The sequence below is a fragment of the Pleuronectes platessa genome, chromosome 16, assembly GCF_947347685.1.
Source record: "Pleuronectes platessa chromosome 16, fPlePla1.1, whole genome shotgun sequence".
Classification (NCBI taxonomy): domain Eukaryota; kingdom Metazoa; phylum Chordata; class Actinopteri; order Pleuronectiformes; family Pleuronectidae; genus Pleuronectes; species Pleuronectes platessa.
In genome coordinates this window covers 6,031,943-6,104,031 of record NC_070641.1, presented here as the reverse complement: position 1 = coordinate 6,104,031, position 72,089 = coordinate 6,031,943, and the positions used below count along the sequence as shown (strand labels likewise).

The 72,089-nt window shown below is 40.7% G+C and overlaps 1 protein-coding gene across 1 annotated transcript; it reads left to right on the top strand.

The window, feature by feature from the left end:
- Window positions 1-13,926: 13,926 nt before the first annotated feature.
- grin2ca (glutamate receptor, ionotropic, N-methyl D-aspartate 2Ca) lies at window positions 13,927-60,399 on the top strand. The gene is made up of 12 exons (XM_053443613.1): window positions 13,927-14,355; window positions 25,056-25,657; window positions 30,021-30,135; window positions 36,784-36,995; window positions 47,912-48,080; window positions 50,438-50,591; window positions 50,889-51,014; window positions 52,957-53,186; window positions 55,791-55,951; window positions 56,080-56,267; window positions 57,542-57,774; window positions 58,777-60,399. Exons 1-12 carry the CDS (start codon window positions 13,927-13,929, stop codon window positions 60,397-60,399), a joined length of 4,242 nt encoding a protein of 1,413 aa, XP_053299588.1.
- The last annotated feature ends 11,690 nt before the right edge of the window (window positions 60,400-72,089 follow it).

Here is a 72,089-nt window from a genome sequence, read left to right as displayed (position 1 = left end):
GTCTGCAGTGTCCTAGCGTGTGTGTGTGTGTGTGTATGCATGTGCGTTTGCAGCCTGCAGGCAAACTGAAACGACCTCTGGGTTTGTATCCCAGGGTTAGCGGCTGCTTTGTCAGCCGCTCAGCTCTTCCGCGAACACTTAGCGCCGATCTGCTTAATCAAATGTTAAAGATGTCAGACCTCACGCCATCTTCACCGTCTCTCGGAGGATGAGGCATGACAGGACGCAGGACACACAGATGGATGGAGATGGAGGGAAACAAGAAATGGGAGAACTGACCAAAACAATTAAAAGAATACAGGGCAATGCATGCATTATAGACAACAATTTCAAATGTATTGTGTGTTGACTGACAACCAGTCACAGGCATCCGAGGCAGTTAAACATTTACTGCAGAGGAGGGACGGAGGCTTCAGGATATTGGAGCAATCTATCCAAGGTCATGAGAGAGGAGGAGTAATAAATTCCAATCTGAATCAGGCAATGCTGCATCTCCACATGATCCCTTTCCCGCCAAATTTATAGAGACCTGTCAGACCACTTTTAAAGGGTCAAGCACGGATGTATCCCATGTTGGGATACAGCAGGAGCAGAGGTCCCTGAGGGGTGCTCTCGTACTACGCAGGCTAACTGATGAGATCCTAAAGTCGGGGCAGAGGAAGTGTGGCGGCTGCGCTGCCTCTCTCTCCCGGAGTTTATGGCTGGGCTCACGGGCACAGCAGAGACTCCAGGGCCATTTATATTCATGGCGCAGCGCCGCTTGCGCCTCATCTAACGTCCTGTCCCTGTTGAGAGGGAAAACAGACACACCGTAGGCTGGGGGGGGGGCAGGCATCTTCTCTCATTCCTTGTCATTCTTCTGCCTCTTGTGGATACAGATACCAACCTGATTGCTTGTGCATGTGTGGCGCCGGTGGGTTGCATATGCAATTCGTAATACAGGAAATTGATTAGTCTAATTGGGTTCTATTCACAGCCACACGTGTGACGCTTAATTTCTCACAATTAGCCCTGAGCGGTGACACAGCGGGGAGAGTCTCCATGAAGGATGATGACAATGATAACCTTAGAGCCGGGGCCTGCAACGTGGGAGGGGCGCCGAGATTCCTGTCAGCATCCTAACAGAAGGAGCAGTTCGACTTTGCGAGATACATTTTAAGGAATCAGGCCGGATACTGTGCACTACAGTCTAACAGAAAGTGACACGCGGCGTCACGGTGGCTCAGGTGGCAGAGTGAGCCTGTGATCGTGACGTGGTTTTCTTCTGGTTCCGTCTCCTTGCTCCCTTATCCGTTGCTCTTGTTGCTCTGTTGTCACCAAACAAACAAAGCAAACCGCTCAACAGATCGGGTTCTTACAACTTGAATAAACATACTTCTCAGAGGATGAAGAATCGTTTTCATTTTGCTGGAGACAATTATTTATTACAGAGAAAAAAAATCAATCTGTCATCTGCAGAGCAAACTATAAAAGCCAGTTGTTTATTCATGCTCTGATTGCTTTCTATTGAGCAGTTCTACATGTTGTAGCTGCCATTAGACGAACTGGGCTGGCAAACCATGAGCCTTTGTCGGTCAACCAGCCAATCAAATCGGTTTTGTGTTTTACAAAACAAACCTCTCCTTCTCTTTTTTTGTGTCTTCTTTTTATAAATGACCCTCATCCAGATATGTGTTCCTGCTCCAAGCTGAATCAATCAATACTCCTCAAGCAAAGCATCAAATTAAATGACCCTGGGATGTGAAATGGGTCACTCACACAGAATTATTACCATAGCGGCTCCGCAGAGGATTTTGGCTGCAGCTCCCTTTATGTAGCAGAGAGCGGCCGACAGTTAGACACTGGCTGGTGAACGTAGCAGAGCATTTAGCAGCTAAAGAGCCTGATATTTCACTCATGAGCTCTCAGCCGGTGGACACGAATGAAACTCGAATTGGTTGATAATGTTGCTGAATGGGAAAGTCGGCAGCTGCCATAATAACCTTACACATTAGCGAGAAGTCAAAGTCATTTTATGTTTTTTTCTGCCCCCTTGTGGTCAGAAAATAGTGGCTATCGCTTATGGTGCGGATATTACTGAAAAGTTGTTGCCGTCATAAACATAACAGCACACATTGTGGGATAGTAACCCTTTTTTTTCTGGGTTTGTTTATTTGTTTGTTTGTAAACAGGATAACCTTGAAATTTAGATTTTTGGTGCGGTTCCAGGATTATTTTTCTTTATTTGAAATTGAAAGACAGGGCGTGTTACACATTTTTTGTTGATTCCTCAAATTCATATAGGTGACTGAAAACATGCATAAATTCAATTTGGTGAACATCTTAATACAAACAGACACAGTGAATGTATATGTGGTTTCATAAGGAGAGTGTTGGGCCTTGGCACAGCTATGTGTTAGCAGGATTTTGCAAAAACTAAATTTCCACCAAAGATGGGGGAGGGACGGGGCCTGGAAAGAAACCAGTTTTAGTGCGAACGCGTATTAATGGAACGATCCAGGATATTTTTTTTACGATTTCAGCATTTTCATAAATTTTTCAGGGAATAAAGCATTGAGCATTATTTTATATTTTTAAATAAAACAAATCTGAATCTCACAGATCTTTTCAGCCAGTCTACAGTAAAAATATATCTAGAAAGCTACTAATGTGATGAATTTGCCGAGATAATGTGAATTTAGGATGGTAAAAACCGCTTAGATGTATTTTAAAAGTGCAAACAAACAAATATGACACATTTGTGGGCAACAACACAAACTGTTGACGGGTTCTTTGGATTATCTTGATCTACAAGAAAGACACTGTTCCTGCCCCATTATGTTTTCTAATGGAATCTGTTTCAAATGTTTTCTGGTATTTGAAAACGTCAGCACATATCTGCATCATGCCGACGCCACTGAGAACAGGAGAGAAAATGAGCTTTTATTGTGTACATGATTTGGGAGAACTGTTCCTTTAAACTTATTTTAGTTTCGTTTATTTTACACATCCCAGAGCGGAAATATCCTCAGTGCAGTTAAGAGCCACAAGACAGCACAGATACGCACATAGATTAAAACCAAAGTGGTATACTCATATGTGGATTAGAGCATGTGTACATGTGTGTGTGTATGTCAGAGGTCAGCAGTATGTGTAGGCAGCCACCGAGTCAACTGTGAGAGCAGGCTGGTGACAGCTGGACCGGTGGCAGGGGTGGAGAAAGGGTGGGTGGGGGTCTGGTTCTGCACGGGAAAGCCACGGTTTCAGCTTAACCACGGTTTTACACTGATCCCTGCTCCAAATACAGACACACATGAGGCTGAACGCAGGGGCCGCCAAAGGCTGACGAAGGGCGATCCCACCAGCCTCCGTGTAACCTGCCACACCCGATTTTACAGGTCAGGCGTCAGGGTCGAAGTAGGAATATTAATATCAATGAACCGTGTCAAGGGCCCTAAGCCCCAGGTAAACATCCATCCATGTGTTACTGCAAAATGGATTACATTCACAGCAGCATTGTAATCTGCAGCCTCCAAAAGATTATTACCCTCCAAACACTTGCACATACAATCTGTTCAATCTCGCTGCTTGGTGCGCTGACAAAGCAAACGGCGTCTGATTGAGTGTCACACTTGGAATTAATGTGATAAAGCAAAGAGGAGAGATGTATATCAAACATCTGTGCCGTGAACAGCCAGCACATGGTTCTGTGTCCTTGGAGAGAGAAGAAAATCTATTTTTTGGTATTTTGGAGTAAAGGATGATCGTGTTTGAACTGAATTGATCCATTCACTGCCTTTATCAAACTACCCACACTTCATCTCATGTTCACATGTGAAGACTCAAACTGTGAGACGTGAGCAAGGTTAGACCATATCAGCTGGGGAGGGAGCTTCAGCACTCTGTGAGAATTCAAAGACAGAACCGCAATAAAACACAACTACACAGCTTTCCATCTGCTGTGGCATTTAAAACTTGCTGATCGCGACCGATCTGATACTATAGAGTCAGAAAATCCGACTGCTATGTTCAGCTCCTCTTCCCTCCTGAATATTTAAATCCTTTAATGCACGGCGACACGAGCCAGAGCCTCAACACTCGGCGATTGATTCCTGCTTCATCTGAACATTTACAAGACATTTCAGGAGCCTCCGCTCTTAGTCACACGCCACAGTAAAGATCCTGTCAGATTTATAGGGATTTCACTTGGACATTTGTTTATCCCGTGGCATCGCTTGTCATGTCTAGTTAATATAGAAGCATACATGTCTTTAATATGTCTTGAGTGCCATTGGTAAGTGAATGCAAGGAGGCGTGTGACAGAAACTAATACCACTGAGTGAATATGTTTGACGTGCCTCTGTCTACAGGGGTCAGCAGCAGCAGATAAATCAAAGGTGTTTGAACCATGACGCCTCCGATATGGTTTCACTTTGGGCTGGAAACAGCTGCAGGACACTGACTTGGTGTTATACTTTTTCATATGACAGCATGAGAGTGCCATTTATCACAAGGACATGATGCAGAAAACGACATCATAAAGAATGGAGCAGTAAATCAGCAGACATGTTTAGAGGTGGGCAACGGGCCCACTCAGCCCAGCTGCTCACTGGTCAGTCACAGCAATGGTTACAAGTCCTGAGATGTGACCTTCAGAGAAAACAGCAATGGAAGGAAAATTACACGAATGTCTGACACACACACTTTGTTTCCAACGAAAAAAATAAAAAACACAATTATATTCTGCCATGAGATTTTGCAATAGAATTCAGCGTAAATGCGTTAATGTATTATAAATTACAGCACAATGGATTTATCAGGTGCATATTTGGATCAGCCTTTATGTTGACCAAATATGAATGGTTTTATTTTAAAGAGCAACCCATAGAGAAAATGTGTGCATTTAGGTTTATATTAATTTAAATTGTTTATATTCAATCAAATTATACCAGTGAAATATTTTGTTATTGTTGTACCACCAATGACTGTTTATAAATAAAGACGTCACATCTTCAAACCACAGGATAAAAACTAGAGTTATTTTTAGATCGTGACTGGAATTAACACAAATTGTGAGGTTGTGGGATTGTGAGCAAACACAGAGAGCATTAATGTTTGATTTGATATTTGCAAACTTAATGGCGTGACTGCGAGAGTTGTTTGTGCACTCTGCTGCTGTCCCTGCAGGGAGATTTGCTAAATTCAGCTTTGGACTCAGTGTTTAAATGTCTCAGTTGTTTAAAACAAGATGCCAACATGCAGCTGAATGTGACTGCTATTTACAGATAAAGGTTTAAGACACGTTTTACTGACGGTTACTTGTAGAGGTATTAAAATAATAAAGCCTGTAGCTGTTTAATGGACTGAGGAGCCAGATTGTGATCATACATTTAATATAGTGATGTCCCCCTGTCAGATTTTTCTCCAGTATTTCCTTAATCACAGGGTTTTGTCCTGTGGCCATTTCAGATCATCTCAGACTCAGACATTGACAGGTAGTAACTAACAGGACACTTCAGATCTGATACATAGACAATCGTCACAGAAATGTAAACTCTTTGAATTGCACTCCAAATTATCCGTTTTTATGATGTAGTTGTAAGAAATTGGTTTTTCCCAAGCTGCATCAAATTTCACCTCTCCACAAAGGGCAGCACACACAAAACATGCCCGACTTTTTTCATCTCTGCTTTAAATGTTGAGATCCTCACAATGGAAAAGAGAACGAAATCCTCCCCTCTTGATCTGCACAAAAAAAATTAATATCATTCCTCATCCTTCATGGTAAGTTTCATGGTAATCCATCCAGTAGTTTTTGTGTAATCCTGCTAAAGGTCAAACAAACAAATAACTAGAATGTCACTCGGCAGAGCATATAACTCTGCCAAAGCTCAGCAGTCCCCAGATTTTTATTTGGATCTGCACCAAATTGCGCACTCATAAATATTTTTTTTTTTTTTTTTTTTTTTTTTTTTTATCAAGTCTCAAGGCATTTCTTGAAAACTTCCTATTTACCAATGTTAGAGAAAGTGTAAAAAAAAACGATCTGCCCCCTGATCAGGATCCGCTCCAACATTTAATGAGATCTTCCTTGATTCATGCCCCGCTGTAATGACATGTAATGAAAATCTGTTTTGTGTAATCCTGTTCACTAACAAACACACGTGAAAACATAACCTCCTTGGCAGTGGGTGCCCAGTTGTACCTTGAGGTGAATGTTAATAAGCTTCACTTAGTAGTAGCATTACAAATGGACTCCTTCAATGGATCCCACAACACTCACTTTGATTTCTACCAAATCCAAGGAGATTATGTTTGTACCCATGTCAATTTGTTTGTTTCTTATATATTTTTTAATCTTTTATGTAAATACGATTGCACAAAAACAACTGAAAGGATTTCCACAAAACTTGGTAGAAAGATTAGACATGGGCCAAGAGAGAACTCATTAAAACATGGATCCTGACAAAGGGTCGGATCCAGGAATAATTGTATCACTTTCTTTAACAATGTAAGACAATGTGTTTTTTCTTCTTTTTTTTTTTTTTTTACAATACCACTGATTTCACCAAGGATATTTCATGAATCTTGATGAAACAAATCAGGTATTTTTAGGGGACTCATATCTATCAGTGTGTGCAATTAGGTGACTGGACTGGATACTTAAGGTCTTGATGGAGGTATGTGCTCTTCTGAGTTCCATTCAGGTTTTATTCTGATATCGTCAATGCTGAATTGAGAGAATTTTTTTTGAAACGATCAATTAACACTGCCAAACCTACCGCCACAAATGTCCCAAAAATGTCTTAAAACCCATAGTATTGGTTTAGATATTGATACTTGGTATTGGTACTTAAGACCAAGCCTGTTTTGGCCCTTTTTTCCTCTGGGCCTCGTCCAATAATAATACAGTCTAATGTTCATTGAACTATCGTGATTAAGAAGTCTTCTAGCCCTGTTTATTAACTCCATATCCATCACTCAGAGCCAGCCCGTATGGAGCTGTGCCAGATGCAGCGTCATGAATATAAAGTTATTTTCTTGATGTGTCTGTCACAGAGCTAACAGGAAGTTTGTTGCTTTATTCAGGCTCTGTAGTGGCCTATAAGAAATGTGATAACAGAGGTCTAGATTTGGTGTACAGTAACAGAAGATGGAGGCGTGATTTATGTATCGCAAGGAAGAGCCTGAAGAAACAGAGTTCATCTGCAAAACATGCAGCAAAACCTTTTGAGAAAAGAGAAGGGCCACAAATGAATTAGAATTTTCCCAAGGCAGAGACACTGGTGATGATGATGTTGAGCAATGGAGGACAAATTGGGACGTCTCCTGAAGGCTTCAGATTGGACAGTTGAAGGGAGATGGCCCTGTCTCCAGGGTGGAGGTCACTCGTCTTTCTTATACTAAACCAACATTGAAAACATTGACAGCTTACAGGTGATTGACTAAGACAAGTGTGATTGGATGAAAAGAAAGAATGGGTGGAGCCTAGTGATAGTTAATGCCATTCACCCGTTCACACATTCATACAGTGCAACTCTTGCCCAAGGGCACTAAGGCATGCAAATGGTGGAAGACATTTATAATCGGACAAAGTCAGGTTATTTTTTTATTTAACACAGCATCGGCAGTAGGTTTACATCACGCAGCTGCTAAAAGCTTGTGTGCGATTGTCTGATTTGAATAAACACTGTTTAGTCTAATGTCACCCACTATTTAAATGCTCCCATTTCAAACCTTTGATAAATATAAACAAGAATGGTTTGAGAGCAGGCATGCATTATGTTTCAGAATCATCATTTATTAAATATTGAGAATATTTTGTCTTGCACATAAATATTGCCCAGCTCTATGTGAACTAAAGCTCGCAGGGAAACCACAACATATTTTAAATACGACACTGAACCTATAACCACCCTGCACATGCCAACTATGTCAAGCTGTCGGTATTTGTAGACACACATATTTTAGCTTTTTTTGCTTGTCACCTCTTTTTGCTCTCACCGTACTCATGACTCTGATTAATCTACAGATTAGTTTAATGGCTGTGGATTTAAAGAGATCAGCTTGGCTGTGTTTTTTTAATCAGAGCTTAGTTAATCATATTCGTACAGGTGGAAGCACCGCTGGACGTGACAGTTGTGTTTATGTTGTGGTAAAAGAATCCTGACTCTTCTAAGGAGGTCAAAGTGCTGGTTGTGCTTCCAAAGTCTAGTTATTCAATAGATATTTCAGGATGTTGTTTGTGTTCTGTTGTGTTCATGCTGCTTTTTTGTACGAAGCCCATTTATGTTTTTGGTACCGTTAAGCACCATTATCAGAAAAGAAAAAAAAAACTGATACCGAACGATATCCTCAGTGGAGTTTTCTGTTAGTTAGGTGCTTCTCTCATTTATGTAGTTGAATATGATCTCACTTTATTGTTTTGTAATAACAGAGCATTGTGGGTGGGGAAAAGCGCTTCGGGATGAGAGGAAGTCATATCAGTAAATTCCTGCACTGTAGAGGTCAATAAAGGTCATAGATCCATAAACGGCTGATTGGGTGTTCTGAGGCTGTGACATCGGAAACTGAGATGCCGTGGAGCGTTTGATTGGTCAGAAGGTTTACTGATAATGACACAGAGGAGGATGAGTTTATCAGCATGTGAGCCACAGATGCAGCCGGCTGCAGCTCCGTGGCTGTGCGTATTGATCATTGAGCAGAGGACGGGACAGGTGCACGTTGTTAAACAGCTGCAGCAGAGGCGTCGTGTCCGGAATATAAAGGCCGTCATTAAACACAGCGCCGATGAGACCTCACTTCTCAGCCAGATGTATTTATCGCTGCGGCCTCACATTAATCAGCCAGATCAGAAATCAGTTACAGAAGCTGACACCTCGGCTGCAACTCATCCATAGATGGCTTTTTTTTGTTTTATGTGGCTTCATAACTCATACAGTCACTATCAGAAAAAGAAGAGGTGGAGACCTTGAATTTACAGGAGGCAATGAGATGAGACCTGAATATACATTGTGTTGAAAATTGGACTGTTGTAAATGCAATTATTATCAGGACACAGCAGGAGAAAGGGATCGAATTAGAAATATGGGAAAAGGTCATATAAATACAAAGAAGGTGTGAGGTTAGAATGTGTTTGGAAAGGTGCAAACATGCAAACATGCAGAATGAAACAAAAATTAATTGAAATAAAAAACAATGCATGATATTACAATGCGTATATGATCTGTGCCAAGTGTGTATTAAAATGTGTTCATATTCTCATCAGTGATTCTGCAAAGGCCATACATACTGAGCAGGAAGGGAAATTCTATTCACCTTATCGACAGTTTTCAATTTGGAGCAGGAACCATACGTACAGGCTGAACATGCAGATGTGGATATTTGCATTACTACCTGTTCAGTTTACCAAACTGTCCAGATGTCAGCGGCAGGGAGCTTCCACGGAATAAACCACCAGAAAAATAGATTATGTGATACTGTGATAATACAAAAAAAACAAAAAAAACACAGCAGTGATTTTGAATGCTGCACACTGCTTATTCTGTAAAGAAACTGCTTACACCTTGTGTCACCCACTAGAGGGGGATAATCACATCTTAAATGTTAGTCAAACAACAGTTAGTATAAAGGAATATAAACACTGTCATTGCTGCTGCTCTGGTAATGGAAGTAATACAAACTCTAATCTCTCATTTGATTAATTTCACTTTAACAGAACAATTAATAGGAAAGTGTTTGGTCTGAGGTATTTTGAAGCAATTTCTCCAATCACTTTCCTGTGTTCTCTTTTAATAACACAAATAAATATACATATGGAGATAGGACTGTTCACTATCTGTGTACTTATTATTATAACAATTGTTGAATAATCTTCTTTAACTGTTTAGCCCATAAAATGTCAAGAAGTAGTATCAAAAATACACATGACAGTCCATAGTGTTTTCCTAAAAAATCTTAGATCATAAGATTCAATTCATCATGACAGAAAACAAGTTTCTGTTTGTTTGAAAAATGACTGAAACTATTAATCGACAATTAAAGTAGATTAGCGATTCTTTTCTTGTCCATCAGCTAATCAAATAATTAACTGCTTCTGCTCTACTTCAAACAGTCACAATACAATGACTGATCTCCCACACGGTGTAGACCTTCTGCCATCTCCACACCATCTTTTAGTTGTACTTTATTTATTTAGAGCCAAACAAAATGTTGCTTCTCACGAATAAAGGTGCAATATAGCTGCAAATAACTTGCAACACACAATACTTGTGATTTACATTAGGGAACAAAAAGCTTGTTCTCACAAAAGTATAAAATGTTTTGAAGTTCTGCCAAGTTAAAAGGCCCAAAGTCAGTAGGTGCGTTTGTTTTGGACTTGGTCTGACTGCAGGTAACTGACTTGATCTGCCGACGTGATGTGTTGACAGCTGTAGGGTTGGATTGAAAAAGACACAGACGTCATAACTTCTTTTTGCTGAAATTAAAACTGTACTGTAAAGTAACCAAGTCAGAAGGTGATGGGAAATTCATCATATTGTATTTGGAGGTAAATAGTGAGGAGTTTTTTCTTTTTTATAATCACCGCATTAGCAACACAAAGGCAAACATGAAATACCATTATAGAGACAAAGAGAAACCAACACATCTACAAGGCCAGTAGTTATATATGAAGTGATTATTATATCTACACACAATCATATATGTATACATAACAATATATAGGCTAATATATAAATAGTTTTCATTCCGAGGTAACAGGTGGATATTGTTTTCTGTTTTGGACATTTTTCAGGTACAAAACAAGGCTTTGGCTTTTAACTTCTTACGTGTATGGATTCACTGAGCAAAAAACACATCTGAATTCATCTGAACTTTGAATAAAACATAAGACAGGCCATATGTGTCACTGAAGCCTTCAGCCAATCAGAGCAGAGAAATGATATCACAGAGGCGACCCCAAGGAGAAGTAGCTAAAGGAGAACAACTGCTTGGTCTTACTGCAGCCGGCTCACTCCTGCAATGTTAAAAGGTCCCTTGACCTGGTGACGTTTTGCAGCGTCGGAAAAACATTCTAACCAGCATGCATTGTGTTAAGACCATCATGCGTCACGTTAGATCAGCACTGCACAGAGCCCCATCAAGTTAAACATACCTGTAAAGGGAGCACTTAATCAGGACGTGCTGCAGATTTTTTTTTTACCAATGTTTACAAAACCAGTATATTATTGGTGTAAAAAAGGTATTTTAGACACAAGCTCCAAATTAGTAAGTTCTGTGTCAAATTCAATCTACTCCAGGTTTGTTTGTGTTGCCTTCGTGCAAAAATTCTATCAAGTGTGATTGTAAGTCCATTCAAAATTCTTCACAGTACAGTTTTGTCATTCACACGAAAATGTATACACTGCATCTTTGTGCAGGACTTTGTCTATTATACATAACTCAAAAACATAGCAAACAGTCACGGGACAAATAGAGGTTCAGTATTTCCAGCATAAGGAATATGTGGGATCAAACCTCCAATCTTCTGGTTGGTGGAGAACTCAAACTACCTACTATTTAGCAACACAACAAAATAAAGGGTTAGGGGTTAGCGCGATATAACTATATATATTATCATACCGCACTGTCCCACTTACATACAAAATGCAACGAAAAGGCAGAAGACAAAGTTCAGAGTGACTTTATGTTTGTTGCAGATAACCAAATTATTAATATTTCTAAAAAGCTCTTATCTGTAATGAAGAAATAACTGAATCAATAGTATGTACAGAATATGCAGGTTAATTAAATGTTATGACATAGAAATGGAGATTTGTAAGGAGTTCATGGTAAATGAGTTGTACCAGCAGGTTTACTGTACATATAATTTGTGAGTATTGATTCCATTCACTGGCCCTCAAGGTTTGATATGACTCATGCTGAAGCATCATGACACAAACAGCAACTTGTCTCTCAATCAGGGCTCAGCATGCTGCACATACCTGCTACAACCAGGTTCCAGAGACAAATATACTGTGTTATGATCATTCTTTACCATAGGTTCCCTTTTCTAAAATCTAAAAATGATCCCCAAAATCAAAATGACTCCACTAGCTCTTGTAGACACAGGACTGTTTTTGGAGGATGAAAAGCTTCTGTCTTTTATGAACCAGGGTAGTTTACAGAAACAGAGGTTTTTCTCTTTCCAGAATCAAAACATTATATCAAGGTTCAAACTAAAAGCTACTTTTAGCACAAGTAGGTCTCTGTTGTGTTCCTGCCTTTATTTATCAGGAGGCATGCTGACGATCCAAAGCCTTGTCACAAAGTTATTGATGACTCATTCGCTGTTTGGTTTAATTCAATATCCACCACCCTCTGATTCGTCCTCCATGTATCTTCCTCAGTGGATTCCCCGCCTTTATTTAACACATAACACAAGGTCAGAGCTTTTAAGCATTTTGACCACGTACACCACTCCCCGTCAAAGATATTAACCCTAAAGCATTCCACTGCTGTCGCAGCTGAAACATGGCTAATGTCATTGAAGAGAACGTAGCACATGCCCTCTCACGGTGGTGAGCAATCAATTTATAAAATGATTTATGAGGCAGCACCTACCTGGAGAATCACATGTAGGACATAGCGTGCACAGCTTTCCATGCATGCGTGATGTCTTTTATTTGTATTTCAGTGTGTGACATGGAAAACAATTAAATGATAAATATTCTAGGGATGTATTCTAAGTGTTTCTGCTCCTTTACAGCCTGTTGTCTCTCTGCCAGCCTGTCCTGCTTATGTTTTGTAAGAGAAGCTCCAGCTCAGTCCAACACAGTCAGTAAAATACAGAGAGTCCTGCGCCGTCACACAGTAACGACAAACCTTGTACAGGCAAATCTCTTGATAAGTTTATACACTACAATAAAGCCGTAGGCCATGACGCCATGCAGGGATTACTAAGGGATTACAATATATTCACCCCACTGGGATTCCATCACATGGTGGATCAGATCTCTGTGACAGGGGACCAGTGTGCAGCACTCCCTAAGGGGCGCAAAACACGACTGTGACAGATTTGACAAAGAGCCTAAGTCTGGCTGACAGCACAACATAAACCACTGTCTAGCTACCATGTGAATATTAAATGCTCCAGGGTTGGACATCGCAGAGCTCTGCCATGGTATTTCTCCTCCATTAACTTCAGGAATAAAGCAAAGCAATCAGATTCTTTGGAGAAATTAAAATAGTTTGAGAGTTAGCGGTTGCAATCCGAGGAAAGAGTGATGCAATGTTGCACAAAAAGCTTGGATTCGTTCAAAGGCCAACATGGAGATTTCTATTCCTTTGTAAATATAGACATGTTCTGTCAGAATAATTAAACTGTCAGTTTCCAAACAAGAATAGAACCAAAATAATCAGACAATGGATGTGAATTAATCAGCGCAGACAAAACCATGCAGGCAGATTAAGTTTGAATGGTTGCACTGCTGAAAAATTAAGCAACAGCTCCAGAAGTAATGTCACGAGAGAATAATTATTAATCCTCTTCTTCTCCATTTGTTGCATTAAACACTGGACACCATCTGTTGGATTGGACCACAGAATACCACAGCAGCAGGGTGGCAGCTGCCATCCTAAGACGCAACAGCCTGGCCATAGCCTCATGCTGCACGCTGACACACTCTAAAAATACTTCTCTGGGCCCCGTTAATGGGCTCTTACACTGTCTTAGTTATGGCAGGCATACCAGCACACTGAGATGAAGCTAAAAGGTCATTAATCAAAATAAGCCAGCTCTAAACAAAAGGCACTTGGTTGGCTGGCCAGCTGGGATTACTGAGTATTATCACAACATATCTGAAAAAGACAATGATTTGTCCTGTGTATGTAACATGTCAATCCCTTCTCCCTTCTCCCGACCCCGCCCTCCACTCTGACCCCTCTTCCAGGCAGTAGGTGACTGAGATGGGCTTTCGTCTAGGCTGTTTGAGCGACTCCCCGTGGTGGCCACCACCGCTGCTGCTGCTGCTGTTCTGCACTATCCCCTGCTGTTCAGGCCGGCCGTTTGGGATTCCAACGCCCTCCGTGAACGTGGCGGTGGTGTTCAGCGGCTCGGCCTACCAGACAGAGATTAAGGGGCGGCTAAGCCGGGAAAATTTCCTGGACCTGCCTCTGGAGGTGAACCCCATCACTGTGCTGGTCAATAACACCAACCCTCGGGCGCTGCTCACCCGCATCTGTGACACCCTCTCCACCAACCGTGTGCATGGCGTGGTGTTTGAAGACAATGTGGGCTCTGAGGCTGTGGCACAGATCTTGGACTTCATCTCCACTCAGACAGCTGTGCCTATTGTGGGCATTAGCGGAGGCTCTGCTGTCGTCCTGCCATACAAGGTCAGTGTCGGCCCGGGGTCAGTGATGGGGAGTGGGCATTAAACAGGTTAAGGCTTTAGCCCCACCCATAAATTGTGGGAGCCTCACTGTACATAGTAATTGGAAACTGACCAACCCAAGCATATGGTTTCACAGTTAAACTCCTTGCATGGAATATTCCAAGAAAGTAGATCAAACATTCAAGCATCACAGAACAATTGAAAAAAGTTGTGTTTCCGAGAAATGCACTATGGGATGTCACTTGAGCCGTTGTAACTCTCTTATTCACTGCAGCAAAACCGAAAGCTGTATAAAGTCACGGATATAAGAAATCAGAGGATGAGTTCAGATTATCAATTTCTGAGATCCAACCAACAGGCCATCGTTAGGTTCTAAATCACTTGTCAATTTATACATCAACAGGTGCAAGCCAATGGCTGTTCATCTTTTCTCACCATCATTCTGCTTTGTAACCGCTTTAAGTTTTGAGCTTTAGGGCACATGCATACATTGAGCGACAGAGGCAGGTTGTAATATCTCAAGAATTAATGGAAACCTGCGAAATACTTTAAAATATAAATAGATATAAACAGAACTAGACATAAAGATTTGGATGAACCATGCCCCACAATTTTTCTGAAGGGTCATGTATACAATATCCATTGCTACTAAATGTCAAACTAGTGTAAAGCAGTATAAAGCCCAGTGAACATGGCACCAAACCACAGAAGCACAACTGACTAAAACTACAGTGAACTTATTTCTTTCAACAAGTCATGATTGGCTCATTTTAAATTTGTATCTTCTTTTCTGTATTGCGTCATTTTGTAAAAACAAGTAGGCTTTCTGTGCGAACATACAACTAACTGCTAATGCTAACATAATGTACCGTGTATACAGGAAATCCAACCAAACGAACCCAATCCAGCTAGCTTTTGTGCTGACTAATCTGTAGAATTTTAGCAATGGTTTTTTGTTCCTCTTAGTTACTAAGCCTCTGTGTGAGATGCTTCTGTTGGCAAATGCTATGTCATGAGGTGCTGTGTAAAATATGGTTTAAACCATTGTCAAATGTATTCCACCCTGAAAGTTTATCTTATTCAGACTGTATTTAATAACATTGTGCAAAACAATTATGGTCCACCAACAGACCCCTGATGAAGGCCACAAGTAACTCTACACCACATCATATTTATAGTTACAAAATATCTCCTATTTGTAATTTAATTAAAAAGTAATTTGACTGTCTCTCCATTAGAGCCAATATAAGATAAATGAAGACATTAGATCTAGTTTAGAAACTAGGCCTCAAGCATTCAGCTATGATATCTTATCCATTATAGAACAGCCATTAGAGAATTCAAAGAGGACTATTTTTGCATACGTGGGAGACCTGCATGGTATTACTAATAAGTAAAAAGTAAGAAAATATTAACTTCATCGTGACCTGTTTTTTTAAGCTACCTCTTTAACCTCTTGTTCTCTGAGAGGTTCATGGGAACAATAAAACCTGTTTGAAATCATCTGACATTTATATAATCTTCAAGCTTTGGATATCTGATTTAGAGAATACTATTTAATTCTCACTTTGAGCTTTGATGCATTATATATTTTTTTTAGGAAATAGTGACGAATAGTACGACTCACGGAATTTCCTTAATCCGTTTGGGTTTGTAGTCAGCTCCCCTGCCAGCAGTATCAATTTCAGAAAACATGTTGGATAATCTTGCAATCAGCCTTCTCAGTGTATATAAAATAAATGTCAACCAGCACCTCCTGCTGCTCATTTACACTCAAACTATATAACTTGATGACAATAACAGCAACTCAATCATAATAAATCAAAGAATAAACACATATGATTGGAAATAAGCGCAATAACAAAGGCTGATGGCTGGTGATTTGAATGACTTTCAGCAGCAATTAGCCAGTGAAAGAAGTTGAGAGCAATAATGTAAACCCTTTAGTGAATACATTAAAAGTGACTTACAGTTCATGAATTATTCATGTGGACTGTCCCAGAGTCCAACTGTAATTATTTGTTACCCACTAGAGAGATACAACACTTTAAACATTTCATATCACGATTATACTGACCAGTGTAAAACTGTGAGATTGAGGACTTTACTGGACCCAGAATGCTGACATTAGACACGGTAGGTACTGCTGAGAGGAATATTTTATCAAATAGCTAGACTTATAGTCATTGTTTCAAAGCATGAAGAGACACCTGCCCACCATGTGAATGGAAGACAACCACTATAACTCCTCAGCCACAACTGCCCCAACATTTATATTCATATATAACAATCAGTGCATTCAAGTTATTTACCACAGGCACAGAGATGATTTTAGTCCAAGCCTCTTTGGGTCTTCTTCTTCTTCTTCTCAATAATCAACTCCCTCAATTGATTCATGGGACGCTGTCAAAGGTAGTCGACAAGGCGCTGGTGCGCATTCATTTTTCATATGTATCTCTGAAAAACGAAAGTTTGATCTTTCTGAAAGTGACAGGACAAAATTTGGTGATAAACTGCTTCTTTTCCTCAGGACATTTCTGTTTGTTGATTGACAACATTAGCACACGCGTACTATCATTCGTTCTTTCTCTATCCAAACAAGAAATAAGGGAAACAATGATAAGACATTCAGAAAAAGAAGGAAATAATGTTAAAATGAAGACTGGACATTTTTTTTTGTTCATCTCACTAAAATTGCTGCTTATTTATTCAGCCATGTCATCTTCATATCGACACTAATGCCAGCTCAGATCAATCACTTCCTGCAGGCCTGCAAGTGTGCAACCAGGGAATAGATCAATAGCAGTGATCATGGCTGTCAAAAACTGGCCAAAAAAAAGGTTTAAACCTCACATTAAAAGTTGAAATATGGCTGCATTTAGTTTCATGTTTTCTGATCTGTCACCTTCATCATCTAGGTGTAGAAATCCAATATGTCTGATTGGATTAGGTCAAGTTTTTGGGCTTGTGGTATTGCTGCCTGCAGCTTCCTAAAGAAGAATTCGGCAAGTCAGTGTTTGCCTGTTTGTTCAAAGTTTATTGATATAGAAAGTATTCTGTCACGAAACTCAATACTGCATTTCCTTGGGCTCTTAACAATACACATCCCGGGTGTGAGGCTGATAAGATATGCAAGCCGCACACATACAGACAGACAGACAGACTGGAATTATTAGATACCCTTCATGTTGCAGCTTTTGACAGTGATCGTACAGTTGGAAAAAGCTGAGATGAATCTCTGAATAAACAACACCCAGTGATGTCCTTCGAAAGTAATTACATACTCAAGGGGGTGTGTTAGTAAAATAATTCCTGGAAGATGTTGAATGAATTCTAATTTTGCTCTTGTGCATTTAGCTCAATTTCCCGATCTAAAATTCCCAGCATCCTTTGAAGCCAGTGTCGCCTGATAGATACTCCATGCCACCGTGCTGCAGGTGAATAAAAGTCAGATCCAAGCATAACCTGATTGTCTTTTCAGGAGCATGAGCCCAAGGGTTTTCTCAAAAGTAGAGCATTTCATTTTTTTCCCCCTCTGCCTGTCTCCGCCTGTCTCCGCCTCTCTTCACAATGTCCTGAACTCACTTGTCTCTGCCTCCACCGCCGGGTGCTTCTTAAAACCGCTGGCACAGGTACAATGTGACCTGTCTAGACCGAGGCAGTGAGGTCCCATGTGTGGTTTGGTTTGCACAAAAAAATGAGTTTAGGGGTTAAATTAGGAAAATATAAGTTTGATCCAATGTCAACACAGAGAACCCGACAAATCACTGCAGTCTTTTTTCTAAATTATGTCAAGAACCTGATCTTTTTCTTTATATCTAAACATAACAGTTAAAACTTTGTTGTTGATTTAGTGTGAACATGAAATGAAAAGATCTCATTTTAATTGTGCTATGTGTCATAATAATATCATATAATTTGTATATCTAAAGCTCTTTTTTTTGTCTTCCTGTAATGATAATGCTTAATGCTGATCTTGCAGAAAGAACATAGATATTGCATATTGGTTGAATCTTCTTCCTCGCCGTTTACACAGTGTCGTAGCCTGGGTTTTCTCCAGCTTAGAAAGAAATGGCAGATGACCAGGGAATTGTGTGTCTGTTCCTGGTCACCGTGCAGGATCTACGTGACGTCAGCAGGACAGGCAGGCAGTGCCGGGGCACTTCCTGCTGTGTGGCGGAGGAAGACATATGTTGCAGCAAAGAGCAGTGGCCAGGAGTCACTCTTCATGAAGAGACAGAAAAAAGGAGGGTGATGAATATAGTTCAGTCATGTGAGCAAAGGAAACATAGACCTTTTTCTGTTCCTACAATGCATTGTTTCATTGTGGCCTTCTGTTCTTTCGAGCCAGCTGACTTTAATCCCTTGTTTCCATTACATTTTCAGACAGAGTTATTTATAAAACCTTAAGCCATCAAATGACTGTTGTACAGCAAGTTAAAGGAGACATATTCTGTTCTTACCCAGGTTCATAATTATCTCTTCCAAGGACATGTTTTCAGCCCTGTCCGTTTGTTTTAAGTTTAATCTTGCAAGATTACACTTAAACAACAGAATCAATTTCAACAATTTTTTTTAAAATGTTGGTGCTCATCCGGATCAGGGGGCGCTTTCTGGTATTTTGTTTCCACCTTCTCTTACCTTGACATGAGAGGTGTTTTTCAATATTTTAACCATTTTCTAACAAAATAATTAATTGACCTGGAGGAAAAAAGATCAGGCCCATTTGAAGGAATCTAAGGGGATTGTTGGGCATTTGTATGTGCGATACTTGGTGCCATTCTAGTTTTAATTTTGGTTACGAATATAAAAGGGTTACATGCTCTAATGTTCAGAAAACGTTGTACTATGTACTTCCGTCATAGTGTCTATTGTTGCAGCTCCTCTTTTCAGCCCCTATCTGAAACACTTGGCTTCGGCTCCTGTTTCTTTAATGCCCCCTCCTGATAAAGCTGAGTCTGCTCTGATTGGCCAGCTGGCCTGAGCTGAGTGTGAAGGAAATGTCGTCCTTCCGCTCTCGCTTTACCTGGTTTTGCTGGGGGGGGCATTATATGGACATTGTCCACGGACTTTGGACCTTCTCACTTTGCAGAAGTTGTACATTTCCATAAAGTCTATGAAACGCACTAGAGGAAAAAAAACCTGAAAAAACACATTATTTTTCCTTTACGTCTCTTGCTTATCAGTCCTTAAATTCTAAACAAAAAAAAATGTTGGTTTTCAGTGACAAACACAGCTCTGATAGAAACAGCTGCGGTTTAGAGATAATCACCGCTTTACAGGCTTCTCTAACTCAAACTGAGACCAGTTTCACTGATTCTCACAGCTAATCTCAAGGCATTCACACAACCAAACCACTACAGATTTAAAAACCAGACATTTGCCGAAATGTTAAAGGGTTAAAAAGTGAAAGTTGAATGGGAAGACCAATGGAGCATTGCTGCATCTGTATTTGTAAACAGATATGAGTTCTTCTGCATATTTTACCCTTGTGAATCTAATCTCAGCCTTGAGAAGCTAAGCTTTCTGCTCAATGGCTCTAATCTTCTTTGCTACTGTGGACTATTACTGTGAGCTTCTGTGAACAACACTGTGGAAATGCAGCTTACTGACAGCAAGTTGTGGTTGACACCCGTATACAAACACAATGTTTACAATCTAAGACATTATCCATAGCATTGAGCAGTATGATCATATGTACTGTGAGATTACAGAAAATACATTCTACTTTATCTTTAATATCTGTGGTTCTACTGGGTCATTGCGGCCACTGTGTGAATCATGAGATTTGGGATTTTAGGTATTACTGCATTTTTATTTTGGCATACAATCAATTTTCTAAATAAAAAAAAGAATTGGTTAATTTATTCATGAATGTTTTCTCAACTGCATTTGTAGTTTAGTTTTTCTGTCATCTTAAAGATATTATATATATTGTCTACATTAAAGTGTCTAAAAAAAAAACAGTCGGTGGTGTTACATCACACCACACATATTTAATCGTTCCAACCAAGGAGGTGTCTTTCGGATTAGAGCAAGATGATGAAACTACAACTTCACAGTAGAGCTCATATATACACCAAAGACCAACAGTCCCCTTGAATTCAATTGACCTGCATCAAATTACTCACACTGATTCATATCAGCCCTCTGATAATCCACAAAGCATTCTTTGGAAAATCAGTAGATAAATTAGATTATTTGATCCAAACCAACATTTAATGAGTTCTCTCTTGTTTTGTGTCCCATCCCTCTACAAGTTTAATTGAAAATGACTTTAGAACATTTTGCCTGATGTCAAACAGACGGTGCTGAAAACATAGAACTTCATAGTGAAGGTAACTTCAGCAAATGTAAATGGCTTTAGCTTTGGATTTATATAGCAATTTTCTAGTCTTGATGACCACTTAAAGCGCATTACAGTACAGTTCTACATTCACCCATTCACACAGTGCATCAATTAGCAGCACTTTTGTTGTTCTATGAGGGCCAAATCAGGTTCAGCATCTTGTTCAAGGAGACTTCGGCATGCAGATGGGAAAGACTGGGGATTGAACTACCGACCTTCAGGTTGGAGGACGACCGCTCTACCCCTCAGCCACAGCCGCCCCTATGTAGTTACCTCAGACTTAGCAAGTCTCAAAATAATGTATGTCATGGTTTCTATTGGCCAATTTTTAACCTGAACAGAAACCGTCAACCAACAGCTTATCATGTTAAGAAGACAACAGCCAAAAATTTTGGATAGATCCGGGAAGAATTCGGAAGCCGGCAAGATAAGACCACAACATTTTGTGGAGGTGTAAACACTTCCATCTGCATATGCCAAATGAAAATGTGATCATTACAGGGGGAGAATACATGTTTCCTTCTGCATAAACCGACCACTCTTGTTAATTTCCCTACACCCTTTGCTCACTTCTGTGCACACGGTCAGGGCAGTCGTGACTTTGGGCTTTGAGCTGCTGCTGAGCCTGTGGTAATGCCCCAGGATCATTTGGACTTCGCTATCAATCTGCTGTCTGCTAATTGAGCTTTTGAGTTTGTAGTGAGCAGAAGGCTTTTTTCTGATATAGCCTTGGGCCTGTATGCATGGCGTACAGAAACACACAGGCTTGCTTCTGTGGTAATTCTGGATGCTGACCTGGGTCAAAGGTTCTCTAGTTTTTATCATATACAGGCAATACGTCTGAACAGGGGGACGCTCATTTTGCTGGTACCATCATTGCATTGCAGTAGCAACACTACGCACTTAGTGAAAAAAAAACAATCAATGTCAAGTACAAGTAGACGCAGTCCATGTGGGTGATGATGACCGGACGTACGTATCATTTTTTAGTTCGCTCCCTAAGTTACAATTTGAATCCAAAGTTAGCTTGATCAAATGTGGACAATGTAACACAGAGCATTAGCTCAGACCATGATCCACTCTTTCAGGTGTGAAAACATCCTTATTGACTGAAGGTTTAGGTATTTTAGTCTCATTTTAGAAAGATCTTTGGTTATCGTCATCATTTTAATCAAACTTATTCACATATTAATCAGTTATTTGATAAAAACCAGAGGTTGAATCAAGTCAGTTTTTCCAGATTCTCACTGTGCTGCATGCTGGCAGATGATATGGTGCAAGCAGCATAGGAAACAGAACAGCTGCATAGAAAGAAAAATAGTCAATAATCCTAGCAATGTTATTGGCAAAGTTTTGTATTTTTTATTTAAACCTAAATTTAACCTTGTCCTTAGCCATCAGCGAAACTGAATGTTGACATAGTCACAGAGTCTAATGACATTGGCTCTGTTTTAGTCACAGGGGAAAAACGTTACTGACAAACATTATTCATCATAGTTTTCTTAAATGAAACTAACGCTGACTTGCACATAAACATTCTGACACCTTAGCAAATGTCAGGGAACAAACTGCAGATGCCGGAAACAGGCAGCAGCAGATTGTACAGGAATAAGGCAATAACCCTGACAGATTTGCTCTGGGATGCTGAGGGGGAAAGGAGAAAATGAGCAGATTTATACGATCTTCTCAAACTCGGCCGTGACTAACCTGCATAAGATCCCTGCAGCCAGTATGGATGTATGCAGCCAGCCGGCCTCCAGTGCAGTCTAATCCATCTAAGTCCACTGCAGCTCCCTTACAACGAGCAGGAATCAACTCTAGGTAAAGATGTTGACGTCATTTCTATGAATATTGATGAGTAACATATGAAACCAGCCATTTAAATGTAAAGATGTGAGTTTTTGGCTTTTAATGTAAGTCAAATGTAAGAAATGTAAGAGCCCTTTCGCTGTTTGAGGACATAAGAAGTCTGACAATATACAAATGAAGGAAATATCTTCAAGCACAGGCACAAAGTCAGTGGATTTAACTGTGCAGTCCGATATCATAAGATGCTCATACATCACAAGATGACTTAACTCAAGGACAATGAGGAGAAAGCAAGGCTGAATAGAAATTGTGCCTGTTTCTAGTCTCAGGATGTTTTCTGGGCTCTGAGGGCACAGTCCTCTCCATAGAGTGGGAGACGGTGAGAAGGTTGGGGGGGGCGGGCTACCTATCAGCCTGACAGGGGGCCAAGGGGGTTCAAAACATGATCACACCATAGTCTTAAATATACCTGTATACGTCCACTTCTGAGGCAGAATATCTCTTTATTTTTATGTCACATGATAATCCTCGAAATGAAGAATGAACCCAGTTAACATGGCAAACAACTTCATACCCTCACTTAGGGTAATGACTGGCCTCAGTTAATTATCAACCCTGCTTTGTATTTCTAACCTGTTTTGTATTATTTATTTTCTCGTCTGCTTTGTCCTCACAGACATATGTAAAGTGTCCTGGGGTCTCGTGAAAAGTGCTATATAAGTGCAACAGATTCTCAGTTAAATGATGATGTTAAAATGTGTGAGTTTGCTAAGGAATCAATAATAGACTGTAAATTAAAACGCACGACACATCTCAACTTGCATAAAGGGAATAGAGGTCCTGCCGATATATGCCCCTGATCGATCACTAGTCAGTAACAATAACTAATAAAACCATACTTATCAGAAACATGAACACATATCAGTGTGATAAGACCGATTTCAAATGACAGAGACCAACATTGAATCAATGCACTTTGGCATTTCAGTTTGGTCTACTGTATGTCCCATCTGTTAACATGACCTTTAGTGCAGCCAGCCACCAGGGGGCGATCGAGATGCTTTGGCGTCCCTTTTGAGGAACTATCATGTTGTCTATCTTTATATACAGTCTGTGGTTAAGATTACTAGTGTCCCGTGTATAATGTTAGCAGACTTGTCAATATTTGCTTGTATTTCAGTACCTACGTCAAATAATGTACTCTTTATAAAAGTGTAGTTTTTTGGTGATTTATGTGAGTAACAGGTTTTTTACCATTTTTCATTAGCTATCTGTAATTTAAAATATCAGCTACGAACTTGCGTTTGTACAAAAGATGGTCCCTTATGTTTCTAAGTTGTCGAATTATCTCCAGAACTATGTTTTTTGAAGAACAGCAGTCACTTGCTAGGATTCGGTTAGAAATGTCTAGCATGGAACCCGAAATGTTTGTATACAGATCAGCTTTAAGCAACTAATAAGCATCTAGAATGCCAGGTTGTGAATCCATATTAACATTTACAAAAGTACATTTAATTTGACCTTTGAAAAAAAATCATTTTATGACCTATAACAAATATGTCTACAGATGACCTGCAGACATTTGATAATAGCCTATTAAACAGTAAGAAATATGAGGCTATTTATCAATATCAAGGGATAATGAATTTGTTATTGAGTTGATGTAACATTTTCCAAAAGCACCTTTATGTTTAACTAACTTGACCTGAGAGAGACGTGGACTTTGGCGATATTAACGTACTCAATGTTGAAGAAGGAATCATTGATGAATATCACTCTCTCGTCCAGAAACTCTCAAAGTGTCACCTGTATTTTAGCTGAAGAAACGATTGTTTTGATTTGTGCTTTAAAGCAACACAATGTGACTTTTACTGAGAAATAGCGACCTCTATAGCCACAGGTCATGATTAATTTAGTTGAGCACTGTGCCTGAACGATGAACTGGTTTTCACGTAGAGAACAACACTCTATCAATGTGCGGAACTCTGACTGTGTAGTCACAATTTTGGGGTTCTGAAGGTATCATGTTGCACTAGAAGCGTGAAACTATTTCATCAACCTCTCCACCTCTTTCAATAACAGTGTAAACAGGGAAGCCGCATTCATTCCTGTCTCAAGGTCAATGCATCTGTAGCAGGGACAGATGAAATCCAGAGCAGGCGTTGGCCCCAGTGGTTGTGCCATCCCTCTGAATTTGCACTTGTGGATGACACCATGTTTGCGCGGCAAAAGTAAGACACGTGTGTTTAAGTGATGAATGTGTCTACGGTACCCTGAACGAGCAAAATAAAGTACAACCACGTACAGCTCCTGTCAGAGCTGCACTATGGTCCCTGGTGGCTTGTAATCTCACTACTTTATGTGTGATTTGTGGGTGTGTAAATCATACACGTTGACTCTCACAGAGAGTCCTCCAGGGATCTCATTGCACATTATAAAAATTCTAGCAAATTTGTTCCTGTAAATCAGGAGCAACTGTCATGCAGTAGGTTAACTGAGGGTAAATGTCTTCATACTGATGCCATGATTTCCTATCCCTCCAGGGCGAAGGCTCTAACTTCCTGCAGCTGGGCTCCTCCATCCAGCAGCAGATCAACGGTATGTTCAAGGTGATGGAGGAATACAACTGGGACAGCTTCGTGGTCATAACCAGCCTATACCCAGGCTACGAAGCCTACGTGGATCATGTCAAGACCTTCACGGACACCAGCTACTTCATATGGGAACTGCAGGATGTGCTGACCTTTGACATGTCCGCCGACGGCATGAACGACATGCGAGCACTCAGGCTGCTGCAACAGATCGATGCCCAGGTCTTGCTGGTCTACTGCTCACACGAAGAGGCCAATTACCTGTTTTCCATGGCAGCCGGGGCTGGACTGGACGGGCCAGGCTACATCTGGATTATCCCCAGCCTGGCCGTGGGAAACCCAGACATCGCCCCACCGGAGAGCTTCCCGGTGGGGCTTATCAGCATCATCACAGACCGCTGGAGAATGAGCCTTAGGAAGAGGGTACGAGACGGGGTGGCCATCGTGGTGAAAGGCGTGCAGAGCTTTCGGAAACAGAGGGGCTTCATTCCAGAGGGCCACAGTGACTGCCACAACCCTGTCAAGCCATTGGCTGCTAATGACACGCTGTTCAGGTACGCTAACATGTGGGGAACCAGTGGGGGGATTAATTTCTGACTGTAAAACACCCCATCTCTGCTCTCTTACATTATATGACTAGTCTTTACTTATTTCTCAATATTAAGGTGATTCAAGGTTGGCACAGTGGTGCAGTGGTTAGCACTGTTGCCTCTCATTAAAAGGGTCCCGCAGTTTGATTCCTTGTTTGCCGGGGATGTTTCTGTGTGGGGGTGCATGTTCTCCCTGTGTCTGTGTGGAGTTTCTCCTACAATCCAAAGACTAGATTATAGTTAGGTTGATTGCTGTTTGTGTAAATTTCAGTGTGATTGGTTGTTCGTATGTTTTATGTTTTATGTTTTATGTTTTATGTTGACCATACGCTGGAGACCTGTCTAGGGTTTAGCCTGCCTCACGCCCAATGTCATCAGCTGGGACTGGCTCCATCTCCCCGCACAACCCCTCAAACAATAGGTGGTGCAGATAATGGAGGGATGGATGGAAGTTGATTCAACTCATGTAATTTGAGTTAAGTAGTTGCTTTGCCTAAAATAGGTTTAAACAATGTTCACATGAATAAACTGGACTTGTGTTCCTGTGCTGAATTAGAGCTCAGCAGAGCACATGTGCAGTAGAGCAGTAACTGATCCATGCAGCACTGGTATTGTAGCGTGTTGGGTTTGATGGATGGAACATCCCAGCATTCTGTTAGACAGTTGTATAGATAATTTGGAAGGATGCATTTTGGCACCATCTATGTGCACACTTACTAATTACCTAAAACAGATCTTTAGATTAGCTTGTTGCTTCCAATAAAGTTAAACAACATCAATATCTTAGCTAAAGAGCTTTCCTTTAAAAAACCTCTAAGTTAACATTGAAAGCAATGTTTAAGATGCTATTCTGGACATTTGTTAATTCTTTTAATAAAAATGAATCTCTCTTTGTTCAATAATCTCATAAATCAGTTTTCTAATTTCAATTGAAAATGTACTCACTTAATTAAGATTAACTTGTTTTAGTTAAACTGTTGAACTTTGAAAGAGAAGAAAATTGCCAAATCCAATACAAATTAAGTTACTATTTTACTATTTACATTTGGTAAATCTCCATTCTTTAAAAGTAATTTCCCACAGTTGATGGCAGATTTATACATTTATAAGCAGAAAGAACAGCACAAGGCATCAAAGCACGTTAAAGGAATAAATTGTTCTCTTGGCAAAACACTGCGGTCACATTAAGTAAAATGGCCACCAGAGCCACTAGGAGACAGTCCTCATAAAGAGTGAGAGTGAGTAACGGATATAGGGATATAACTTTGCAGTGGCTGGCTGTTAATGATGCTAATGGTAGACATGAGAGATGAACCCTTGAGACTTCATACTGTCTCGTTTGTACTTTACAGTGACTTGTTAGTTGTATATGATCATAACCAAGACATAATACTTAACATTTAAAATGATCTCCTGAGGATAATAAAAAAACTCAATGTGAAAAACTGTTCGCGCAACTCTGCAAAAAGAACAACCTTCAAGACTTTATTCTCTCATGTGTAACCATGTCTAAATGAGAAAATAAGCTTTTAAGTCACTGCCCTCTACCAAAAATATCCACGCAATAGTTTTCTGAAGTGTCATGTCTTCTGAGGATTAGATGACTAAAATCACTTGGTTATGGGTCATAATCGGGGACAAAATAAATGACTGATGACTGTAGAGCTGATTTTAGACATGAGCTCAGGGAAATGTCTGTTAATAGTGCCCAGTTATTTTTCAGAGTTTATCTTTCACATATGAAGAATGCAGCAGAAGATTGTGCAGGTGAGACAACAATCATGTTGGGGTTGTCCTTCTGGATGCTTACCCTCATCAAATGCTGCTAGAGACTCTAATCTTTAATCTTGAAGACTTTAATCTTGATGATGTTTTCCTGCACGTGGCATCTATTGCACTTCTGTCCGTCCTGGGAGAGGGATCCCTCACATGTGGCTCTCTCTGAGGTTTCTACGTATTTTTACCCTGTTAAAAGGGTTTTTAGTAGTTTTTCCTTACTCTTGCTGAGGGTTAAGGACAGAGGATGTCACACCCTTTTAAAGCCCTATGAGATGAATTGTAATTTGTGAATATGGGCTATACAAATAAAATTTGATTGATTGATTGATTGAAAAGACAACACAAGCTAAATGGCGAAAGTCTGCCTTGCCAATGCCCGACAAGGATTCTTATAGAGGAGATGTTCACCCCAAAACTAGAGATAAAATTACGTCACACATAGGGCCTCTGACTAGATAAGGGCATGTTTCGTACCTAAAGTTGAAGATGCCTGTTAAAGAACATTCCTTCTTTACCCATCCATTGGCAGGTCAGAAATTATTCCCTAGGTCAAAGATCATTCCAGAAAGGGAGAGAACTGACAAGAAACATATTGAATAGTATTTAAAAAGTCTGAGAATTTTGGCTTCAAGACGCCATAGATGTAAACATATCATTCTGGTTCATACCCCTGTTAAAATTGTCTATTAGCTTAATATACGACACTCCTCTTATTCATCCTGAAATGTTTGTATTCTGTCACGAATACAGATATTTCCTGCCGTTCCAAAGAACCTCCAGAGTAAGTGACTCAGACAATTGTTTTCTCACAACCCCTTTGGACAATTTCAGTGCATGTCTGAAAGCAACTTGAGTGAACTCCAGTTTCCTCAGTCTGTTACACCTTAACATGATCTCAAACCTCCTCACCTTGACTTCTGCTTTCGCGAGGACGGTCGTCTTCAAACACATAAGGTTTGGACAAAAAGCCAATTCTGTTGCTTCTGCAGAGGATAGTCTTTTCTGTCCTTAGAATTCCAGTTTATGATTGAAGAACAATTGTGTTGTATTGTCAGGGGTTACTTTGAGAGATAATGTCTCCCTTCATTCTCTGATATATCATGATATCATATCATCTCTGACAAAAAGAGGTCAACAGTTGTTTATTTATTCATGACTTCCCATCTGTTTGGTTGTTGTAGAGCACATTTAATGGCGACTGTCACTCTCCCCTGACAGGCTGCCATCTCTATCGCTCACCTAGCATCCCCCTTTATCTCTTGGATACTCTGGGCAGAGCTTCTTTTCATTTAAACCGTGTTTTGAGGAGCAATCTGACGCCATCTGCACCACAGGACATGCACCAAATCTTGTTTTTTATAATTAGAAAAAAAATGTAATCAGCAAAGGGAGGAGTCAGAAAAAAAACGACTCCAGCCAGCGTCAGCTTTTGGCTCATATACTGTAAGCCAAGGTCATTCAGGGAGAGAGAGAAAGTGTGTTTCGTAATAGATGGTCACCAAGGGGCTGCGAACGGGACACAAGCATCATCGGACACTCCTCCTGCATTATGAAACATCACCCTCTCGCTCTGATGTCAGAAGCAATTTTTCTTTCAGAGTCTGCAATGCCGTAGGGGACACAACTTTTCCTTTTGTAAATCCAAACTGCTCATGAAAAGGTAGAAGTGGTGAACATTATCTCACGCTTTGATACTGTACAGAGCTCTTCTGAGACTCTGTAAACCCAGCAGGCATGATTCGAGCAGCAGCAGCTCTCGTCACGTTAACGTGAAGGTCGGCACCACAGAACAAAGCACTTTCCATTAGCTTTATATTCAGTCGTCAGCCAGATCAAACATTTACACCCCCTGTCGCTTCTCAGATTTGTCCTCACTCGATTGGAGTTCCCCCCCATGCTTTTGATCATGACTCAACTCACCTGTTAATGGGATTATCACAGATTACCAGATTAAATAGGTTTTTCACACAGATCAGGCTGAGGGCCATTCTTCTCGCAGCAGGTTTTCCACACCTCTGCTGGAGTGGTGGCTGAGGCGAGAGAGCAGAGCTGTGGGTCTGTGATGGAATCAGAGGAGGCAGATGACACTTTCCTACATGGAACAGCAGCTACTCTTCCAGGACAAGAGTTGATTATTAACTTAATTGGATGACGGAAATAACCTGCAGCTGTTTTGATAATTGAGAAATTGTCTTTCTGTTTTGAATGAAAAAAAAAAAAATCGACAATGTCAAGAATTTGCATTTCTTTAACAGTTATTAGACCAATGATCTATTAATTGAAATCAATTCAAATTAGTTGTTGCATCCAAACAAAGATAGATAGATATTACACATGACAATAATCTTCAAATGATTTGTGAAACATTCCTATTTTGGACCAATCATGACCTGCTAGGAAATTCGCTTTGATCAGATCAGGATGAATATTGGCCTGTGGATTTGGAAAATTGCTACAACTTGAATGAATGCATTATATCCAGCTTAAAGTATTGAGAGCGCATTGAAAGAGAAGGATGATGTTTGTCTTTCTCTTTGTTTCCCTGCAGGCACATGTTGAATGTAACCTGGGAGCACAATGACTTCACCTTCAACAGTAACGGTTACCTGGTGAATCCAGCCATGATCATCATCACTCTGGATAGAGAGCGGCAGTGGGATAAGGTGAGTGTCACCATGTCTCTCACCGACGTCTTTCTCTAAGCGATGTCATGCATCACTTGTCCTCTTTGTAAAGACTAGTCAGTAGGGCAGCACCATCTAAGAATAAATCATTTTCTGCATTTTCCTTTTATATTTCAGTATTTTGTGAGCATTTAAACATGATCTAGGTAGAGGTTTCATCGGCTTTCCCTCACTGCTCAGTATTGATCCTGATTGTGCAAATGAATATGTCGAAAATAAAAGTATATTTGTCAAATCAGATTTGGCTTTTTAATTACAACTGCCTGATTTTTGAACGAGGTTTGGTTGGAGAGGGTTCAAGGTGACAATGGCCCTCATGTGATATGGTAACCGGGCCGAGTTTACCCTCAGAGCTAATGCATACTAACCAGGAGGGATAATAATGCTGCACGCTGTATATTCATGACTGCAATGACTCCAGATAATTATATTTGAATGTCCGGAGTTCAGTGTGTTTCCGACCGCAGCTTCACTCTCATGGGTCCGGCTCAGTAGCTGCCTTTACCCCCGTCACTGACGTGTACAACGAGCCAACTGCTGACCAGTGGAATGCTTTGAGAGCAGCATGAAAGCGAGAAGTGCCACGCCTGGGGACCAAATGTCCCGAACACTGGCAAACGAAGAAAAAAAATCACTGACTGATGATTTGAATCGTCGTCTTTCAGGGGGCAGTCCTACGACTAAGAATTCCACTGCTACAATGAACCGCCTAATGAAGCGTTGTCTCCTATTAACAGGCACACCTCTCTCACGTACTCCTGCCCTCTCTCTCCTTAAAAGAGGTTAAGAGAAAAACCCACAGTCACTTTAGTCAGGGTACTTCACTGCTGCGTGCCGCCTCATTGACTTGTTTGGAGATTGAAACATTAACGTAACCACAGGGGGCGGAAGTGATGTGGACACCAGACTGGAGGGAGTTCACTTCCTTTACTGGCTGAGAGGAAGGTGTTTAGTTAAACATCGCGCTCAAAGTAAACAGCCGGCAGCTATTTCGAAGCGAATTATGTTCTACTGATGTTTTGGGTGCTTCCTATTATTTTCCAATTTGTTATCAAGGCTATGAGTTAATGGGGAGCTGTGATGAGGCAAACAAACAACATTTAAACGTGAAAGCAGGCAGTAGCCATTTTGTTTATGAATCAATAACAGAGCCTGGTCCAATCAAACACCTATTCATTGAAACAGAAATCACTTTGCTGTATTTATATTCAGTCAATGTTATGTAACTGTAATTCGTAATATAGGCAGGCCAGTGAAACATTAATTTATTTTGAATCAGACGTTAGCTTTTGATTACAGCTGTGCAGGAAAGAAATACTACGGGAAATTAAATGGTAATTTGATTGATATAAATAGTTGAGATGAATAAAAAGAAGAACTGAGAATTTAGAAGGACAGCTGTTAAGCATATTGAACAAATTTTGTTTAATGAGTCCGTTTCTTGTTTACACCAGACAGTCAGAGCATGCTCGTGCCACTCACTCAGCTGTCTCAACAGCTGTTACCGTTTTAGCTTCACTTTGCAGAGAGCTGTGATCATTAAGAATTTCCTTCAGCAAAGACCAAGACAAAGGTTTTGAATATCATAGACTGTAAATAAAGATGCGACCATCTTGCACTTTTGACATAATTTGGAGCCAGAGTGTGTGTAGTAGTGATCTGAGGGTGGAGCTGTGTTATCAAATCCCACCAATTCAACCACTCAACTGCTCATGAGGTCGGTCTTTGCTTTCAATCATGACGTCTCAACACATTCTTATACCAAATGACTAATTCAAATTCTAATACTTGTACATACATCCGTGTGATAAGAACTGCCCTGAACTGCAGCGACGTTGAATGAAACTTACATCACAGACACAGTTATTCAATGTGTACTCTGATATATTTTAGAACTTTAAAAATACTATTACTATAACTTTTTGAACTGTCTTGTTGTCCAACTTTAAAAACAGACATATTCAGATGGTTCTAAACATACCCTCGTTCTCTGTGCTATCAAAGAGAATTTGGCCTGACTCCTCCGATTTATCGTACAGAGAACAGACTCTAAAAAGACTTAAATCGCATTATCATGCATTGGATGTGTCACTGTCCTCTGTGTCCCTCAGATTTACTTATTTAGACTAAGTCAGTTTGGCTTCCTTTATGTTCGAAAAGAGATCCTTCCGTTGTAATTATGTAACTGGCACTGCCCATATACTTCCACGCATCATTTATGTTAGCAGGGTTGTTGAGCAACATATCCACTAGAGGGCAGGGTTGAGAGTTCCTGACAGCATCAAGCATGTTGAGAGTAGAGAAGGTTGGGACAATGTTAAGAGAGAAGCAAAAGCAGCTGTTTTTCCCCGGAATGATACGTAGGTTCTTACCACAAAGTCTCTCCTCAAAACATTTTTCCATTGTTAAAATGTCTTCCTTGTGTCCTTTGATCGTATTGCTTGAACTATTGGCTTCACTGCCCTCCTACGATTTTTGGTGGTACTGCTCCGTTTCGTCTGTTTCATCCATATATGCTAACTTTCAGAAGACGTTCTAAAATATGGCTGAAATTAATTAATTAATTAAGAGCACTGACAGAAGGCTCCGTCTGTCTTACGTTAGGTATAGATCAGCCTTTTATGTGTAATGCTTATTTTTAAACACTCAAATAAACAGAGAAAGCTTAATTTACGTATAAAGTTGAAGGTAATTATTTTCCTCCAATTCACCCCTTAAATAATTTTCTGCCATATTGACCTATTGATATAAACTTATTGAGAGAGGTATTATTATTTTTTCACTTCCTCAGAGCACAATAACGAGCTCTCTCCACAAAAAAAATCATTTGTGAAATGTGAGGTGTGTTTAAGTTTCTGTTGCCTCTGGCTTCTCTTTGAGAGCTGGAAATCAATTCAACTTTTTGATTGCCTCTTCTTATTGTACACATCACAGGGCAGCTAATCAGTCACGTTCATACATCACCAATGTATTAACAGCCTGTATATACTGATACCTCACATTACATTCCTCATATCACATAAAGCTGCTGAACTGTAATTTGCTCCTTCCCAAAAGTCAGTGTTCTGCCGTTTGTCCGATTTCTTCCCGGTTTTAAAAGTCAAGGTAGCCTGGGACAATGGAGGGAGACCATGACAGAAGAGCGTGGCAACAGATACGAGCAGCCCCGGAGGAGGAAAGGAAATGTTCCTGTCATGGCTGTTATCAGGCAGGGTGATATACGACAATGAAAAGCCACTGCATATCTGCAACAAGCACGAACCCTGAAATTAAAGTCACCTTCGCTGAAGAAATACCCTTTGACCTGGGGAAAAAATCACCTAAATTAGGTATTCTCTCAGTAGCATTTCTTTTACCTTAAAATAGTGCTGATTAAAAAAGGACTAACTGTTTGAATCAGCTCTACAATAATGCTTTCCTCCTCCTGTCAATCAGAAATCAATAACACCATGTTCTAATAATGCTTGATAAAACCATAGGTTCTATATGAATATGAATGACATGACCGCTTCCTTAAAACACTTGTCGCCCCCTGGGGACTGGCTGCAGTATAGGTCATTCTATAAATCCTGCCTCCTCCATGTTGGCAGGTGGGACATGGACAAAATAAAATCTAGCACAGAGCTTTCGACATTTTAGTTAGTTCTTATGATATTGATGTTTGTTCAAGAGTTTGTTCAAGAGTGTGTTACAGACCAGAGTGGTTGTAATTATTTATATGACGATATAAAAAGGATGAGATGGCAAGATTGACAGCATTGACATGAGCAGTAACTTCTTATTCATAATTTGAATATTCATTTGAACTTTTACGAAGACAGAAAGCCCATCTGACCATCTTCAGTAGTGAACTTGTGATCCAGCAGAGGGTTCTTACTATCAGCTTGACCTATTACGTGTCCTTTTTTCTGATCTTTCAGTAAAGTAATTCTTTTAAGTTGTTTTGCTACGAAAATTGAGGAAGCTAGCAAGCAACGCCATCCTGAGAGGATAATCATGACACTAAAGCATCTGAGAAGTGAGTTTACCGGTTTACCTTACAACGAGGTGTGGCAGGAGGAATTTTAGCAACTGATTGGTTGAGTCTGAGTATCAGCTAGACTTGGCTACCGCAGCTCCATCCCCTGAACTCTGCTACATAGATTGGCTCCAAATTACATCATTGTCACAAGATGGCAGCGTTCGTAAGCACTCTATTTTGGCTTCATTTCTGGATAATAGAAGGAAGTGGAGATGTGTCTTCCATCTTTATTTCAGTCTATGTACACAGAAAAAAGGGGTTAGTTGTGTTTTTAAAAGATGAATGAATGACGATGATCTTCACTGTCTGAGCAGCCACAGGGATATGATTTTATTTTTAATCTCCGTTTATTTTCCTGAAATTTGAGATTGTGATTGACTTCGCAAAATGCCCATGGGGTAAACAGCAGTACGGATCAATATGATTGACAGGAGAGAGGAATAACTGACAAGAAAAGTGAGAATCAGGATATTTGCTGCTGCTCCCCTATCATCATCACCCCACCTACACACATAGACACACCTGCACTTTCAGTTGCTTCATTTCATAGTGACAAGCTGTACTGACGGATGTGATCAGACAGGATTGTCCCTCTTCCTGCATGAACAGCAGAGATTATGTGGACAATGAAACATTTTGTCCACACTGTGTTTTTTTAAGCTTTGCAGAATGGTAATACAATTTACAGCATCACAGACGAGCGTCAAATAAACAGACTTTGAAATTCAATTGCATTTAAATGTTGCGCCACTGTAAAGATTAAATTATAGGTGGAATTGATCCATCTAAAGGAAATATGATCTAGAGGTATAAACTTCCCTTCTCATCTCTTTCTCTCGCCCTGTTACCATGACATATCCATCCCATATATATGGCTAAGACAACTTCCTGTTGAGCCTATAGATCATTTTATATCTTAACTGATGGTTATTGATTTAATATAAGAATGTGAATGTCCAAGTCAGTTACTATCAACATGTTCTGGAACTTTTCATGGCCAGGCAAATTTCAATGTGAAAGAGATGGTGGATCAGATTTTTCTGTTGTTGTAAATGTGTCTGACCAGATAATTTCCTCCTGCACTCCTCAAATTTGACTAACTCTGAAAAATTTCTGGATACAACTGTGTTTTCATGTCTGAAAATGGCTTTAGACTTGCAGATTAACTCATTAGTTTTGGGTGGTCAAAGTTCAAAGTCACTTTGGCAACATGTTTTTGCCTGATATGTCAAGTCTGCCTTTAGACTTTTATCTTCAGTTGTCACATGGATTCAAGATGAATTCATTAGATTTCAGTGGTCAGAGGTCAAAGGTCACATTGCCCTTATGATTCTGGAAAAACTAAATATGTATGTAGACTGAAACAGTACTGATTGGAGGAGGCACACAGCCACAGGACAATGAGGGTGCAAAAATCCCTGTCCCCATTCAATATATTTCAGGAGACTTCTTTCATGGTTTTGCCTCACTAAGGCAAATTTTATTATTGTAGTAAATACACAATTACATTTTTTCGAGTCATGTGGCAACAGTTTGGAAGTTACTCTTTCCTTCCCAAGTTAATAATGACACAGCTTTTCCCACTTTGGTGTGACCTTCAGACGCCCCAACCTCAACCCCTGTCTAACACCTTTGGGCTGAACTTCAGGTGTGAACTAGACAGAACACCAGTTGCCTCACTAATGTGTTTTGTGGCTAGATGGGAGCAAATCCCTACAGCCAGATTTCAAAAAGTTGTGAAAACGCTGAAACCAAAAGAATGGAGATTTCAATGCTCATGGTTTTGAATTAACATGTTTAACAGTGTCGATTTAGATTTGAAATAATCCAGATGTTACATTTCCATGCGATTTTGGCCCGTATATTGTTATTAGCATCAGTAACCAAAATCCATATTCTCGTGGAACTGAATTATAGAAGCCAAAGCAGCATTTAATAGCCCCATCTGATTCGGCATTAAGTAAATAATAAGTGGAGTGTGTCATTGTTTTGTTTTAAATGGGATCCGATTGGTCCTGTTAGACCTTCATTCCATCATTTCACAGCCTGATTTACACAGTTTAGAGTTAGACAGGCACATTTGCTGAACGTGGCACTAAACAGGACATGGCTCCTTCAAATCAGTCAGCTTGAAATGTTAAATCCAGATCTTGATTATGTATTCAGCTTGCTTGAACACTCATTTCCCCCCAACATCCAATTAAAATTAGTCGACTGGTAATATAGCATAGGGTGGAACTGCATTACATGTATAATTGCAATCTCCTATAACTGTCTATGAACTAAAACTCGCTGCTCCACGTCCAAACAGACCAATCTAAGATGTGTGATATCAGTGAGAGGGTTGATGATAAGACTGGAGGCGGCAATAGATGTGGTTATGCTCATTTGTTTCATAAGATATATGAGAAGAGAATGTTTATTTTTCAAGTGTTCCTCACCTCTTAATTTATATCTGTGGCAGGTTTTAAGTTTCTTCTGCTCTATATTTATGTAGCCCTGTCAGAAGCTGTGTTTTCCTGCATGTTATTTCTGTACCTCATCAGCACAACCATTTTTTTCAACTGGCTCACGTCGATCCCCTCCCTCTATTATGACTCTTTCAGGTGGGGACCTACGAGATGGGCATCCTGCAGATGCGATACCCTGTGTGGCCGCGGTTTGGCTCATACCTGGAGCCAGTGTCTGATTACAGGCACCTGACAGTGGCCACGCTGGAGGAGCGGCCCTTCGTCATTGTAGAGGCAGTGGACCCTTCAACTGGTACATGTGTGAGCAACACTGTGCCCTGCAGACGGCAGTCCAACAAAACGGAGACGTAAGTGTTGCTGCTCCTGAACAACACTGACGCCAACATAAAAACAAAGATATACACGCACACTTAAAGGATCGGTTCACCTAAATTTAGTATTGTTCGACGGCGTGAGATCGGAATTTAATACTTTTGATTCCTCTTTCTAATCGGATTTGAACATTTAGGAGACAAATAAACATAAAAGGTTTAAACTTGTGGGCGACCAACTAGTTGAATGGTTACAGCTTGTTCATTCAAAAGGCCGGTAATATTAATTGGTCAGGCACTCATGGTTTCTTGGTTGACACTTTCTATTTTCTTATACTTTTATTATCTCTATTTTATGAACTACTTTCTAAAAACACTTATCAGGTTAAAAAAAAGTATCTGTAATGCAGAGGTTGATTCTTACTGTTGTGGAGAAGAGGGAGCAGAGCCCGAAGGAAAATTTCTCCATTTGCCATCGAGCTGCATTTCCAATCCTCACAGCAGAGCAGTGGCCCCAGGCCATGCTCTTTTAATGGCTCATGTTCTACCTAAAACCTCATGTTTGAACGCTTTAGTTCATCGTCTGGGATTTGAAAACATCGGACGGCTGCAAAGTTAGAGAAAGCAAAGTTGGCATCTTGGCTACAGAACCTTAAAAGGGTCTCTCCTGGCAGGCTGCTGACAGCAATGTCAGCCGGCACTGAGCTAAATAGTAAATGGTCTGTATTTTACAGGGCTTTACAGTACACATTCACCCACACACATTCATACAGTGAATGGCCCTGATGAAGCCTGACATATTTGACGCCAATTGGACAATTCACATGGGAGTTACAACAATTACTTTTTACCGCTGAACAGTGGGTGGCACTATGACCTTGAGTTAATATTGACACATGGAGCTGTTTAGGCTGGGACCCTGATAATAGGTGACAATTTTGGTGCTGATAGGACAATGCACAGTGGGGTTAATCAAAACGTCCTTTTCACAGTGATCAGTAGGTTAGGCTGTGACCTTGAGTTAATTGAGACACAAGGATGTTTTCAGGCTGGGACTCTGATCATGTGACAGAATTGTGCTGTTGATTATACAATGCAAAGTTGAATTATGATAATAATGTTCCCTTGAAAGATCAACCTTTGCCGCACATCTATGTTTACACGTTTTGAGTAAATTCTTACCATGACACTATAACTTGTCTGAGCTCATTTGAGCTGAATATTGCAAACCAGCAAGAAGCAGAGCATCAAAGTATAAAACATGTCACTTACTGTCGCCAGCAGGTGGCTCTGTGATGATGAATCCTTATTGACATATGGATCTGATCAAGCCGGCACTACGATCGGGTGAAAGAGGTTTGAGGCTGATTGGACAATGCACAGAGGAGCTTTAACATAACCCTCTGTTTTGGCGAATCATCAAACTTTGACACCACTCCATGGTCAGAACGTGTGACTGAATTTAAAGTTGATCTGTTGGGGACGGCTGTGGCTGAGGAGTAGTGTTGTAGTTCTCTAGCCAGAAGCTTGGCGGTTCATTCCTCAGTCTTCTTCATCTGTATGCCGAAGTGTCCTTGGGCAAGATACTGAACCCCTAAATGCCCTCTTATAGATGTTGAATGCACAAATTGTAAGTTGCTTTAGATAAAAGCATCTGCCGATTGTAATGATTAAAGCTTTAAAATGACTGACTTCCTGTTTGGTCTAGCATATTAATCCAAGAGTTTTTTTTTTCATAATGAAATAACCTTATGATTTATGTCAGTCAATCGTGTTGGCTATATTCAGCTATTATATCACACTTATTTGATTAAAACCTGATTTCTGTGTAGATATCTTCAGGCCGGGACTCTTGTCACACATGTCCAGTTTGGTGTCAATTGGACCATGTATGTCAAAGATACAATAACCTCGTGTTTTGATGGCGAGGCATACAAATTTGATTCCATGCCACGGTCACAATGTGTGATAAAACTCACCATGTGATTTAGTTTTATCTCCAAGAAGTTAAGATGACACTCACTGAATTTGAAGTTGATCTGATGAAAGCTCTAGGAGGAGTTTTTTAAAATACACAATGTGTAAAATGGCCAAAATGGCCGACCTCCTGCTGCTTTAATCAAATCGGTTGCAGGACTTTTTTTTCTGTCCAGGCATGCTACTCGTACATACCGAATTTCGTGAAGACCAGTTAAACCAAACGGAATTGCTATTTAGGGGCGCTGTTGGGCCATTTTGCCAAAACCATTTCCAATTACTCCAGAATATGTACAATTTCAGCAGGCCTGATTGCTAAAGGAAGTATGGTGAGTTTTTGAGTTTGTCAAAAATGTGATTCATTTGCCTGAATAATCAAACGAAAAGCAATGTCTGTGCTCAGGCCCTAACAAAAAATATCAGAAACTTGTAGACTTGAAAATACATCATTGTAGTTCCATGATTACACGTCCGAAGTAATACCATCGAGGAGGTGTGGTTTATGACCTATACCGCAGCCAGCCACAAGAGGAGGTGATCAAGACACTGTGGCTTCCCTTTTGGCAGTAGTCTTGTCATCCATCTTTATTTATAGTCTGGTATCAAGCAGTGAGTCAAATCTGCGTCTTTCTGACTTATGAATCGACATCTTTACTTCCAGAATAAAAACCATGTAGAGCCAATAATTATGATCATATGTAAATGATAAAAATGTTACAAAGCCGACTCACTCTTGGTGCGATATTGTCGTAAATAATTTAAATGATTGATGAATAGTCTGTGATTACACATCTGTGATTTGCTGCCGTTGACAAACTGTGCATGGATCATCTCAACTCAGAGAAACCCTCTTCATGTCGCTGTACAGTCCCACATGCACTCTCACATGTTAACAGGCTCAGCCTAATTGATTTTCTATCCAACTTGAGAGTGCCATTAGGTAGGAGATTAATAGGCTCTTCCCATGCCATTAGCCCAGGCATGGCTTCTTATCACTCAATGAGGTGAGCTACTCATTAGGCTGCTTGGCCAGGGTGCAATATCCCAGGAATCAACCTGTGACCCAATCAAGAAAATATATGTGCTGCTTGGTAGGGTATCAATTAGATGGCGCGATTAGGCCATGTCATCAATCCCGAGCACCTGCATACTGATATGGGTGTTCATTAGTGGGGGAGAGAGACACCGGCCATTATCCTTTACTGACAATGGTGTTAACGAGATGAAGGGAGCAGAAGATGAAGATGGCGTTGCTCCTATGTTATGGAGCGCTGCAGTGCTTTATCGCTCATGCTGACCAAATCATCCTGCCAGTGTAAGAAGAGCATAATTCCCCTTGTCAAATAATGGAACATTTTCACAGAGCTGGAAAAAAATTAAATTCAAGGCAAGAGCAGAATAAGTCGATGGAAGGCTCAAATGAAGCAATTGACACTTTGGTCATCTGAAGGAGAATCTGACCAGTGAAGGTTACAATAAACGACGACGTAATTCCAAAAGTCAAATTAATTAAATTTAATTTGTTTATAGTGAAATTAAGGACATATCCACAGTTGAAAGTCTAAACCAAGATTCATGTCTTTGTTCAATTGATTACATTCAGTTTGGTTAGTTTGGGTTTCTAATTGCAATTTAGGAAGAACAATACAGAATTATGTTTGACATTTGTACGTCCTGGCGTGTTGTTAGTTTGGCACGTATAGTCTTTCTGATTGAATGGAAAGAATAATGAACTGATTAATTTGGTTGTCACTCTAAAATCATTATTGTTAAACTACCTGCATTATGAACTTCAGGCACAGTACTCAAGTTCCATTGCACAGGATGAACATCCCTGTCATTTTAACATATGGTCTGGCTGAAGACTGAAATCAATCCTGCGTGCTGCTTCCACAGCTTTTTTTCTTCTATTGTTTAATGATGTCTCAACTTCTTGCAATTGGTCAGAAAGTCTGTTCTATCCCAAAACGTTTTTTCACACTGAAAACAAACTGAACCTTGGTTTGATTTGATCGACACTAAGATCACCTCTTTATGTCAGACAAACTGTCTGTTGATCTGGACCATGGTCCGAGGCGCCTTTAACACCTATTATTTTATTTCAGACTTACCTGAAAAGTATGTATATCCAGACCAAACGAGGTGGGTGTGAAAGCTCCCTCGGGCTGTATCGATGATTCTTTTTTATTAATTCCTATTCTGTGAGTTCTATTTATGAGCAACTGAATATTTACATGGCCTGTAAAATGTCAGAAAACCAGAAAAATACCTTTTCAAAACCAGCAGATCCAAACCTGATATCTTTAAATGAAGTACACCATTTGCTATGAAATGAACAAAGCAAATCAGAAAACCCACACATTTGAGAAATTTGAACTAATGAATAATGTTAATTTATGCTGTATTAGTAAATATTGCAATTAATAGCCTTCTTGAAATCCCTGTTGATTAATATCAACCTAATATTTGAAATGTTTTAGTTACTAGAGGAAGATACGGATTTCTTGACGTATACTGGCTATATATGTATATATTTTTTGAATAAATTTGTCATCAGCAGACGCTTTTAAAATAACGCCAGACATATTTTGGCATTTCTGTAGAACAATTTGTTAGTGTTGCCCGACGAATTCACCCCTAGGCAGTATAGTTAGAGTGAAGCTAAGAATGGTGCTCCCAAATGCTCCATGCAGAGTCACCTTTCTTCTTCTGAATCTCCTCCAGCCTCTGACGTTCCCTCAACATGCCCACGCCTCAGATCCTCATCACTGCTTCCTCGATGGAGTGAGCGTTCACATGCAGGTTTTTCCATTTCAATCCTTCATCGCCTTGGCCCTACGTCCAGCTTGCCCGGCACGCCATCTGTGCGCTTCCCTCATTTGTCCTCAGAGAGAGCTGACAAATAGGCTCCAGTGTCTGCCTCACATTTGACGAAAGTGGCCTGAAGCAGTTAACACAAGCTCTTCCCTTTGAGTCAGACAAATTCTCCAGTGGCATCAGAAAAATCTCAAGCTCGGCTCCTCACAGGCTTGGAGCTGCAGGCAGCCGCTCGTCTCTCAGAGCACATTTAGATTAATTCAGAGGTATTGACCTGGGAAGATGATGTCATCTTTGTGCTCAATGAGAGTTCCCTGGAGGCTCGGGTAAGCTGCAATTTTACTCATCGAAGGATTCGTAAGCAAACATATCTGAACTTTAATAAGAAAAAACTGTGGCACCTGACTTAATCTGTATTTTTTTAACTTATCAAGGTCAATGAGGTTGAATTATTTAATTAAAATTTAGTCAGAGTAAACAACTCTGGGGTAATTGTGAGCAGCATAAATATATTTTCTGCTCTTCTTTAATTATCCTGCAAGCCCTCAAATTTATTCTGTGACCCCCTTGTGGAGTATGAAGTTGAGAACTTCCAGTTTAGTAAACAGTTTGCATATCAGATCTCTGTTCAAATTCAGATCTGCAGCATTTGGTAAATGGAGCGAGACGTCCACTTCTCAGGCTGTATATTGATTCAAGCTGATGATGCAGATAGATTTTCATGGAAAATCACATCGTGAAGCTTTACAACTTGTTTAAGAGGCAAATATTTCGAGGGAGTTTCCTTAAGATAAGATACAGATATCTACATATACACAGATGGCCTCTGATAGCTGAGCAAAATAACACTCACTGAAATAACTGTCCGGTACCTTCTGGTGCCTGCCACCATTCATAAAATAGCTTGAAAAACATAGTTCGAACAATGTCCACATTTTGAATATATTACCCAATACACAAATTTCCAAAGACCCATTTTAATGCAGTTGGGAACCCACTGAGGTCTTAGCCTTTAACAGTGGCAGATGGTGGGACCGGGGATGTTGGGACCACTGTGTTTACTCGTCGTCTGCTGTGGCAGCCTCGTTTTCATTTGTTTCTGTACGACATAGCTTAGGTCTGCCCGCTTACCGCCCTGCCTGCTTGACTCATTGCCTCCTGGTCCTGATGTTTGGGAGCAGAATCCATTAGACTGAAGGTCCGGGGGAGGGCTACGGGTGACATGTCATTAGTGCTCTCTGCATCACTTCACTTCCATGGCTCAACAGTGCCCTACCACATCACCTTGCACTGCCCACGTCATGGTCACACTATGGAGGCGTTACCATGTTGGATTCTGTGACCGGGAATAAAGGTTTAATGGTGCACCACAGCCTCTGTTTGAAAACAGACGGGGGATATCATCATATTTCACAAAAATGTTTTGTCATGGAGCGACTCTGACATATTTAGAAAGAGATCCTCCCCACACAATAGTCACTTAATATATTAAGAGTTAATTTATGTATCATCCATACACACTCAGTCCCCTAAACCTGCCTGGTTGTTTCATCAAGATCCATGAGTTATTCTCTGAGAAATGGTAAAGTAAGAAAAATATATGTCCCAGACCCGGCACCTGATCTTCACCAAAATTGTATGGGTTCTTTGCTGACAGATACCATACCCTTCCACCAAGTTTAAGGGTAACCTGTCCTGTAGTCTTTGCATAATCCTGCTCACTAAAGAACAAATAAAGGCAGATTACTTCCTTGGCGGATATGATATCTACAGTTTTGCAGCAGTCACATAGTGTTAATCCCAAATATGATGTTACAATTAAATGCCATTCTGTTTTTAGATTAAATAGTAAAGGAAAATAGAGACTAGGGACAGACCTACAGCAATAATGTGTGATCACTATACAATGTTGGTGATATAATACTCTGCAACAAACTGTTAAGTTAATGTGGGGTTAATGTGTCTAAAGCCACACAAACCTTTCAAATTTCTTGACAGAGGCCCCCACTCAGCTGACACACAGGAGCATAATTGTGATAGCGGTTGACACAGCAACGCATATATTTTCCTGATTGGGTCAAAGGTCGATCCCTGGGATATTGCACCCTGGCCAAGTAGCCTAATGAGTAGCTCAGCTCATTGAGTGATAATAAGCCATGTCTCCTACTGAAAGTGCTCCATTGTTTGACCAGCAGATAGTGGAGGGATGGTTTTGTTAAAGGCCCTAAAGATAGTCAAAGAATGTGATTCTCAGAGCGGTTTGCTTTGAGCAAGTTAGAAAGGGTTCGGTGAAACTGGCAAATGATGGTGTTGTCTCTAACCCATATATTATATATAACAATTGAAGTTGACTTCAAATAAAAAAGTGAAAAGTCTTAAAAGAATTAGAAAATGCTTCTCCTTCTCACTTGATTTATAACGTCAGTCATCAGTTTATGGTTTCAACCTCTAGCTTCAGGTCTTCTTCAATACAACATGATGTTCACTTGGTAAATTGGGGTATTTAAGGTGATCTGCAGGTTGGCGGTGTGGGTGGGATGCAGTGTCCTTGAGCTCTAAACCAGGCTCCACACCCCCTGCTCCTCCAAATATGGTTTCCTCTGGTTTGGAAAAAACAACATGATACTGGACAAAATACCAAACTCAAGGCTGCAGAATAGCGGCTCACAAACCAGTGGGTGACATCACCGCGTTTTGACACTCCATCCTGAGGGCGATAAGAAAACTGCAGCATCTAAAGAGAGCTGCTCACCAGACATCTGAGATGGGCTAACATCAGGTTATTCAGGATTTTGGACTGAGGGCAACTGCTGCCATGGTCTGGTCCAGTCTCACCAGCTAACTCTTCACCTCACTGCTGGAAACAGACAGCCAGTTGAGTGAGGGGGTTTACATGTTGCTTGACTTGATGGATGAAAGCAAAGAAGGTGATTGGCCTTAGCTACAGTCAATGATGAAGGCTGGTAAGCTGCTGAAATGAATCACTGGACAGGTGTGAGACGGAAGCAGCTCTGGGGCCAGGGAGGAGGTCTGTTTGGCTGGAGACTCGTTTGCTCTGTTCCTGTTTCCTTGAGCTGTGATTTTTTTCATCTGGAGAATGGGGGACAGCAGACGTGTATGCATCTTCCACATGCTATGGTATTTGATGGATGATGGAAAGCTCTGGCAGAAAGCCAGGTTAAGGTCTGCTGACGTGACCATGAACTAGAGGTGGTCAATATGACCTAAAATTAATATGACAGTATTTTTCACTTTTTTCGATGATGATGGTATTATATCAGAGTATTACTTTATTTGTAAGTTTTGGAAGGATATGCCTGTCCTGTCTCATGATATCTTTCCATGTCTTGTCGTATATATAACATGGCAGCAGTAAACGATGCCTTTGAAACCGGTGTGTTTTGCAACGTGCTCAACTCCCCGAGTTGTCCCCACGCTGGTTTTGGCCCGGGTGCGGGTTGCCTCCTCATATTCAAGGATTTTCAGGCGTTGGATGGGATATCTACCAGATTTTTTACACTGCACATGTCTGCAATGAGTTTAAACAAGTTATAGCTATGCATGTCAGGGACAGAGGAACACAAACTCAGTTGGGTTAGGACAGAGAACTGAATAGCCTACCATTCCGATTTTCTCTCAGACTTGGACATGCTCAGACAAAAAAATCTAAGTCTAGACTTTTACTTTTGACGCTTTAATTAATCAGCTTTCACCACGACTCTTGCATGAAGGCTGCGGTTGATATAGCAATTATGTTTAACTTAATATAATTATGCTGATGATTTATCACAGTATTGCACAGCCCATGTCGTGATGCAGTATCACACTCGTGACAGAGTTGATGAAGTCATGTTACGTCCGCAGCATCTGATGACGGCATGTAAACAGCACGTGTGAATCTCCGTTGGTACGATTATAGAGAGGCAGACACTGTTTCACAGTAACATGTCCAGGATTACACCATCTGCTGTTCACAAGCATCAAAACCCCCCGCTAGATTCTTCTCATCACACTGTGTGCCGCGCATATGCAGCCATGTCTCAGTGAAGAACCCATACTGCTCTCCTGATATACTGACTGTCACATAGTCAACACACCAAGCTCGTCCATGTTATTCGGTAGTGACATAGCATTTCACACAATGAAAGGAGGAGGAAGAGGGTTTATTCTTTCTCCCCCTTGCTCTCCGTTTGGCTCCATGCGTCCCCGGCATCTCCTCCCTGAGCTTGTGAATTTGGGGCTGTTGACCGACACAGGACATGTGAAGATTTCTTCCTGCGTTAACTTAACCAAATAAACGAGCTTCCCAGACTCAGATTGGAAAATGCTATTTAATAATGGAGTCTTTAACTTGCGTGTGCCATGTCGATGTTTTAAGTGCTCACTTACTTCAGGTAATGTTTGAAAATTCGGCATTATCCTGTCCAAATGAAAATCCAGCACCGAGTTCCACTCCTGTCAGCCACTGTTTGTGGGTGATTAATTTATGTCAGATTTGTTTTGTGCCACCCAGCTGTCCGTCCATCTGTCGGGGCCGTGACATAATGCACAAGCATGTGGAGTAGCACCTACTCTCCCAACTGCACCCCCCCTCATACACACACATAAAAAAAAAAAACACATATACACACACACACACACTCACACTTACCCTGACGTCAGAGTCCCAGCCTCGATATGGTGGAGATGACTGGTCCTCTCCTCTACCTGCTTTAGGATTTAGGTACCAATCTTTCATTAACTCTCAGCCAAACATTCTTCTAAAAATAAGTTGCAACCAGAATGTCACACTGTAGAGCATATACCTCCACAAAGACCTAACAGTCCCTTTATGAAACGGCTTTTAAATCTGCCAGATCCAGATTTAAGTTCCCTTAATACGTATAATTTTCTCATCAGGATCCATGAATTACTTTGTAGGAAATGGGTGAAACTATCAAAGAAAATATAGTAAAGTGTCAAACCCAACCCAAGATGTAATGACTTCTTTCTTGACCAATTCCCAGTCCTTTCACCAAGTTTGTGAGCAATGACGCCAGGAGCAGCTCAAACACTTTTGTGACAGGAATGTCTTATGAAGTTGAAGCTTCTCGTCTCTAGAGTTTCCTGATGGTTAAAACCACGGTTCAGGCAGCCGGTGCTGAGACAGCCAGGGCTGAAGCACCAGTGTCTAAGGAGTGCTCTGGTCCCGTGCCATTCGAAAATACTGGCACAGCCAACTGTCTAAGCCAGCAGTATAAACAATGTGTGTGTGAGACAGCCAGCGCTGAAGCAGCCGTGTCAGAGGACATGGAAGGTAAGGAGAGGATTGGGGACATCTCCGAACGGTAGACGATGCGGTAATTAGGGGTTCGGTTTCAACAGAGATTAATAAACCCAGCTTGCAAAATTCCACTCATGAGCGGCCGCTGGTGGCCGCTGGTGCCACCTTTGATCAGATTGTTAAATTTTTTTAAAATACATATAGATGTCAGGACATAGAGACATCCCAAACAACTGTCTATACATAAGTATTGGTCTTGCAAGGTCTAAGACGGCTTTAAACACTATTAGCCATGTTCAAACCACCCTAGATTTGGTTCATGAATTTGGTAATACATGTGATTTTAAGACTCAGCAATAGTGTTTTTCCTCAAAGAACAATCAAATAATTAAATTTACAACTCAAAACACATTCTAGTTAGCAGTATCTCTTAATGAGTACATTGTTTTAATAGATTGATTATGTTTAAAAAATAGAATCAAGTACAAAGCTGTGAAAATAAGACACAATGAATTGGAATTATAGCTCATCTAAGCCAGTCTTCACTGCTGTGCTGCTGTATTGGATTAGATAATATCATGTGTTTCTCGATTATTACTGTTCTGCTATGAACTTGTGGCGCCTGTTCAAGGTTATTATCAGCCCTAAACATCTAAATATGCACCACATGGAGCTGTTTTCTTATTTCAAGCATAACATTTTCTGTATTACCCAAATCATTTATTGGATACAATAGATTTTTCCTCAAATTGATAACATATAATGAGGGTTTAATAGCATCATTTATAACAATGACAACTGAGCAGCCTGGTGTTGAGAAAGGCCAATGCTTAAAGAGACGGAGCAGAAATGGCATCCCTTCACATCCTCAGTTTTTATTCTCTCTGTCTTTCAGTATTGTGGGTCACACCGAGCCATACAAAAAACTCTGCTGTAAGGGCTTCTGCATAGACATCCTGAAGAAGCTGTCCCGCACCATAAAGTTCTCCTATGACCTCTACCTGGTCACCAACGGCAAGCACGGCAAACTGGTCCGAGGCATTTGGAATGGGATGATCGGAGAGGTAAGGCTGGAAGGGGGGGGGTTACATGGCAGCAGTCCCACCTCATTTAGGAGGAACACAGCAGTGACAAGAGTTTGAATTACTTCAAATGTCCTCGTGCGGGTTTTCATCAGCCCAAAGTGAAAATATATATCACAGAGGGAAAATGAGGAGAGTAGTTATGGTGATGTAGCAAGTGATAAAGTCTAAAGGTTATTTGAAAGTTTTAAATTAGCTCTATTACAGCTATTTCAGTGGCCTTGCATGTGAAAAGCTGAATATGCTGAACTGAATTTGCAGACACTTTCCTTATTAGCAGACCAAGGAAAATATTCCATTAAGTGCATTAGAGTAGGACACTATTTTTTAAATAATTTCTGAAATCTGAGTTTTTGAAGGGTGTTTAATATTGCATTGCTCCTGTTAAAAATAGCTCAGAAATACAGTGTTACACTTTCATAACGATGTCTCATGCAGGAGATGATTTTTATGAATAATGATCACAATCTGGATGAGACTCATGAAACCAAAAATGCTGGATCAGATGTTTCTGATAATACTGAAACACTGAAAATTGAATGCCTTATAAACATCCATAGCTTTCAACCTATATCCTTGGCCATGGTTAATCGTGGAGGCAGATCAGTTATTGTGTTGTATTGAAAATATTACAGATGAAAGATTTACACCAAAAACATATTTTTTTAGCATGTGGGTTTTTCTTGGATGTTGACATTGTAACTTTAATCCCTCTTTATTCCCTCAAGGGAAAAAGGAAACAATGCAATGTTTTTCTTTGTTTTTACCACCTAATGCAGATGTAGGTTGTTTTGTGAAATATAAGGTTAAAAAAGCCCAAAGTCTGTGGTAAAGCGAGCTAATGCACCTAACCCTACAAATGCATGAAATGTATATATAAAAATCTTTTTATCTTTTGATATATATTAAACTTTAATCTTGATGATGTTTTCCTACACCTGACATCTATTGCACTTCTGTCCGTCCTGGGAGAGGGATCCCTCACATGTGGCTCTCTCTGAGGTTTCTACGCATTTTTACCCTGTTAAAAGGGTTTTTAGTAGTTTTTCCTTACTCTTGCTGAGGGTTAAGGACAGAGGATGTCACACCATGTTAAAGCCCTATGAGACGAATTGTGATTTGTGAATATGGGCTATACAAATAAAATTTGATTTGATTTGATTTGATATATATTTTTATGTGATTAGAATACAACCGATTGTTTGACCAACTCTAGTGTTAAATTGAAGAAACATTAATTAAAATAAAAGTTGGAACCTTTACTTTGATAATAAATGGCCCAACAGTCCCCTTAAATTCAAGCTGCATCAAATCACACATACTCAAATAAATCAGTTTCTAAATATCCCTGATTATTTCATCAAAATCCATGAATTAACCCCTTGGAAATTAATGACAACGCCAAAAAACACTTTACCACACCTAGTTTGAATAAGTGATAAAACAATTTCCTGGATCTCTTTGTCTGGATCCACACCAAAAGGATCAATGTCCCAATCGCTCACCAAGTGTCATGGATATCTGACTAGCAGTTTTAACATAATCCTGCTAACAAACAAACTAATGAACAGGGCTGAAGATAAAGCCTCCTTTGTTGGAGGTAAAACAGAAAAGCAATGTATAGTCAAGATTAATGACCCCCTGAAGGTAAGGTCACGGTGCCGGACGAATAGTACAAAAAGGAGGAGTAGGCATCCCAGTGAATAATCTCCACTGCCAGATTGCTCCTCTTCAGGAGTTGGAAAATACAACATTATCTCCTTTTTCTCTGACTTTCTTTCAAAAACAGCAGAAGGCTATTGGGCTCAATGAGGCATCAGCCTCTATAGGGGAGTTTATAGCTTGTGAGTGTCTGGACTGTAAATCTACCAGCTCCTCCATCAGCATGTAAAACAGTGATGTGGTGGGACTGAAAATTCAAGGAAAGGGAATCACAGAGCGGTTTGATCTGTGTTGGTAGAACACTGCTCAAACATCAGCAAAAAATAGCATCACCTCCTGTTCTGTCAGACTACCAGTGACCTTTAGTGCCTTCAGTGATCAGTTCCACTTCCGGCCTTATGCAACAGCCATTATGTTGCACTATATTAGTATATTATGGTATAGACTACAATACTGTGTAATGGATTAAAGATGGATTAGATGGCGGATCATGCTTTACAAGCAATCGTCTGTCTGGCGGTTTTGTGGGTCTGTCCTGGGAGTAAATCACCCTCAGAGTGTGTTGACTTCACTGATGGATGAGATTTATCTCACAGGTCAGCAGCAGATGTCCAGTATACTGTCAGACAGTCACACATTCCACTTACCCCACTCTACTGGTTCTTCTCCCCCCACAGGTGTTCTACAAGCGGGCGGACATGGCCATCGGCTCACTGACCATCAACGAGGAGCGCTCGGAGATCATTGACTTCTCAGTGCCGTTTGTGGAGACAGGAATCAGCGTGATGGTCGCCAGAAGTAATGGGACTGTCTCACCATCTGCCTTTTTAGGTGAGCAACTCGTGTGCACTTGACATGAATGAAAAATTGTTTTCGCCAATATTTATTTTGTAATTGTCTTTTTGTACCATGTGCTTTTTTAATCAACATTTTTTTTTATATTTTTAATTTGTTGGATGGAATAAGGCTCCTGTCAAAGCTGATGCATTGACACAAGTTCATGATTTTAGTAGTAAAACGTGTCTTTGGTCTAGTTTGCACATTTTTTCTTGAAGTTGAGTTGACGTTTGAATCTTAAGCGTCTTGATCTTCTGACCCGACTTTCCCCCGTCTCCTCCGTCCCTGCAGAACCATACAGTCCGGCGGTTTGGGTGATGATGTTCGTCATGTGTCTCACCGTTGTGGCCATCACAGTGTTTGTGTTTGAATACTGCAGTCCAGTTGGGTACAACCGCAGCCTGGTCAGTGCCAAAGGTGAGTCTCGCCTCGCTCCTCCGTCCATCCGCTTATCCTCCCTTTACAAGCACAACACCACAGAAGAAGAAGAGGCTGCACAGAAGTCCTTTATGTGATAACAAGGGATTGTTTGATCATATTTTGATTAATTTGTAGAGAAGGCAAAAATTACTAAGACAAAAATCAGAACGACATCTGTCTTTTCAAAGCAAGGGATTTTAAGGAATACCAATAACCATAAATATTACAAAAACAAACGATGAAATGGAAGGTGAAGTGGACTCCCAAGCATCACAGCTTGGGTTTTCATTTTAGTCCTTCAACTTTCCCATGTTTGGCTTTTATTTTTAGCATCATTGTCTATATGAGTAGAGAATAATTTTTCATATCAACATATTGGATCCGAACACACAAGATACACCATGTGATTTGATCCCATTGGCATGATGGTGAATGAATAGTGCACCAAATATACATTGTAATACATCACAAGTCGTCCCTTAAATTTTGCAATAATGCCGAAAAAAGTATGGTGGCCCTGAGAGCTCAACACACTCCAACACATGCATAACTTGCAACACAACCAACTACTCTCAGCAGATTTGTTTACACAGGACACTCTTGCTGTTTCCATGGTTTGCTACTCGTAAAGTTAGAGGTTGAATTTGGCTGTCCCTCAGTGTTTTTTCAAAATGAGATGAAGTGTTTTTGCTAACGTGATAGTATGATTCATATATTCTTTCAGATACATGTGCGATTAACCTAGTGTTAGCCTTTTTCTTCTAATAAGCCTGCAAATAGTGATGCGAGTATTCTCAATGTGTTTTCTTAATGCAGCGCATGTGTTGTCAAATTGAGTTCTTAAGTTGCAGTTTATTGAGCTCTCAGGGCCACCGTACAAGAGAAGCCAATCAAAGTGTTACTTATTACTCATTATTTATTCATTGTAAGATTGGCATCCTCGAGTTCACACAAAGAGGAGCAATAAATACTGGACTGGAGGGGCTTTACAGAACATGGGAAAATCTAAACCTATTTTCAGTAGCCACATATCAGATCAATTCCTGGAAAATTGAGATACAGCGGGTTTATCTTGGAGCCGTGTGGTCTATAAAATGTATTTTAATGGGTGAGATGAGGCCAGAGGGGCGCAACACTCGTGGCTCAGATCTTTGTTAGACTCATTATTCTCATTGCATTACAAGGACATTAAATAAACTGATTTAGTTTAGTCTTATCACTGAGATTTCATTCAGCAACTGCTTCACTGTAATTATGTGTTATTTGTTATTTCATTAGACAATTCTGCTGACATTTGATTTCAAGCTGAGGACGCAGGAGCTGTTTACTGTGTTGGCAAAGCTGACATTTTCTGATTTGCACTGAAAATCTACCTCAGGTCACCTGCATCTGGATCTAATTTTGTACCACATATCGACTTGCGCTGACTGCCTCTGGGACACATTGATCGTTTGTCAAAATTACAGCAGCTCGACTCACGGAGTCAGCAGGGACAGAGACGCCTGAGCTCGGTCAAACCTTAGTCACATATCTACACAAAAAAATTTACCAAATACACACAAAAGGAAGGACAGGGTGAGAAGAATATTATTTTTTATGTCTAATACATAAATTAGAATATACAAGGTTTAAAGTGAGATCGACAAGAAAAAGGGACTAAAATATATGTGATGTCCTTGTTATACCAATCACATGTTATAACTTTTGCGTGTCTTTGTCCAGCTGTATTATCACATTGGCTAACTTTATCAAAGGATAGATATTTTACTCTGGGGCTGGCAGGAAAACTTATTGCAAATATCCAAATCGACTCGCTCAGACATTAAGGCGAAATTAATTGAGGGGTCATGGAAGACAATTCAAAACTGGACCATGGGGATTTTTCCTCTATTATTGTCTACCATACACTAACTTTCAAATTTTGATCCATGCTCCTCAGAACCCGGAGGTCCCACCTTCACGATTGGGAAGTCAGTGTGGCTGCTGTGGGGAATCGTCTTCAACAACTCGGTGCCAATTGAGAATCCAAAGGGCACCACCAGTAAGATCATGGTCCTGGTCTGGGCTTTCTTTGCCGTAATCTTCCTGGCTTCCTACACAGCCAACCTGGCAGCCTTCATGATCCAAGAGCAATACATCGACACTGTCTCTGGACTGAGTGACAAAAAGGTACAGAGTTTTGAAACAGACGTCAACATTCTGTTGCGTGTGTGTGCGTAGCTTGTGATGTACAGTTCAGGAAAAACATGGAGATGTCTTTTCTAGATTGGGCTATGGATGGCAAAGATCCAGAAATGGTAAACTGTCCCCTATGACTCATCTCTTTCTCCAATTAGATCATAATTGTCCGGCCCCAGCAGCCCCCCAAAAAATTGAATAATTATACCGGCATTATACTGCAACACTTAATGCAATTTGTTTATTCCCTTACACTATAATACATTAGCTAAATATGTACATAATCAAAGATTACATATAAAATACATTATTAGTTTAGTAAATTAGTATTAATAGTTCTGCTATATGAGATGGACACTCTATTAAAGTCATGTTTTGGGTCTTAACACTATAAAAAGCAGATTAACAGTAAATCTGATCAATCATTTACCTTCAACATACCACATTATTTATGAATTTGGACACCCAGTCCACAACTGGTCAGTTGCCATTTGTAAACTTTGACTGGACCAAACCATCTGTTCCATCAAACGATCGGGCCATCGAGCTATCGGTTCTGTTGGACCCTGCTTTTAAGAACAACTACAAAAGAGTTCAGTGTTGAAATTAAATACCATCCCCAGACTCTTAAGATAGAGATGACTGTGAAAAGACTGTGAATGTAACACACAAGAGGATTTTCTGGGGCAGACAGTGATAATAATTTCTGGTATCTTTTGCATATTTTTCTGGCCTGAGGACATGTTTTATACGAATATTGACAAGTAAATCCAAGTTAAACCGTCAGCACAAGAAATAATTTGTAGACTCTTTGCTCTGCAGGCGACTGAAAGGATTAGGGAGGCATTTGAGGAAAAGACCAAGCTCATTTTTATTCTGGCAGCCATTTACACTTCTCGTCTCATTATACATTAACCCGGTATGAAGAAAAAGAGGCAGAGCTGTTTCAACAGTAAGTCCATAGATTATTGAGGAGCATCCTGCGTGGCAGCCTGCTGGGAATGGAAGGTTGGATTGCTGTTTGTCCAACTGTGCTGAACCCCCCAGGTTAAGTAAATGTAAATGAGGAACAAGATGGAGCCATAGAAAGTGACCTTGTATCAGAGGAGAGAGTGATGGAAAATGAATCTTAGGAGGCTGCGCTGTGTTAAGGCAGATGATTGTCTCATCCCCACAGAACAGACACTTATCATAAAGTCCTTGTGACGGGGTTACACATCATGTTGACTCTGACATCGCCCAACATTTGTCAGCGACACACTCTATCTCTGTCTATCAGTAAGCTGTTTGGAGGAAATGTTTTAGTGACACAATGTCAAAATTAAACCAGGTAGCTCAATCTACCTCACTGTCCTCACCAGTAAAACAACAACATAGGCCATTCGCTCAAACAAACAATGTTGACATTTTCCTTGATAGGGACCTGTTATTGTCTTGCAGATAGTCGCCGTTCCTTGTGAGACACCAAGGTTAAAAATTGCAGGATGTCTTTGGCACTGCACAATCTTTCAGATGTTAGGTGGTAGCACACACTCAAAGTGTCTTGAAACCACAGATATGCATCCAATAATAATCATTTCTTTCAACCATGACCCCAATCTATTATTTCACCAACACAAATCATGTTAATTGTCTAAATCTAGTCATTAATCATAATTTCAGAGTACAGTATCCTTTCTCTGCAGAACAGGGGAGAAATCTCAGCATTGATTTCTCTTTTCGTTCTGTCTAGGCACTGTGCCATTGTCTTATAATGACTATAATGACTATGAGGAAAAGCTTGATTGTATTGTGTATTTTCGTCATTCTGTTCCCCAATTCTTTGTAGTGTCTTTCCTTTGTAGTCCGTGGCTGTAAAAACTGCTACTTCTGTCTGTTCTTTAGAAGAACCCATGCTATTACTCATGGAGGAGGAAGTTGCATGTTTCCTCAGACTGTGAAAGGACAAACTTGTGATTTTAGGTCTATACATATACACTTGACCTTGATAGATTGCGCACAGTTTGATAACAAAGTGCCTGCATAAGGTTAATGAAAAAGTGCAATTGTGTCGGTACTTCCTCCCTGTGCCACTTCCTGTCCCCACAGCTAATTAAATGCATGTAGTGCTGCCAAAAGCACAATTATAAAATGAGGAGTTAATTTAGTATTGCAGACAAGAAAAAGGATGAAGGGAACTCGGATCCCTTTGGACACAGACTTCATTACTGATTGTCAGGTCTTTGAATCGTCGTATTAGATGTGTAAATTAACAGGGCAAGAGGGCACCATGATAACTAGCATGAAAGCCCTTGAGAGCTGAGGCAGAAATCACAAAACAACCAATGAGGTGAATGTCATTGTATTAGAAGCTCAGCGCTTTTCTACTGGGCAAAGAGGATGACACATTTAAATGACAAATCAAACAACCATCAGGGTAATAGGATAAACTGAATTCGATCATATGCTCATGCCAAGGTCTCTAAAATGATCAAAACGATATTGTTCATTAATTTTAGAAGGAAATAAAATACTATTTCTATTCTCCAGTTTGCAAAGAATCTATATCATAGATCATTTTGTCTTCATCAATCCTTACTTTTCCACTCTTGACAGTTTCAAAAGCCACAGGAGCAGTACCCTCCATTCCGCTTTGGTACGGTCCCAAATGGCAGCACAGAACGTAACATAAGGAGTAACTACCCCGAGATGCACTCCCACATGGTCAAATACAACCAGAAGGGAGTAGAGGATGCCCTTAACAGCTTAAAAACAGGGTAGGTGTCTGCCAAGCGATGTGATGTATATTATATACTGTGCATACAGCAGAACTGAAAAAGTGAAGCAGAGCCAAATGGTTAAGTGAAGGCCATTTGACTGAAGGTTTGTTTCTTGACTGTTCCAGGAAGCTGGATGCCTTTATCTATGATGCTGCAGTGCTGAATTACATGGCTGGCAAAGATGAGGGCTGCAAGCTGGTGACCATTGGCAGTGGCAAAGTGTTTGCTACTACTGGTTACGGCATTGCCCTGCAGAAGGATTCACGCTGGAAACGACCCATCGACCTGGCTCTGCTCCAGTTCTTGGCTGATGGTAATGTTTTATATGCGTATACACACAGGGCGCGTGTTGATTTTCAAAGATTATTACCAATAATTTGAGAATAATAGCTTTAGTTCCTTCTACATAAACCTTAATAGTATAAACGAATATGAGGAGACATTTTACTGCCATTAGGAAAGAGAACATAATGTGGAAATGGATATGAATACAAGGTACACAATATTATTATAGTCAAAGATATTTAAATGACAAACGTATCATAAATGTGTGTCCATAAAACTTATACTTTCCAGAGGTGGTTTAAGATGTGGCCATTACTCTGTTAACCTGAGCTCCTCCGGCAGGTTGTTTTGAAGCCTCTGGCAGAAGCCTAATCATCGGCTGCAGTAATATGCAATAAATTGAAAGAGGGATTACACAGATATGTCAGACTGAAAGTGTGAACACTAAGTGCTGTGAAATCGAATCTTTTATCTTAATTATGGCGCCTATAGTGTTCTGAGATATGAAGTAATTGGATAAATTAGCAGATTATAAATTCTATCCTGTGCCCAACTGCCATGTTTGTTATTGGCAAAGTAGAAATGATATCTTGGGTTCTGGTGGCATTAGGGCCCTGATAACCTGAGGAAGGAGCCTTACAAGAGAATATGACAAATATTTGAACATAATATTACAACATAATTGAAAACAGCAATAACATAATTTTTTCCCATATTTCTGGTTACCTTCATTTTTTTTTAGCTTGTGAGGTACTTTGATCTATCTTAAACTATCTATTAATGTATTTTACTGGCAAGAAACTGCTGCTGACTTAGATTAAGATAAAAAGGGTTGTCAGGCTCTGGGTAAGGGTTATCAGTTCAACACGGAATTCGATTTTTTCAAATGTTCTATTTTTTGTTTGTTTGAACAATGTAAAATTTGGATTGTGGAAATGTTTTCATTTCTGTTTGTGTAATGTGCTGCCTGAAAGGGCGGGATCTATGCATCCAACTCACATTACATCTAACTGGTTGGTGGGGGGCTGCCTGTACTGCCCATATAAACATTTTCAGGCAAACGTAAACAATTTTTTTTTTTAATTAAATTAATATTTATTTTTAGCATCACACAGATCTATCAGGAATCATTTAGCTAAATCACAACAGACAAACTAAACTTTTGAGTAGTTATTTTATGGTTGCTGAATATTTGAGAAAATTCCATTATCTCGGGTGTTTAATTATTCACTTAAAAGTCCAACAATGATTTTGTTTTGCAAATAAGACTTAAGCCTATATTTCTGTGCTGCTCGCTCTCAGGTGACACACAGAAGCTCCAGACCGTCTGGCTTACGGGCATCTGCCGCAATGAGAAGAAAGAGGTTATGAGCAGTAAGCTGGACATTGACAACATGGCGGGGGTCTTCTACATGCTCCTGGTGGCCATGGGCCTGAGTCTTCTGGTTTTTGCGTGGGAACACCTGCTGTACTGGAAACTACGTCATTCGGTCCGCAAATCAGAAGAGCTTGACTTCCTCCTGGCTATCAGCAGAGTAAGTAGTAGTCACATGAGAAAAACTGCAGACTGCAAAGAATTTCTATACCGATATATTGGCCAATATGCATTTAGAGAAAATTTGGCAATGATTCCTAAGATTTCGTATCAAACTCTTCTGACAATAAATTATTAAATAATTATTGAAACAGTTTATTTTACAGTTTAACCATAAACATAACAAACAAACTGTATACATAACAACATTTAATAACTGACGGAAATAACCAAAAACGTTTTTTCCACAAATATAAACATAGACGCACATCTTTTCTACAATGTTTTATTCTGTTAAATGAATGCTTTCATATCAGCAAATATTATGCCAAATCTAAATTATTCCTGCATGATGACTAAGTGGTAACTGTAGCAGCATGGACAATACAACATGAGTTGATTAGAGCTCCATTTATAGCACCAACTCAATGCATGCTCTATAGATATTTTCATATTACAGTAATCTAAATGCCATACGAGCAACAAAGCACTTTGTACAGAGAGAAGTGTCGGATAATGTAACAGTAACATGGGTGACGGCCTCGCTGCATGAGCAAATGCAGGTATAAAGCTCACTGTCTCTTTCAGTTATCCTTCAAAACTGCAGCTTCAGAAATATCGGTATATGACTGTAACCACTGAGGGACAGCGATATTAAAGAATATAATAAAAAAAAATTACTTGAAAGCAATAAAAGGATTTCATGGATAGTTGCTAAAATATTGTGATGGCCGTGCTGCCTGGCAAATTTAATTTAAATTGCCTTAATTTGATGTGTGCAAACAACATTTTCCAAATCAAACATACAACTACCACAAACAACATTAAATCTAGATCTGCAATAATGGTTTTCTGTTTAGCGTTTTAAATAGACACATTTTTAAGAAACCATGATAAATCACAGTAACTGACTGAAAGCATTTGGGAATTTTGTAGAGGTTTGGGTTAACTCTGGTATCATTTACTCCAAGGTTTTAAAAGCCACTGTTCCGTCTGTCTGCAGGGCATCTACAGCTGCTTCAGTGGAGTAGAGCACACCGACCGCAATGGAAGCATGCAGAGTCCAGACATCACCACCAACTATTCACAAGCCAATATGCTAAAGATGCTACAGACAGCGAAGGACATGGTGTCCTCTGCCAGAGTGGAGAACTCTCTAGACAACGCTACAAAAACATTAGAGAACTGGAGCAGGCGGGGGGCCGACAATGTGCGGGCTGGCCTTCCACCAAGAGTGACAGCCACCGACATGAACCACAGCCATCTACCCTACATCTCCAGCATCACTGACAATCACTCACCGTACCCCCAGAGAGCCCTCACACCCACTTTCCCAATTCATTATGGGGACACCTCTGCCAAGCCCCTCCTCGAAAATCCCTGTGTGGTAACTCGGCCCACCCCACTCCGCTACACACTACCTGCGCGCAGCAATCAGCACGTCGTAGAGAGGACTCTGCCCATATCCAGCCTCAGTAGTCCTCACATCGCAATGAGGGACCCTGCTCCCTCTGGTTCAGCTAACCCCTACCACAGCAGCAGGCTGTATGTGGAGAACCAGCATCGGCACCCAACGTCCCCTTTTGTTCCTTACAGGGAGTTTCAGGTCCCCGATATCTACGTGGAGCACAAAGGGCCACTGAAGAGGAAGTTTAGCTACCCTCCTGACTGTGTGAGCCGACAGAGGAGGTCCCATACCTACGTGTTTGATGCTGCAGACCCCAGAGTGAGAGGTGACTATGATGAACCTCGATCCTGCCTTGCTGAATTAAGGGCCAACCACCTCTTGAACAACCATGCCCCTGATGCTGCTGCCATTTCCTGCACTGCAAGACACTATCCTGGCAGCAGCAACAGCTGCAACTCCTGTATGAAGTCTTATCTTGAGCCCGAAATGGATGATGTACCACTCCTGGGGAAGGACAAACTCAACCGCCGCGCCTCATTTCTCAGAGCCACATGGGGCAATGACAGGATCCATCAGGTGGATGAAACAAAGCCCTCAACATCCACATCTCCTTCCACCCGCGTAGACATGCCTGACCTGTTTCCAAGGGTGGTTGTGGCCAACCCAAAACCCCACAAGCTATACAGCAGTCTCGGGCACAACTTGTCCTGCTACCCCTTGGCTGCTGAGCCTGCGTACTTGGACCCCGCCCACATGGGGTCCTATCCCTATAAGCAAAAGCTCAAGTACTCTGACTCTACTCGGCTTCCCTCGTACAGGGAAGCCATCCTGCAGAATGCCGCTGCCCTGCGCCGCTCCTCTTCCACAGTGGTGCACAGACACTACTCAACCTACCTGAACTCATACACAGACTTACCAGTGTATGTGGGGCCACTGGCCCAGGGACCATCCCAGTTGTATGATGGTTCCAAGGACATGTGCCACATGTTTCCTTGTACAAGCCACCGCCCTGAAAATGCAGCAATGCTGCCTCGTATGAGTGACAGACAGGTGGTTTACCACAACAATATGTTTGGGGCCTATGATGGCACAGGAAAGAGAGAGGACCAAGGTCTTGGGAGCAGAGAGCGGAGGCAGGTGCTGGTGGCACGGAGAGTTAACAGTCCCTATGTGCCAAAGCCCTGGGGCAGGGTATCCAGCCTGGAGTCGGAGGTCTGAGCCACCATCCCCACTGGACTTCCACTCAGCTCTCATACTGAGCCCCTCTGAGGAGGGGTATGCCTGGAGCTTCTCCCCTCAGCCTCTGGTTAAAGCAAAAATCTAACTCTACACCAACAGTGTATTTGAGAGTGCTGACTCCCAATTATGAGTGCAATAATATCCTAGGCAGCGAAATGTAAAGGAGAAGACACTGACAAGCAAATTTAATCCTTGGACTTTGTAAGCCAAACTTATAATAGTTAAAAAAAGAAAAGACAATGTTGGAAAGTATTTAATAATTAAGAATTTAATCTATTGATTGTTATTTAAAGGATTTTTAAATGATGTGTTGCTGTGTGAAGAATTCTGGGAGACATTATACTGTAGCCTCTCAGTCTGAGTACAACTTGAGACTTTTTCTTTTTTCAACAGAGATAAATTATTCAGATAATTTAGTCATCAAACAACTCACTTATTTTCTGTGAATTTTCTAGCTCCTTGACCTCGGGTGAATAGTTGATTATGGGGCTTCATTGGTCATTAATGTAATTTGAGTGGGATTTTAAAAAAAAAGGGAAAACCATTGTAAAAGAGTATCATGTGTATTTCCATTGTTACGCTACCCTTTAATAATAAAGAACAAGGTCACCACAAGGACCTTTTGGAAACATCAGTCCTCTCAATCTGTAAGTGAAACATGCTCTCACTTTGTGCAGTGATAATGAAATGAATCTGACTCTGCTTTTCTCATGCTCTGTTGTCCACACAATTTATTATTTCATTCTGCCAAACATAGACTGTATAAAGATGGACGACACGTCTCCACTTCCTCCCGCTATCCGGAACTGAAGCCAAAATATCTCGGATACGAACACATCTTACATTGATGAAGTCATTTGCAGAGTAGTGATCAGGGGAAGTGAGCTGCAGTGTTGCGGTACCGCCGATACACATCAAATTAATGTGATAAGAACAACCCAAAATGCCTGACACCATCTTTGAGAAACATTTATTTGAACTGTTATTTTACTTTTTAGTTTATTCCGTCGACCATCTGCTAACATGGAGGAGACAAGGTTTATGATCTATGCTGCAGCCAATCACCAGGGGGATGATCAAGGTGCTTACTTTTCAGGAGCCTTCACGTTGTCCATCTTTACAGTCCAGTTCAGTAGAGGGTGAAGAGTGAAGGATGGTAGCGTTCTTATGTGGGTCATTTTGGCTTCATTTCTAAACAGTCTATATTTATTTATGTATTTGGTCAGGACAATGGTGAACCACCGCTGTCTAGGTAATCAAGGGAAAGCAGTGCACATAACCACAAGATTCAGCTAAATCTAAAGTTAAGAGCTGTACAGATACTGAGGCGACACATGCCTGTTCTTGTAAAATACCCTGTGTAATCAGGAACACTGTTGTTGTCACATTTATTATCCAAAGGGACAATTACCCCACTGTAGCGTCTCTAACAGGTTCAGCAAAAACAAGCAGCAGTGTCAGCAGCCAAATTTACAAGCACGTAAACACTGCCTGAACAGAGCCAAGATCGTGTCCCAGCTCCACATTAAACAATGACTGTATACACTATAGTATAGACTATATGCTGATATTTATATCTAACTTAATTGTTTTACACTGACAGAAAATCTAAAGAAATTCCGACATTTCTCATTTAAGTTGACTGCAGCAGACACTTACCCCTGCTGAAGTAAGGGGAAGTCTTCATGAAGAGAGCTGACACTGTTGTTTTTGTAAAGAACTATCACAGTTCCAGGCTGCAAGGACAGGAAGTGTATGTTGGTTTTGAGTGATGTAATATTGTAGAAAACAATTATGTCAACAGGCTGCATGCAAGAAAAGTAATATTAAAGCCATCTTACAATATTACCTTGAGTTTCTAACTCATGTTAACATAGGGGACCAAACTAAGAAAAATCAGTACGTGTTAAATAAATTGTTCTCAAAGATGGATCAGTTCTTGTCACACTGGTGTATGTTCATGTGTTCATGTTTCTGAAAAGCTTGGTTTGAATTAGTCATTCAATTATTTTAAAATGGGCTGAGATGTCACGATTGACAGCTGAGAATGACTCCTGATTGGCCGAACACGTTGATCGGCAGGAAATCGATACCCCGGCTCCATATCTTGATGCTGCGAATGCGGGAAAAGCCACTGTTTGTATGTGAGCTTTTTTGTAAAATTGGAGGAAGCGGAGATGTGTGGAGACGTAAAATCACAAATAAAATTAAAGCAACTACCGACAAATATCAAAAACAGCGGCATTAAAGATATTGTCGTTGCCACCACACATTTGCTCCTCTAAAGGACCTTCAGTAACTTTACAACATGGACACTGTCATGGGTAATTGGATGCTCAAAAAGACAATACAGTTATTGCATGTATCTATGTGATACACACTCTGTGTTAGCCTCTATCAATTATTTTATGAGGACAAGCTGACTTTTGATGTGATATGAAGGTGTTTCTGGGTTAAAAGCTTTGCGTCGCTCCATCTCAGCAGGGTGCACTCGCCAGCTGGAGCCTCTCACTGACACTGATCTTGACAGTGCCATATAGAAAACGTGACTCCTAATTGGACAAAGAGAGATTAATGCCACAAGCACTTAATAAGTGTGAGAACTTACTCTCGGCTGAATAAACCAATTTGTGGAGCCCTAAAGTAAATGTCTGCAGATGAATATATGAAGTCTTTCACTGCGCTCGCCGGCCGCAGCGATACTCAATAATTTCACACAGTAATTAATGAGTATTCTGCGATCTGTGTGCTTTGTAACGTGACAAATTTGTTCTCTCACACCCCTCTATGCATTCATAGAAGGTGAGCACACAGAGACGAGCCATGCAAGACATTTCATTTTCCCAGTTGTACCACATAAATAGTAGGCAGGATTTTCAAGAGAGACTCCGGGAATAATTTATGAATATGATTTGACACTTGTCTCCCTCAGCACACACAGACAAATATTAAAATAAAAAATAGTTAGAGGTACATCTGGGTTGCTAATGTATAAGTGTTGCCAGAGTCAAGTCGACCAGAGGCCTCAGGAATTCACTTTACAACTTTTTTGAAAAAAAGTGTGTACGTGCATAATAACTCAACAATGCATGTACAGATCTCCAATTAACTTAGTGTGAATATTAATTGGGAGTTTATCTCCAGATGATTACATTTTGGAGTTGAACAGTTAAAAATCACAGGTCAACATCAACAAAATGAAGGTGCAAAATACACATTTTCCAAGATACATCCTCAAATAATAGAGCTGATATTGATCAAGACATGATTCCCCATCATAAGATTTCGTGTAAGTGATGTCGTGAAGCATAGATCAAAAAGTGCCTTTTCTCAAGTATCTCTGCACCTTTAGAACTATAGACACAACTTAAGGCTTATTTTAATCAAAAATGATTTAGGATCATATGGTAGGATAGTAACGTCTAATGAGATTTCAATTAGAAAAATTTAGCATTTCGTTATTGGGGTATATACAGCATGATTTTCATTTCACTGCTGCTGCCCTTAAAGTGGTCGTTCTACAGTATTTACTTTCTTCTCATCAGCGGAAAAACCCGTCAGAGTTTTTCCCCCTGAACAGACTCCACCACCTCCCTGAACCTCAAAGTTCACAAGGTTCTTATTCTTGAGGTCATACCTGCTGACGGTAGGACTCCTGTTCCCATTGTCACCTGAAGGGCTGGAATGTGAAGCTCACAGGTAAAAGCAAACACCGAGTGGTCCTTGGAAAGAGAGAGACAGGCTCTCTTTCATCATGCTGGTGTGCTGCTTAGTTGTCAAACCTGTTCCTGTTGGAAAACTTAGCAAAACCAATGGGGTACTACATTTACCTTTGCAGAGCCAGTAAAATGATCATAGTATCATTGTAATGGTATATTAAAACACAAATAAATCAAGTATAATATAATGAATACCAATATAAATATATATTTATTCACAAAAATGCATTGCACAATTGATTGCGCTTCATGTTCAGGTTCAGCAGCTCTAACCTGTTTTTCAGATGACTGGTCCATGACCTATAAACCTATTCACAACACAAATATGCTGATTCATATACCTTATTATTACATATTTATATTCCCATCTGAGATGTTATTATATTATCTAGGTCATTTACGTCCCCCTATTTGTTGTAATTATCGCAGTCAGCTTTGATTCAAAATGTGTTATATCTCAAAAACTATTTCAGAGAATGAAGTGCTCCTGCCCCCGAGACAAATGTCAAATTTTAATAGGAATATATTAATTTCCAGTCTGCAAAGGATCAATACTGCTGCTGTTAAGGTTGTCAATAAATTATAGAAATTCCTTAAATCAGTGATGAGTAAGAAAAGTACATTGAATAACATGACAGGTGTCACTCAATTCTGATTAATTAGGTCAAAACAACAATCACTTGAGAATAGTATTAACACGAACAGTGTACTGTGACTGATAACAAAGTAAAGCAAACTGGTAATTTAGTGTGATTATCAGGCTGGGAAAGTGCCAGAAAATTTATGAACCAGGTTTCCTTGTCTGGCTGCCAACTTCGGCTATACAGTCATAATGCCAAGGTCGTGGTCCTTTAGAGTGATGTTCATTTAAACTTTATTTGTAGAGCACTTTTCATACAGGTTAGTACTGTTCATTGTGCTTCACAAATGAGCCAAAAATATGACATGTCCACAAAACATCTTCACATCTTCACATCTATCACTTTTGGTGATGTAGGCCGATTTCTATTGATGTGCTGCCACCAAAACCTGTTCTGCCTCCTGCGTGCTCTGATCCAGAAATAATCCCGTTGCTGTGAAAGTGTTTGACATGGACCTTTTCCAGCTCTGTTCTTCATATGTGAAAGATAAACTCTCGAAATGGTCCATACCCAATTTTCTGGATATGTCATATCTGAAAAAATCTATGGACAAATGTCCTCTCAAAGGTTACACCCAAACATCACCGACAGATGACACTAACTCAGACTCCAAAGCAAGTGACATTACCAAAGGTTATTTCTTTTCATGCAGGACAACATCAGATTCTTCTTCTTATCACTCATTGAGAGAAAAGCAAAGGGCAGAAAAACACAGAGTGTGTGTTTCTCTGGATTCTGATCCGTTCATAGTGTATCTGAAAACACAACTCCCCGACAATGCTTCACCTCCACTCTGTGTGGTTCCACCCCTCACTATTTCTCTTAGACCCCCTCAATTAACCCAGAGACAATGTGTTAGTGATGTGTTTAATCAAACCACCTGGATGGAGAAGAGCTGGACGAGAGCCATACACACACACACACACACACACACACACACACACACAAACACACACACACAAGGCCTTTCTCATTAGCTCAGTCATGGTGTGAATAGACCGGTTCTGACCACCAGAGCAGGTTTCTGCAGAGACGGAGGCCAGCCGCTGTTTGCTTGATGGATCCTTGAACTCCTCTTCCTCTGCAGGCATGATAGCTCTGTGGAGGGAGACTCACAGCTGCGACGGGGGGGTCAACAAAATTATGGAAACAGATACAGCTTATACATCGCAGTTACAAAGTCAAATGAGTCACATTCTGAAGATGACTCTCAATCAGCAACTTTTACTGTGGGTTGTCAAAGTAAGATCATGTAACCAAGAGCCACAGCTCTGTCGGATCAGTCAAACGTGCAAAGCAAAAGAAAAGCTAGCTTCTTGAAACAATTTTGGAGGTTTGCTATATGTAAGGATGCGACTGTCCAATTCAGTCTGTCTGGACATATTCAGGAACTGCTCCTGCAAGCTCCCTGGTGAAATGTCAGCATGAGCCCATGTGAGAATGCTTGAGGAAAATGTCCAAAAAACTCACATCGAGCGTGTGAACATGTGGATACACTTCTAACAAGCGGCGGATGTGAAACAATATACAAATATCTCATAGGAGACAGCGACAACGAGATTCAAGAACACCAGCGTCAGTGGACTTGTCTTTCCACGGCAGAATTTATACACCCTGTCCTCCTGCCAGATTCATGCTCCACCCAGACTTCAACTCTCGCCTAAAAGTTCCAGACATTTCCCTGTTGTTCTGAACGCATCCGTTCCAGAAAATGTCCATCTGCGCCCTTCATATTTGAAAGGTAAACTCTGCAAAACACCCACATTTCAAGTCACTTCCCAGAGTTTGTGTCTGAAAAAGATTCAGGTCTTTACTTTAAATGAACATCTTTATTTGTGTCAGGCCTCCAGGACTGAAGAGTTAAATGTATGTGTTTGTGTGGTTGGGGTTAGTGCCGCCATGTCAGTGTAGTTTTGATGAATGAACTGGATCCATTTCATCAGGCTGTTATTAACTGTATGAAGACCACGGGAGGGGCGGTGTGGGGGGGATTAATGTAATGGAAGTATAAAATAAACCCGTAAAGCACTGCTATGGATTAAAGTAGCAGTGTTGACCCTGAGATACTGCCAATTATAAAAGGGAGATCAATATTCCAAATCTATATATGATCATTTTTCAAAGCTGTCAATATCTTTCTGTTCCGATATATATTTTCATTTCATCACATAATCTAATGGAAACAAAAAAAATGACAGACGCTTTTATCTTTATATTCACCATACATTATATATATGACAATAGGAAGTTTACACTTTTATAGTAATGTGTATGGATGTGGTATTGAAAATTAACACGATAAACAAAAGTTATATTCAGTTTTCTATTGTCTATTTTACTCTTGGAACCACACACCCATTTTGTTTAGTAGGATAAACAAAGTGTTATGTAATTCCATGTTTGATAGGCCAAATGTTTTGCCTGATGTGAAAATAAGGATTCATTAACTTTATTAGTTTGAGTGGCATAAATTGGCCACATCCCAAACATGCATTATAGCCAAGAGAGCTTCATCTACCAGTCCAAAACGCCTCGAGCTACACATGTGCATCATCACAGATTAAACTTTCACAAAGGCCTTCATTCATATTTAAAAACAAACTAATCAGAACTAGGAATTCTCACCCCCCTCCAATTTTGAGCAATGAAGTTCAGGCCTCAGCAGATTCTCAGCATGATTATGCAAAAACTATTACAGATTTCCCCAAAATTTGGAAGGATGGGGCTTTGGTCAAGAGAGAACTCATTCGATTTTGGTCTAGATCAGTGTAAATGGGTACATCTATGAAATGTGTATCTCTTTCTTTAACATTGTCTGATGTTTTTTAACATTTACATTGATTTCTCAGAGAATAATTCAAGTCTTCATGAGTTTTGATTAAAGATAAAATCAGGAACATTTACAGGACTGATATCCTCTAAGGTGTTGCTGGAGTTTTGTTTTTAGGATTAAAAAAAACGTGACAAATTGTCAACGTATTTATGGAAAAAAGTAAAATCTTGATCTATGAATTAAATTAATTTGAATGTTTGTTATTCTGTCTTATCAATCAACAAAAGGTATTTTCACATCATTCATAAATGTCAACAGATCCTGAAGTTTGTCGAGGAAGGATCCATAAGCCTGGGAGACAGACTGGTTCCAGTCTTTGGGCAGCCAGCCAGTCCACCAGGCCCCACAGGGCATCAGCATTACGTTGTATTTGGGGGCAGATGCCATGGCATCTGGGCCCAGGGTTAGTAAGTAACCATCAGTGTGTGCTGGCTCTGAGCGAACTCTGCGCTGTGCTGGGCCTGCCAGTGCTTGGGGCCAGGAGCTCTCACTCGAGCAGATTGGTGGCCATGATGGAGTCGGATCTTCATCATCCATTATCCAGGGCCTGCAGATAAGTCCGGCTCCCGCAGGGGCCTTCTTTAGAACTGCACTCTCAGGAAAAGATGGTGGGCCACATGTGAGGGGCTGTGCGTGCCAGGAGAGCAGGGGAATGGGATTATGCAAACTGAAAGAGTTAAATTAAGAGGTGTCTAATTTTTACTGGAGGACTCTGCTGTATGTTGGTCCCATGGATTGTTAAGACTGGAATCCAGTTACAGCTATCTCAATGTGGTAAATCATAATAGACATTAACAATAAACGATCTGGTTTTCAAGACTGACTTGTTACACATATAGGAGACATGTTAAAGGAAAAACCCACAATAAATAAGTGGACAAACAATTATGTGCATCACTGTATGGTGTCTTCAACAAAGTTTTTCACAACCATCATAAGAAACCCACATAAAGAAATATCTTCTGGCAGAGAAGATTCGAGATTAGAGAATCTAAACCGGCAGTTCCCTCTACCTGCAGGTTTCAGGTGAACGTGCCTTCTTGTCCTGCAGATGGCGCAAGAATGCACAGATCAAACATTTTATCAGGCATATTTTTCCGTTTTAACGTTGAGAGTAGTTTGGCTATACCTTATACGGTCTGAATCCTCTGGCCCCACCTTTAAATTACTACTCAATTACGGACTTAATTATATCGCACTTCCTGAAGCCTGTTCTTCTTTGCAAATATGTTTTTTTTGTACAGTGTTTTCCAAAACAAATAAAGTGAATTATTGAAAACCTTCCTTCACAAAAGACACATGTCGTCTGTGCAAGCAACTTCATACAAACCAGGTAAGTGTCATTGTTAGGCGCCCCCTAGCAGCCGTAGTAATTATGACTGGAGCAAAGGAAGTAGTCGAGTGAAGAAGATGATTTGGGTGGATGGATGGGTTGATAAAACACAGGACCTTTTGGCGTTAATGTTGTGTTTAAAATTGATCATTGTTATTTCTTGTAACCATGATTTGTTCAACAACATGTGTTTATTGCTGTAGCCATGACTACGGAGGTCTAGTATGGGGACAAATACCATTATAGTCGTTCAGGCAGGAAGACGAAAAAACCTTCCCTGATCTTTTCGGCCTGATGTTTGTACCCTTGACATTTTTATGACACTCCACGACACACCATACGGCCTTAGGGGAGAGCGGGGTAATGTGGGACATTTTTTACATTTGCTCCCCTCTAGGCGAGCTAAAATGATATATCAGTAATATTTACACATTTCCCATTAATTCAGGATGTTTTCTAGCAATGGAAATGATCAGAATGTCTTCAGGACAAAGGGCAGTGAAAATATGATTGTTTTAAAAAAAGTAATCTTCTGTCCCACTTTACCCCAGCTACGGGGTAAAGTTGTCCACTTACTTTTTCCACTTTAAAACTACCATAACAACACATGTTGTAATGGCTAAAATACCGACAGCTAGATTGACAACCACTAATATCGGACTAGTAACAGAATCATGGGGATTGGTCAATTAAGCACATTTATGATTATTATGATTCATGTGATCTCTCGCACACCCTAGCTTACCTGCACATTGTTTCTCTGTCCAATTGGCAGGGACAGGGATATTGTTTTTTCCCTGCGTATTCAAATGCCAGGGAAATGCTCCACTTAACTGGAGCAAGGCCAAGGACTTCTTTCCGTGCATGACCTCAGCGGCTGCACTCTCCATCTCTGCGAGGGGGGTTTGGCTCCAGGTTGTCTTCCTGGTGTAGTTTCTTGGCATGATGGCTTTTCTACAATGTTTCTGACATTAAAAATAAAACATATATAATGCAATATAACACTAGAATATGTTTAAGACTAAACTTAACTTGTGCTTCATGGTGGGGTAAAGTGAGACACTCTCCCACTTTACCCCACAGCATTTGTCCCACTTTACCCCGAAGCCACAATTTTAGAAAAACAACATCTCTTATCAATTCAGGCTAATCTTCAGCTAGCATCAATCACATGGTTTTATGTTATGGCCAGCCCAGTTTATTAAGTTAAGTTGGCTGGAGATTTATAACTTATTCTTGTTATGTGTTGTTGTTATTGTTTACTCACCTCTCCTCTCGTTTCAGACTCCTCACTCCCTCCCTCGTGTGTGTGTTCTAACCGGGTGATTGTCAGCAACGGTTTACGTCTCTGCCTTTTCCCTGCCGGATACCCTGCCCTGTGATCGACTGCCCTCCCGTGTACCGACCTTGGACTGGAACGATTACGAACTCTGCCGCTGCCTGTCTCCTGTGGAATTATTGTACCCGTGTTTGGACTGCCATGACGTGTACCAATATTCTACAGTAAAGCTGGTTAATTGCACCTTCTTGTGTCTCCGAGTAGTGCGATTGGATCCACACACCTGTCTGCACTCCTTACAGTACGAACTGGCCAATAAGATGGATTCAGCCGACTCCGGTTCCGGGCGCACTGTCCTGCCGGCACCATTACTGCAGCAGACGGAGGAACAATTTAATGCAGTTCACCTCGAGATGCAGGGGATGTCGGAGCGCCAGGAGAGCATTCACGGCCAGGTTAGTTTCTTGACTACTCAGGTCCAAAGGCTCATGGATCGTCTGGACACCTTCATCACTCCGAGTGCTGTTCCAGCTCCGGTCCCAGCTCCAGCTCCAGCTCCACTTCCCTCTGCTTCCCCGCCTGCTGTCCCGCCACGTCTCTCTCGTCCCGAAAGATTTTCCGGGGACTCTGGCGACTGTCGGTCATTTCGGGTTCAGTGTGGGCTTCATTTCGAGTTGAATGCGCCAGCTTTCCAGACAGAACGTTCCAAGGTGGCGTACGTGATTTCGTACCTCTCTGGCAGAGCAGAGAGATGGGCGACAGCTGAATGGTCAAGAAACTCACACATCTGCTCCTCGGTTCAGCTGTTTACAGAAACTCTAAGCAAGATCTTCAACTCCACTAATCCCGGTCGAGAGGCGGCGAGAGCACTGATGGGATTTCGCCAGGGCAATCGGCGTGTCTCGGATTACGCCATTGAATTCTGCACATTGGCAGCCGATAGCGGGTGGAATCAGGAGTCCTTGTTCGATGCGTTCTTATATGGGTTAGCAGAGCCCATTAAAGATCAACTCATCAACTGTGAGTTGCCAGAAGATGTGGACTCGCTCATTGCTTTGGTGGTCAAGATCGATAGACGTCTCCAGGACCGTGGGAGATCCAGACCGGAGTATTCTGCTCCTGTCCAGAGGGGGCAGTCGACTTCCGCTCAGCAGTCCTGGCAAGCTCCGGCACGGTTCACACCCATGGCCGGCACAACAGCGCCCTATGCTGGAGCGGAGGAGCCAATGCAGCTGGGACGCACAAAGCTCAGTCCAGAGGAGCGTCAGCGTCGACTCCGTGAGGGTAGATGCATTTATTGTGGGCAGAAGGGTCGCTACCTCTCAAACTGTCCAGTGAAGAACCAGGCAACGGCAAGATATACACTGGTGAGTCACACTACTGTGTCTTCTGTTCGACCTGTCATGCAAGCCAAGCTCATCACATCTTCTTAGACTGTCAGTTATCCTTTCTTGGTTGACTCTGGGGCTGATGAGAATTTTATGGACTGGAGGTTAGCGAAGAAATTAAATTTAAAATTAATTCCTCTGCCAAAGCAATTGGAGGCTCACGCCCTAGATTGACGTTTATTATGTGAAATAACGCACCGGACTGATCCAATTCAGATGATTATTTCCGGGGAACATTCTGAAGTTTTGAGCTTTTTTCTTTTCGACTCTCCATCACACCCTCTCATTTTGGGTTTTCCATGGCTCTCTAAACACAACCCCCACATGAACTGGGTCACAGGGGAAATAACAAATTGGGACAGAAACTGTTCTGTAACCTGCATTCGCGCTGTGTCTATATCCAAGATAGTCCACTCTTCTGATGTTTCTTCTCCCAAGTATCTAGAACTTCCTGCGTCTCGATCTGCGGTCAACTC

Bases quoted from the DNA above. Each gene is read 5' to 3' on its own strand.
- grin2ca (XM_053443613.1), top strand. From the start codon at position 13,927: ATGGGCTTTCGTCTAGGCTGTTTGAGCGACTCCCCGTGGTGGCCACCA. The intron at 48,081-50,437 runs GTAAGGCTGGAA...CTCCCCCCACAG, and splicing joins GGAATGGGATGATCGGAGAG to GTGTTCTACAAGCGGGCGGA. The intron at 56,268-57,541 runs GTAATGTTTTAT...GCTCGCTCTCAG, and splicing joins GCTCCAGTTCTTGGCTGATG to GTGACACACAGAAGCTCCAG.